We start from the raw sequence: 51053 nt of genomic DNA on the forward strand, positions 1-51053 counted from the left end.
ATGTGAATGAATGCAGTGTGAATGTGATGAATGAAGTGTGACTGTGAATGAATGAGTGTGACTGTGAATGAATGAGAGTGAAGTGAATGAATGAGTGACGTGAATGAATGAATGAGTGTGAATGTGAATGAATGAGTGTGAATGTGAATGAGTGTGAATGTGAATGAATGAGTGTGAATGTGAATGAATGAGTGTGAATGTGAATGAATGAGTGTGAATGTGAATGAATGAGTGTGAATGTGAATGAATGAGTGTGAATGTGAATGAATGAGTGTGAATGTGAATGAATGAGTGTGAATGTGATGAGTGAATAGTGATGTGAATGAATGAATGTGAAATGAATGTGAATGAATGATGTGACATGTGAATGAGTGTGAATGTGAATGAATGAGTGTGAATGGTGGCATGTGAATGAATGAGTGTGAATGTGAATGAATGAGTGTGACATGTGAACTGAATGAGTGTGCATGTGCAGAGGGTGAGCGTGAATGAAGATGATGAATGTGCCTCCATATCCATCCATCCATCTATATCCATATCCATCCATCTATATCCATATCCATCCATCTATATCCATATCCATCCATCTATATCCATATCCATCCATCTATATCCATATCCATCCATCTATATCCATATCCATCCATCTATATCCATATCCATCCATCTATATCCATATCCATCCATCTATATCCATATCCATCCATCTATATCCATATCCATCCATCTATATCCATATCCATCCATCTATATCCATCCATCTATATCCATATCCATCCATCTATATCCATATCCATCCATATCCATCCATATCCATATCCATCCATCCATCTATATCCATCCATCTATATCCATCCATCTATATCCATATCCATCCATCTATATCCATATCCATCCATCTATATCCATATCCATCCATCCATCTATATCCATATCCATCCATCCATCTATATCCATATCCATCCATCCATCTATATCCATATCCATCCATCTATATCCATATCCATCCATCCATCTATATCCATATCCATCCATCTATATCCATATCCATCCATCTATATCCATATCCATCCATCTATATCCATATCCATCCATCTATATCCATATCCATCCATCTATATCCATATCCATCCATATCCATATCCATATCCATCCATATCCATATCCATCCATCCATATCCATATCCATCCATCCATATCCATCCATCCATATCCATATCCATCCATCCATATCCATATCCATCCATCCATATCCATATCCATCCATCTATATCCATATCCATCCATCTATATCCATATCCATCCATCTATATCCATATCCATCCATCTATATCCATATCCATCCATCTATATCCATATCCATCCATCTATATCCATATCCATCCATCTATATCCATATCCATCCATCTATATCCATATCCATCCATCTATATCCATATCCATCCATCTATATCCATATCCATCCATCTATATCCATATCCATCCATCTATATCCATATCCATCCATCTATATCCATATCCATCCATCTATATCCATATCCATCCATCTATATCCATATCCATCCATCTATATCCATATCCATCCATCTATATCCATATCCATCCATCCATCTATATCCATATCCATCCATCCATCTATATCCATATCCATCCATCCATCTATATCCATATCCATCCATCCATCTATATCCATATCCATCCATCCATCTATATCCATATCCATCCATCCATCTATATCCATATCCATCCATCTATATCCATATCCATCCATCTATATCCATATCCATCCATCTATATCCATCCATCCATCTATATCCATATCCATCCATCTATATCCATCCATCTATATCCATATCCATCCATCTATATCCATATCCATCCATCCATCTATATCCATATCCATCCATCCATCTATATCCATCCATATCTATCTATATCTATATATCTATCATCTATCTATCTCTTATCTATCTACCTATCAATCAGTCTGGCCACCGGATACAGATCTTGTTCTCCTTTTCCCGCCTCCCCCAATTCCAAAATTAAACACAGACGCCATTTCGCAACACATAAAAATTACACTAATAAAAAAAAATGGATGAAACTCTGAATCAAGAAGCACAAGTAACACTCCAGCAGTAGATTTACTTCCTCCAGGACTCCATACAATGTAACACAGGACGATGGAGGAGAAACTTACCGCATAGGCGCAGCTCTTTATAATTTGGGACTTTTCTCTTAAGTTCCAAAAAACATCTTTGTGAGATGATGTTTGGAACATTTCTGAAAGACAAAAAAAAAGTTATAAAACGCGTCATTTATAAGAAAGACAACAACATGGAAGCTCTAGGAGGATCATCATGACGGCCGGCGTGACATGGGATGAAGACGGAGGCTTTTATCCTCGCCCTAACGAGTCGCCGCTGCTAACGAGGGCCCCCCAGATAAATACTGGACATCGGAATGTTAAAGGGGTCGTCCAGCTTCAGCTAATAATTGAGATTGTGTAATAAAAAGTGATACAATTTTCCAATGTACTTTCTGTATCAATTCCTTGATATGTCTTCATGTATAACTTCGGTGCATAGTTGCGTGCCCTCATCCGCGATGCCTGCGCATGCGCAGCGGCTTGGGCTTCAGAGCGCATGCGCAGACGACGGCCAGCATCGCGGACGAGGCCGCGCAGCTATGAGGAGCTGTGCGACGCTTATCTGGTAGGTGGATCAAAGAGGCTACTGAAGCCGTGCCGTGTATCCTCAACTCCGGCTACTCCACGCCCCCTGTACACGCCCCTCTTTACAAAATTTACATATTAGCGAAATAAAAGTTATCAAAATATTGTGGGGACGTGAGGATTAGCCCTTTAAAGGGCTCTCCTCACGTCCTATAGATGCACCTACCACACGATCTACCTTTATAGGGCAGCTCAGATGGTCTCTATCAGGACCCCAGGGCTGTCCCGCAGGCAGCTCTGTATCCAAAAAAATAAAAATGCTAAGCCGAAGACGGGGATGAAAAAAATTTGTTTTTTTTACCACTCTTTACTGGTATTCTACATGAAGGATGGTTTTAGGATTTACCACACCTCCCTTGATGTACAATTTTTTAAAAAAAATTTACTGCATGTTTTACACTGATGCATATCGGGGGTTAAAATGCTCATTATAACCCTAAATAAATTCTTTGTGGGGTGCCCTTTCTTGAAATGGGGTCACTTTTCGGGGGTTTCTATTGTACCCCAATACCAGTCTCCAAAAGGAAAATTTTGCTCCTTCCCTTCTCAGCCCTGCTGTGCCCCCAAGCCTGTAGACTATTGGCACATGTAAGGTATTGCCGTCCTGGGGACAACTTGCAGAAATCATTTTTGGGGTGTTAGTCCCCGGTGGCATAATTTGGGCAAAATACATCAAGCATTAAAATGGCACTTTTGATTTAAAAAAAAAAAAATGCAGTTTTTACTTTTGCACAATTTACTTTGTATTAGATTTTGGCCAGCATGTTGGGGGTTAAAATGTTCACTACAGTCCTAGGCAAATTTATTGAGGGGTGTAATTTCCAAAATGGAGACATCTTTGGGGGGGTTTTCTATGGTACTGTTACTTCAGGGGAATGTTGCGTACACTGTAGCACCACAAAAACATTTTGTAACCAATTAGGCACTAACTCTGTCCCGCACATCGCTGCGCGACCAAACAGCAGCTGACTTCCCACATGTCCAAACTGAATTGGCCACCAAAAATGTTGCATTTTTTTCAAATCTCTCAAAATGCGGAGACGTTGCTAATAAAAAAAAACTTCACATTTTTGGTGACCATCTTGGTGAAGGTCGCCGCTCCCCATGATGTCACTGGGGGGGCGCTGCGATCTTGTGCACACACATAGCGTAGCCCGGAAAAGTTTTTTTTTTTAAAGTGCTTTTATTGTTCCTATTCTCACATTTGTTAAAACACAATCCAGCAGATCTTAACCGGTTAACGACCGGGCCCTTTCCCGTTTTTTCATTTCCATTTTTCACTCCCCACCTTCAAAAATCTATAACTTTTTTATTTTTACACGTAAAAAGCTGTGTGACGGCTCGTTTTTTGCGTAACAAATTGCACTTCATAGTGATGGTATTAAATATTCCATGCCATGTACTGGGAAGCGGGAAAAAAATTCCAAATGCAGTGAAAATGGTGAAAAAACGCATTTGTGTCGTATTCTTGTGGGCTTGGATCTTACGGCTTTCACTGAGCGCAATGACGCATCTAATTTATTCTTTGGGTCAGTACGATTACAGGGATACCAAATTTGTATAGGTTTTATAATGTTTTCATACATTTACAAAAATTAAAACCTCATGAACAAAATTTTTTTTTTTTTTTTTTGCCGTCTTCTTGTGCTTATAACTTTTCCATACTTCGTTGTATGGAGTTGTGGGTGGTGCCATCTTTTGCGACTTTTGATGATGTTTTCAATCATATTATTTTTAGGACTGTATGACCTTTTGATCACTTTTTATAGAATTTTTAATTTTTTTTTAAATGGCAAAAAAGTGCCAGTTTTGACTTTGGACGCGATTTTCCATTACGGGGTTAAACGCAGTGAAAAACCGTTATTATATTTTGATAGATCGGGCATTTTCGGACGCGGCGATACCGGATGTGTTTATGATTTTTACTGTTTATTTATATCAGTTCTAGGGAAAGGGGGGTGATTTGAATTTTTAGTTTTTTATATTATAATTTTTTTTTTTTTTTTTTTAACTTTTTTTTAATTTTTATTTTTACTATTTTTCAGACTCCCTAGGGTACTTTAACCCTAGGTTGTCTGATCGATCCTACCATATACTGCCATACTACAGTATGGCAGTATATGGGGATTTTACTCCTCATACATTACAATGTGCTGATAGCACATTGTAATGAATGGGTTAACCCGAAGTAGCTTCGGGTCTTCGTGAGGCCCGATGCTGTCATGGCAACGGATCGCCGCTCCCCGTGACGTCATCAGAAAGATGGCGGCGCCCATGCGTTCTGCAAGAAAACACCCGCGATCGGTGCCAGCACCGATCGCGGGTGTTACCGGTAAGCCTTTGCTGCAATATGCAGCAAAGACTTACCGGCTATGGAGAGGGCTCGGCCCGTGAGCCCTCTCCATGCATCGGAACGCGACCGCCGTCGTGAATACACAGCGGGCGGTCGCGAACCGGTTAAAAAGGGTTTTTCCACAAACTAAAGTTAGGCCCTATCCACGGGTTAGGGCCTAACTTGCTGATCAGTGGGGGGTCTCAGTCCCGAGACACCCCCCCCACACAGATTGCGAAAACCGCTCCTCAGTCTAATGGAGCAGACGGGCGCGCATTATTTATTATTCCATACCATGGGAAGCTGGAAAAAAAAATTCACTTTTTATTTCGATGTAAAATGGTGTAAAAGTCGCGTTTCGCACATTTGGGGCGCTATTTTCCGTTATGAGGGGGGTCATCGCCGGTTATTACCGGTATTTTGATAGATGGGGGCATTTTGAGATGCGGCGATACCTAATATGTCTGTGATTTTTACTGTTTTATTACGTTTTATATTAGGTTTTATATTAGGTTTTTTACTTTTTTCATTATCATTTTTTTACAACCTTTTTTGAAACTTTCTTTTTACTATTTTTTTTTTTTATTTTTTAGACCCTGTAGGGCACATTTAACCCTAGATGGTCTGTTCGTTCCTACAATATACTGCATTACTACTGTATCGCAGTATATGGCATTTCTGCACACTATACATTACAATGAGCCACCAATCACCTTCCTCCTTTACTCATGTTCGGCCAATCACTGACCTCTCCTAAAACGCACCTTTTGTTTTAAAAATTAGAATTCAATCGCGTCATTTCCCCCAGCCAATAAGCGCGGTGCCTACTCTCCACCTGGAATATCAAAAAACACTCCCATTGGAGGGAGTTGAAGTTGCGTCATCATACACGCCTCCAAAATCGACCAATGAGAGAGCTCCCTCGATCCTTTTCCACCAATCAGCGGAACGCTGACTCCTTAGGGGCAGTACCTCTGATTGGTGGATAGAGATCAACAAGGTCAGAAGGTATGTAAATAAGGGCAGGTTTTTTGGCTAGTCAAGCCTTACAGGGGTCATCACTAGCCAACGCATTGTCAGGATTCGAACCTGTGCTCTGGCGCCTGGTTCTCTGTCTCCTTGTATGCTGAGCCACTCAGCTAGTTGAATAGTTGTCTGCTGGACTATGGTGCTGAACCTACTTGCAAAACCCGACACCTGCTTCTCCTGATTAGTACCGCCCTGAGTTTACCTTGATTGGTCTGCCTATATATATGTGCCTCTGACACTTCCTGCTTGTGTTAGTATTGTGTTCAGTTTTCTGAGTACAGCCTGTACACCCAGGAGACCTCCTTGCTGGAGATCATCTTCTAGTTCCTCGGAACATTACCTTTGCTGACTGCAAGTTATCTATACTGCACCTTCAGCTCCTGAGATATACTGGATTATTACTCTGGCCTCTGCACTCCTGCTCAAGACTGCTACTGCAGCCCCCTGTGGGCTATCTGTGTATTGCCTCCAGCCTCCTCTGCCTTACCTGACTACTGGACTCCTGCTCCCGTCCCACTAGTATTGTGACACGCATCCATGAGTTTTTAAGATCTGCTGCATTGTGGCTGAGTGGTTAGCACTTCTGCCTTGCAGCGCTGGGGTCCTGGGTTCAAATCCCACCCAGGTCAACATCTGCAAAGAGTTTGTATGTTCTCTCCGTGTTTGTGTGGGTTTCCTCAGGGTCCTCCGGTTTCCTCCAACACTCCAAAACATACTGGTAGGTTGTGTAGATTGTGAGCCCCATGGGGACAGGGACAGATTTGTCATGCTTTGTGCAGCGCTACCTAATCTGTGTGCGCTATATAAATAAAGAATTATTATTATTGTGTTTTAACAAATGTGAGAACAATAAAAGCAGTTTTTTTTTACTTTTCCGGGCTACACTATGTGTGTGCGTTACTTCCTAGATACCTGGGTGTGAATGAGGCCCTAGAGCCCCGTGCCCTGCGTTCTGCAGCCTATTCCTCCAGGAAATCTTGGTGTCCTCCAGGAAATATACAAATAACCCCAAAAAGAGCCGATGCCGATTATGTGGAGCTTCAGTCCTCTCTTATACATTTCTTCTGATTCATGACACATGCAATGATCTTTACCCGAGATGCAGAGACAGCGCCGTCCAATCAACATCTCCGAACTCCTCCAACTTATTATCATAAAACCTGTGAAGCAAACAACAGGAGAATGATGAGTTCAGAGGTCATAACCTCAGGACAACACTTGTCTCTATGCAAGATACATACAACATATCATGTCCTCACCAGAGCCAACATACCAATTAATTAATTTTATATCGAACCAATATCGAAGTGGCTTAACAGTGGGCACCTTGTAGTGATTCATCCGCTTATAAATCAGTGAGAACCTGAAAGAGAGAAACAATGATTTCATAGGAGAAAGAGTTATATCCCTGTACATAGGGGGCAGTATTATAGTAGTTATATTCCTGTACATAGGGGGCAGTATTATAGTAGTTATATTCCTGTACATAGGGGGCAGTATTATAGTAGTTATATTCCTGTACATAGGGGGCAGTATTATAGTAGTTATATTCCTGTACATAGGGGGCAGTATTATAGTAGTTATATTCCTGTACATAGGGGGCAGTATTATAGTAGTTATATTCCTGTACATAGGAGACAGTATTATAGTAGTTATATTCCTGTACATAGGGGGCAGTATTATAGTAGTTATATTCCTGTACATAGGGGGCAGTATTATAGTAGTTATATTCCTGTACATAGGAGGCAGTATTATAGTAGTTATATTCCTGTACATAGGAGACAGTATTATAGTAGTTATATTCCTGTACATAGGGGGCAGTATTATAGTAGTTATATTCCTGTACATAGGGGGCAGTATTATAGTAGTTATATTCCTGTACATAGGGGGCAGTATTATAGTAGTTATATTCCTGTACATAGGGGGCAGTATTATAGTAGTTATATTCTTGTACATAGGGGGCAGTATTATAGTAGTTATATTCTTGTACATAGGGGGCAGTATTATAGTAGTTATATTCTTGTACATAGGGGGCAGTATTATAGTAGTTGTATTCCTGTACATAGGGGGCAGTATTATAGTAGTTATATTCCTGTACATAGGGGGCAGTATTATAGTAGTTATATTCCTGTACATAGGAGACAGTATTATAGTAGTTATATTCCTGTACATAGGGGGCAGTATTATAGTAGTTATATTCCTGTACATAGGGGGCAGTATTATAGTAGTTATATTCCTGTACATAGGGGGCAGTATTATAGTAGTTATATTCCTGTACATAGGGGGCAGTATTATAGTAGTTATATTCCTGTACATAGGGGGCAGTATTATAGTAGTTATATTCCTGTACATAGGGGGCAGTATTATAGTAGTTATATTCCTGTACATAGGAGACAGTATTATAGTAGTTATATTCCTGTACATAGGGGGCAGTATTATAGTAGTTATATTCCTGTACATAGGGGGCAGTATTATAGTAGTTATATTCCTGTACATAGGAGGCAGTATTATAGTAGTTATATTCCTGTACATAGGAGACAGTATTATAGTAGTTATATTCCTGTACATAGGGGGCAGTATTATAGTAGTTATATTCCTGTACATAGGGGGCAGTATTATAGTAGTTATATTCCTGTACATAGGGGGCAGTATTATAGTAGTTATATTCCTGTACATAGGGGGCAGTATTATAGTAGTTATATTCCTGTACATAGGGGGCAGTATTATAGTAGTTATATTCCTGTACATAGGAGACAGTATTATAGTAGTTATATTCCTGTACATAGGGGGCAGTATTATAGTAGTTATATTCCTGTACATAGGGGGCAGTATTATAGTAGTTATATTCCTGTACATAGGAGGCAGTATTATAGTAGTTATATTCCTGTACATAGGAGACAGTATTATAGTAGTTATATTCCTGTACATAGGGGGCAGTATTATAGTAGTTATATTCCTGTACATAGGGGGCAGTATTATAGTAGTTATATTCCTGTACATAGGGGGCAGTATTATAGTAGTTATATTCCTGTACATAGGGGGCAGTATTATAGTAGTTATATTCTTGTACATAGGGGGCAGTATTATAGTAGTTATATTCTTGTACATAGGGGGCAGTATTATAGTAGTTATATTCTTGTACATAGGGGGCAGTATTATAGTAGTTGTATTCCTGTACATAGGGGGCAGTATTATAGTAGTTATATTCCTGTACATAGGGGGCAGTATTATAGTAGTTATATTCCTGTACATAGGAGACAGTATTATAGTAGTTATATTCCTGTACATAGGGGGCAGTATTATAGTAGTTATATTCCTGTACATAGGGGGCAGTATTATAGTAGCTATATTCTTGTACATAGGGGGCAGTATTATAGTAGTTATATCCCTGTACATAGGGGGCAGTATTATAGTAGTTATATTCTTGTACATAGGGGCAGTATTATAGTAGTTATATTCCTGTACATAGGGGCAGTATTATAGTAGTTATATTCCTGTACATAGGGGACAGTATTATAGTAGTTATATTCCTGTACATAGGGGCAGTATTATAGTAGTTATATTCCTGTACATAGGGGGCAGTATTATAGTAGTTATATTCCTGTACATAGGGGGCAGTATTATAGTAGTTATATTCTTGTACATAGGGGCAGTATTATAGTAGTTATATTCTTGTACATGGGGGACAGTATTATAGTAGTTATATTCCTGTACATAGGAGGTAGTATTATAGTAGTTATATTCCTGTACATAGGGGGCAGTGTTGTAGTAGTTATATTCCTGTACATAGGGGGCAGTATTATAGTAGTTATATTCTTGTACATAGGGGGCAGTATTATAGTAGTTATATCCCTGTACATAGGGGGCAGTATTATAGTAGTTATATTCCTGTACATAGGGGGCAGTATTATAGTAGTTATATCCCTGTACATAGGGAGCAGTATTATAGTAGTTATATTCCTGTACATAGGGGGCAGTATTATAGTAGTTATATTCCTGTACATAGGGGGCAGTATTATAGTAGTAATATCCCTGTACATAGGGGGCAGTATTATAGTAGTTATATTCCTGTACATAGGGGGCAGTATTATAGTAGTTATATTCCTGTACATAGGGGGCAGTATTATAGTAGCTATATCCCTGTACATAGGGGGCAGTATTATAGTAGTTATATCCCTGTACATAGGGGGTAGTATTATAGTAGTTATATTCTTGTACATAGGGGGCAGTATTGTAGTAGTTATAGTCCTGTATATAGGGGGCAGTATTATAGTAGTTATATTCCTGTACATAGGGGGCAGTATTATAGTAGTTATATTCCTGTACATAGGGGGCAGTATTATAGTAGTTATATTCCTGTACATAGGGGGCAGTATTATAGTAGCTATATCCCTGTACATAGGGGGCAGTATTATAGTAGTTATATCCCTGTACATAGGGGGCAGTATTATAGTAGTTATATTCCTGTACATAGGGGGCAGTATTATAGTAGTTATATTCCTGTACAAAGGGAGCAGTATTATAGTAGTTATATTCTTGTACATAGGGGGCAGTATTATAGTAGTTATATTCTTGTACATAGGGGGCAGTATTATAGTAGTTATATTCTTGTACATAGGGGGCAGTATTATAGTAGTTATATTCTTGTACATAGGGAGCAGTATTATAGTAGTTATATTCTTGTACATAGGGGGCAGTATTATAGTAGTTATATTCTTGTACATAGGGGGCAGTATTATAGTAGTTATATTCTTGTACATAGGGGGCAGTATTATAGTAGTTATAGTCTTGTACATAGGGGGCAGTATTATAGTAGTTATATTCTTGTACATAGGGGCAGTATTGTAGCAGTTATATTCCTGTACATAGGGGGCAGTATTATAGTAGCTATATTCTTGTACATAGGGGGCAGTATTATAGTAGTTATATTCTTGTACATAGGGGGCCAGTATTATAGTAGTTATATTCTTGTACATAGGGGGCAGTATTATAGTAGTTATATTCTTGTACATGGGGGGCAGTATTATAGTAGTTATATTCTTGTACATAGGGGGCAGTATTATAGTAGTTATATTCTTGTACATAGGGGGCAGTATTATAGTAGTTATATTCTTGTACATAGGGGGCGGTATTATAGTAGTTATATTCCTGTACATAGGGGGCAGTATTATAGTAGTTATATTCTTGTACATAGGGGGCAGTATTATAGTAGTTATATTCTTGTACATAGGGGGCAGTATTATAGTAGTTATATTCTTGTACATAGGGGGCGGTATTATAGTAGTTATATTCCTGTACATAGGGGGCAGTATTATAGTAGTTATATTCTTGTACATAGGGAGCAGTATTATAGTAGTTATATTCCTGTACATAGGGAGCAGTATTATAGTAGTTATATTCCTGTACATAGGGGGCAGTATTATAGTAGTTATATTCCTGTACATAGGGGGCAGTATTATAGTAGTTATATTCTTGTACATAGGGAGCAGTATTATAGTAGTTATATTCTTGTACATAGGGGGCGGTATTATAGTAGTTATATTCCTGTACATAGGGGGCAGTATTATAGTAGTTATATTCTTGTACATAGGGAGCAGTATTATAGTAGTTATATTCTTGTACATAGGGGGCGGTATTATAGTAGTTATATTCCTGTACATAGGGAGCAGTATTATAGTAGTTATATTCTTGTACATAGGGGGACAGTATTATAGTAGTTATATTCTTGTACATAGGGGGCGGTATTATAGTAGTTATATTCCTGTACATAGGGGGAGTATTATAGTAGTTATATTCCTGTACATAGGGGGCAGTATTATAGTAGTTATATTCTTGTACATAGGGGGCAGTATTATAGTAGTTATATTCTTGTACATAGGGGGCAGTATTATAGTAGTTATATTCTTGTACATAGGGGCAGTATTATAGTAGTTATGTTCCTCTACATAGGGGGCAGTATTATAGTAGTTATATTCTTGTACATAGGGGGCAGTATTATAGTAGTTATATTCTTGTACATAGGGGCAGTATTATAGTAGTTATGTTCCTCTACATAGGGGGCAGTATTATAGTAGTTATATTCTTGTACATAGGGGGCAGTATTATAGTAGTTATATCCCTGTACATAGGGGGCAGTATTATAGTAGTTATATCCCTGTACATAGGGGGCAGTATTATAGTAGTTATATTCTTGTACATAGGGGGCAGTATTATAGTAGTTATATTCTTGTACATAGGGGGACAGTATTATAGTAGTTATATTCTTGTACATAGGGGGCGGTATTATAGTAGTTATATTCCTGTACATAGGGGGAGTATTATAGTAGTTATATTCCTGTACATAGGGGGCAGTATTATAGTAGTTATATTCTTGTACATAGGGGGCAGTATTATAGTAGTTATATTCTTGTACATAGGGGGACAGTATTATAGTAGTTATATTCTAGAATTTACATTGTGTTTTGTAGAGGGACTTATATGTTTAGCCTTTCAGATTAAGAAGAGAATGCTCAGTAAAATTAACCACTTAAAGCCCATTGTAATTATACGTCATAAAGAAGATAAGGCTATAAGGAGAGGGCTCATAAGTTGTTCCACGTGCAACTTAAGACTATTTAGAAGTGGAATTAAAGCACACAGGCCCGATTCCTATCTTTTAAATGTAGGAAACCGGGTCCTGGTTCCGGATCACATGCTTGTAATTGGAGTCGCCCTTATACAGAGGATGCCTGCAGAAAACTGCAGCAGTTGGAATAAAAAGTACAGTAAAAGTTGCGCAGTCCCCAAAATGGCAGCAGTGAAAAGTCAGGTCGTCGCACAAAAAAATACACCAAAGAATGAAAACGTTATTGGCGTCAGTATAGCACAAAAAGTAGAAAAAAAAATTGTAAAATGAAAAAAAAAAATTTAAAAAAATCTATGAAAACCGATACAAATTTGCTATCGCTGTGATTGTACCAACCCGACTTAAAATTAAAACAAAAGAAGTGTTTTGTTACCATTTCAACTTGCAGTGAGTCCAGGATCTGGTGCGGACCTTGGCTTGGATGGAGACCCACGATATTCCCACGTACAGCCGCAGTTTGGGCACAGTCACCGGCTCCTCATTGTTATTCTCCTTCCGTAGAGAATCCAGAACAAATTCCTTTACGGCTGTGAGCAGGCAATTCATTTCTTCTTCGCTCCACATTCCTTTTTTCGCATCTGGACCACAGATTATAGAGAGTGAACGTAAATTCCGTGAATTTTATTTTATTTACTTATTTTTAAATCAAAACGCTCATATTCGATTCCTATAACAAAACCCATATTGTGCTGCTCCCCCTTTTCTTTCCAGGGTTATGGGACAATCCTCCACTGCAGTCAAAAGGGCAGAGACTTACCCATCTTCCTGCCAAAGCAGAGTCACTAACAAGCTGCCCACAGTTCCCATGATCCTTTGCGTTCTCTCATAAACTTATCAGCAATTCCAGAGAGATTCCTACAAGTAAAATCTGAGCTCGGCAGAACGTGCACATACACAATGCATAAAGTGACTAGCATGGCAGCTTCCATCACACGTTGGGGCATGGGATCAGTAGCGACCATCAGTGAACGGTTACACAAAATGTATAGTCTGTGCTATCAGCTTCCCTGCTGTGCAGATAGTGGTGAAGGTACTGACACGGAACATGGGGACCCCTTTATACATCACTTTTCCCTGCAGGCGACTTCTTCAGCAGCATCACATGACCTTCTTCAGCAGCATCAGCTTCTCCCCTTCAGCAATTGTAACCTCCCTACGGTCTCACAGAGATTAGCAGCACAGAATACAGAGGAGAGCAAGGACAAGGATAGTGAGTTGTCCTACATCTCAAGAGTTATTAAATTGTGAAATTTTTTTTTTTTTGCAATATACCCGGTCTGTCCTGTTGCCTCGGAGGTAAATGGGCGCAGTGATTAGCCCTGCAATGCGGCCTCCTTGCGTGTGCACGATACTGTTGAAGCCGGAGGAGGCACCTGCATTGCCTTCTGTAGGGCCAGCAGCCGCAGGGGTGCTCTGCATAGATATCCGTCCATGCAGAGTGCACGGCCCCCCGAAGCCGGTGGCAGGGGAGCTGCACGTATGGGAACTTGCCACCGGACTCACAACGAGACATCTCTACAAGGCTACTGGGGAGAGACTCAGAGAATGAATGAGGGCTTCTTCATACTCACCGGGTGCTTGCTTCAAAATGTAGCAAACACCCGTAGCTAACACCCGCGATAACCCTTTGATTGCTGCCGGTGGCACTAACGAGCCGGCGCCGCGGTGGGCATCGGATCACACAAAGATCCGAGGCTATCATGTTTTAGGCTATGAATTACAATGTGCGATTTGCACATACATGGGGGCAGATTTACTTACCCGGTCCAGTCGTGATCCAGCGGCGCGTTCTCCGACGCTGATTCGGCTTCTGCCGGGATTCACTAAGGCAGTGCGCCCGATGTCCACCAGGTGTCGCTGCTGCACTGAAGTCCGCCGGAGTTTACCTGCTTCGTTCCGCTGTATGTGAGCGATATTCTTGCGACAATTTATTTTTTAAATGCGGTTTAGTTCCAAAAAGGTTCGGTTTTCCGACGGCCGTGGACCCCGATTTTTTGTCGCGTGAAAGCCGGCGCCGATGTGCCACAATCCGATCGCGTGCGCCAAAATCCCGGGGTAATTCAGCGCAAATCGGAAAAATTCAGGAGACCTGGCGGAAAAACGTGATTCGGACCCTTAGTAAATGAGCCCCATGGTGTGCAGAAAACCCATATACAGGCAGTCCCCGGGTTACATACAAGATAGGGACTGTAGGTTTGTTCTTAAGTTGAATTTGTATGTAAGTCGAAACTGTATATTTTATCATTGTAGTTCCCGACAATTTTTTTTTTTGCCCCAGTGACAATTGGAGTTTAAAATTTTTTTGCTGTAATAGGACCAAGAATTATCAATAAAGCTTCATTGCAGACAATTTTAAGCTGATTACTGCAATCTGGGACTATTTTAAAGCATCCAGAGAGCTTCACCAGAGGTCACAGTGGGCAGAGGGGTCCGTCTGTAACTATGGGTTGTCTGTAAGTCGGGTGTCCTTAAGTAGGGGACCGCCTGTACTGTAGTATGGCAGTATATGGTAGGATCAGACAACCCAGGGTTAAAGTACCCTAGGGAGTCTGAAAAATAGTAAGTAAAAAAAAAAAAAAAAAAAAACCCCTAATAATTTAAATCACCCCTCCTTTCCCTAGAACTGATATAAATATATCAATCATAAACACATGAGGCATCGCCACGTCTGAAAATGCCCGATCGCAATATAATAAAATTTTTTCACTGCGTTTAACCCCATAATGTAAAATAGCGCCCAAAGTCGCACATGCCACTTTTTTGCCATTTTGAAAAATATTAAAAATTCTATAAAAAGTGATCAAAAGGTCGTACAATCCTAAAAATAAAAGCATCGAAAATCGTCATCAAAATTCGCCAAAAATGACACCGCCCACAGCTCCGTACACCAAAGTATGAAAAAGTTATTAGCGCAAGAAGACGGCAAAATGAAGAATTATTTTTTTTTTGTACAGGAGGTTTTAATTTTTTTAAATGTATGAAAACATTAGAAAACCTGTACAAATTCGGTATCCCTGTAATCGTACTGACCCGATGAATAATGTAGACCTGTCATTTTGGGGCGCACAGTGAAAGACGTAAAATCCAAGCCCACAAGAGAACGTCGCAAATGCGTTTTTTCATCATTTTCGCGGCATTCAGATTTTTTTCCCCAATTCCCAGTATAGGGCATAGAATATTAAATACTGTCACTATGAAGTGCAATTTGTTACGCAAAAAACAAGCCCTCACACAGCTCTGTACACAGAATAATAAAAAAGTTATAGATTTTTGAAGGTGGGGAGTGAAAAATAAAGACGCAAAAACGAAAAAGGGCCCGGTCCTTAAGGGGTTAAAGAATCTTCTACATTTCACTGGATTCACATGGAAATTTACCCTGGATCTGCTTCCCCTGCAGGCGTACAGCCTGCCAGCCCCCCTGTAGTTGTACAGCCTGCCAGCCCCCCTGTAGTTGTACAGCCTGCCAGCCCCCCTGTAGTTGTACAGCCTGCCAGCCCCCCTGTAGTTGTACAGCCTGCCAGCCCCCCTGTAGTTGTACAGCCTGCCAGCCCCCCTGTAGTTGTACAGCCTGCCAGCCCCCCTGTAGTTGTACAGCCTGCCAGCCCCCCTGTAGTTGTACAGCCTGCCAGCCCCCCTGTAGTTGTACAGCCTGCCAGCCCCCCTGTAGTTGTACAGCCTGCCAGCCCCCCTGTAGTTGTACAGCCTGCCAGCCCCCCTGTAGTTATACAGCCTGCCAGCCCCCCTGTAGTTATACAGCCTGCCAGCCCCCCTGTAGTTATACAGCCTGCCAGCCCCCCTGTAGTTATACAGCCTGCCAGCCCCCCTGTAGTTATACAGCCTGCCAGCCCCCCTGTAGTTATACAGCCTGCCAGCCCCCCTGTAGTTATACAGCCTGCCAGCCCCCCTGTAGTTATACAGCCTGCCAGCCCCCCCTGTAGTTATACAGCCTGCCAGCCCCCCTGTAGTTATACAGCCTGCCAGCCCCCCTGTAGTTATACAGCCTGCCAGCCCCCCTGCAGTTATACAGCCTGCCAGCCCCCCTGCAGTTATACAGCCTGCCAGCCCCCCTGTAGTTATACAGCCTGCCAGCCCCCCTGTAGTTATACAGCCTGCCAGCCCCCCCTGTAGTTATACAGCCTGCCAGCCCCCCTGCAGTTATACAGCCTGCCAGCCCCCCTGTAGTTATACAGCCTGCCAGCCCCCCTGCAGTTATACAGCCTGCCAGCCCCCCTGCAGTGTACAGCCTGCCAGCCCCCCTGTAGTTATACAACCTGCCAGCCCCCCTGTAGTGTACAGCCTGCCAGCCCCCCCCCCTGTAGTTATACAGCCTGCCAGCCCCCCTGTAGTTATACAGCCTGCCAGCCCCCCTGTAGTTATACAGCCTGCCAGCCCCCCTGTAGTTATACAGCCTGCCAGCCCCCCTGTAGTTATACAGCCTGCCAGCCCCCCTGTAGTTATACAGCCTGCCAGCCCCCCTGCAGTTATACAGCCTGCCAGCCCCCCTGTAGTTATACAGCCTGCCAGCCCCCCTGTAGTTATACAGCCTGCCAGCCCCCCTGTAGTTATACAGCCTGCCAGCCCCCCTGCAGTTATACAGCCTGCCAGCCCCCCTGCAGTTATACAGCCTGCCAGCCCCCCCTGTAGTTATACAGCCTGCCAGCCCCCCCTGTAGTTATACAGCCTGCCAGCCCCCCTGTAGTTATACAGCCTGCCAGCCCCCATGTAGTTATACAGCCTGCCAGCCCCCCTGTAGTTATACAGCCTGCCAGCCCCCATGTAGTTATACAGCCTGCCAGCCCCCATGTAGTTATACAGCCTGCCAGCCCCCCTGTAGTTATACAGCCTGCCAGCCCCCCTGTAGTTATACAGCCTGCCAGCCCCCCTGCAGTTATACAGCCTGCCAGCCCCCCTGTAGTTATACAGCCTGCCAGCCCCCCTGTAGTTATACAGCCTGCCAGCCCCCCCTGTAGTGTACAGCCTGCCAGCCCCCCCCTGTAGTTATACAGCCTGCCAGCCCCCCTGTAGTTATACAGCCTGCCAGCCCCCCCCTGTAGTTATACAGCCTGCCAGCCCCCCTGTAGTTATACAGCCTGCCAGCCCCCCTGTAGTTATACAGCCTGCCAGCCCCCCTGCAGTTATACAGCCTGCCAGCCCCCCTGTAGTTATACAGCCTGCCAGCCCCCCTGTAGTTATACAGCCTGCCAGCCCCCCCTGTAGTTATACAGCCTGCCAGCCCCCCTGTAGTTATACAGCCTGCCAGCCCCCCTGTAGTGTACCATCATCCGCCTCACCTTCTAGCATCTGGGACATCTTCAACTGGCAGGAGAATAAGGAGCGGTCCAATGCCAGGCCAATTTCTTTCCAGCTGTACTTATACAGCTTACAGTACTCAATCAGTTTCTCCTCTTCTTTCTTTGAGAATCTGGAAAAGCAGACACAAGGATATCATGACTGAGCTTAAAGGGGTTGTCCAGGAATAATAACAGATGGTCCATGCACATGCTCGCTATTTACCCCTGGTCAACGTATTCCATGAGCAGCAGTCACCAGACACCGAAAAATGAATCTCACCGATTACCACAGGATAGCAGCCAATACTGCGCACAGACCTCCCAGAGGTAATCCCAGACACTCCCATTATAAAGAGGAGGAACGTCATGAATGGTTACCGGAAAACCAGGACTTACCGTCCTCGCCTTCCAACACCGCAGTACAACCTCGCTCCACGATACAAAACCTCATAGACAGGGCGATATATACCTGCAGCTTAAAACAACCCAAAACAGATGAAATAGGATTATTACTTATATTCCTGTACATAGGGGGCAGTATTATAGTAGTTATATTCTTGTACATAGGGGGCAGTATTATAGTAGTTATATTCTTGTACATAGGGGGCAGTATTATAGTAGTTATATACTTGTACATAGGGGGTAGTATTATAGTAGTTATATTCCTGTACATAGGGGGCAGTATTATAGTAGTTATATTCCTGTACATAGGAGGCCAGTATTATAGTAGTTATATTCTTGTACATAGGGGGCAGTATTATAGTAGTTATATTCTTGTACATAGGGGGCAGTATTATAGTAGTTATATTCCTGTACATAGGGGGCAGTATTATAGTAGTTATATTCCTGTACATAGGGGGCAGTATTATAGTAGTTATATTCCTGTACATAGGGAGCAGTATTATAGTAGTTATATTCCTGTACATAGGGGGCAGTATTATAGTAGTTATATCCCTGTACATGGGGCAGTATTATAGTAGTTATATTCCTGTACATAGGGGCAGTATTATAGTAGTTATATTCTTGTACATAGGGGGCAGTATTATAGTAGTTATATTCTTGTACATAGGGGGCAGTATTATAGTAGTTATATTCCTGTACATAGGGGGCAGTATTATAGTAGTTATATTCCTGTACATAGGGAGCAGTATTAAAGTAGTTATATTCCTGTACATAGGGGGCAGTATTATAGTAGTTATATTCTTGTACATAGAGGGCAGTATTATACCGTAGTAGTTATATTCTTGTACATAGGGGGCAGTATTATAGTAGTTATATTCCTCTACATAGGGGGCAGTATTATAGTAGTTATATTCCTGTACATAGGGGGCAGTATTATAGTAGTTATATTCTTGTACATAGGGGGCAGTATTATAGTAGTTATATTCTTGTACATAGGGGGCAGTATTATAGTAGTTATATTCTTGTACATAGGGGACAGTATTATAGTAGTTATATTCCTGTACATAGGAGGCAGTATTATAGTAGTTATATACCAGTACATAGGGGGCAGTATTATAGTAGTAATATTCCTGTACATAGGGGGCAGTATTGTAGTAGTTATATTCTTGTACATAGGGGGCAGTATTATAGTAGTTATATTCCTGTACATAGGGAGCAGTATTATAGTAGTTATATTCCTGTACATAGGGGACAGTATTATAGTAGTTATATTCCTGTACATAGGGGGCAGTATTGTAGTAGTAATATTCCTGTACATAGGGGGCAGTATTGTAGTAGTTATATTCTTTATATGGGTGGTTAGGTGGTTGATAAAATGTAAGAATAAACTTACAAATAGCAGTAAATGGATTTTTTTCACTTACCAAGAGTTTGAAGAAATTTGTATGCAGTTTTCAGTTGCATGATTGTTTTCTTCTTTTCTGGATACTTGTGAGGGTTAAAAATCATATCTGGCGAATCTATTCCGACAAGTTTCATAAATTTCGCTAAATTGCTTTTTATCTGTTCGTCTTCTGCCGAGGTAAATTTGCTTCGTCTGTACATAATTCCTGCAAAGTGCACAAGGCGTCTTTTACACGTTTGTATCAGGTGATTATTTTCATTGATTATCCGATCCCCACACTTACTAAAGTAAGCAGCTCCTAGTGCTTGAACAAACCCCGCAGTGTTAGAGTGATGGCGTTACTGGAAACCTCCGGTAACGCTGTCAAACAGTGTGGCGGGGTACAATGTAATTATATGGGATACAATGTAATATTCATGAGGGGGCAGGGTTGGGGCACTGGGCTAGGGGCGGTGACTGCCGCCTGACGCACAGCAGTCACTGCCGGCCTATGGAGAGAGTGGGGCGGTCCGGGGAAGAGGCAGCGCATCGGACCGCCCCCTCATGAATACATCGGACAGCTTTGCGAGCGGTCCGATGATTATATTGTACCCCGCCGCAATGTTTGATAACGTTACCAGAGGTTTCCAGTAACACCATCACTATAACACTGCGGCGTTCGTTCAAGTACCGAAATTTTGGGTGACAGGTCCTCTTTAAAGCTGGTTTTACATCTTTCCTCCACTCCCAGGAGGGTAAAAGTGCTTTTATTAAAGGGGACTTCCCTGTGTGTGCATAACTGTAGAAACTGTAACAAACCCTCAGCTAATCTAGGGTTTCACATCACAGAAGCCAGTAGAGAAGTGTGAGGTCAGAAAGGGTTAAAGGGGGGTGTGCTGTGGATAGATTATTACACTATGACCGCTGCAGTTGGACCTCACTGTACACCTCTCATTAGTCGGCTTATACTTTGCAGGAGAATGGGGTCCCCTTTTATTAGGTCCCGCCTCTGTCCCACCTAGTCGGGCACTTTACAAGCTTTTTTTGTGCAAATAAAGACTGAATCCCACCTACCTAGTTTTTTGGCCACTCTGACTCTCTCCACTTCCTTAGTCTGTATTAAGGTCACTAGGGTCTTATCAGACGCTTTGGGAAAATATTCCTTAAGCAACTCAAAGTCTTGTCTGCTTATGTAAGAAATACGATACATTTTAAGATGACGGAGCTCTGCTATTCGCCTGTGGAATCACAAGTGAAGGAGAAATGTTACTTGTACGGGCCGTTGCTGTGAGCCTCCGCCGTGCTTTACACTGCAGAGTATTAGCTCTGGCAGGGTCTTCTACAATCACTTACTTCATGTGCTCCTCGTACTGAAGAGTCTCCCCTCCGCCCTGTGTAGCTGGATTCTGGTCAGAGTTCGGAGGTCGGCTGCTTGAGGTTGGCTCGGTGGTCTCCGAAAGACTTTCATAGTTTACAAGTCCCGCACTAGAGCACTGCTGCGTGTGGCGGTCATCTGTTCCATCTTCATCATTGGTAAGTTCACCTACACTGATGGTCCCCCCTCCCATGTTTGCCTCCATTGTGATGTGTTCAGATTCCTGCTGAGGGTCATCCTTCCTTTTTCTTTTCTTCTGTTTTTCTGTTTGTTCCACACCTCCTTCCACCCGCTCTGGATTCAAAGAACCATCAGGACATCTCCATTGTGACATACGTTCCTGATCAACAACTTCTTCCTGGAGATCTCCACCACCTTTCCTTTTCTTATGTTGGATCTCAGGAATCAATTGTTCCGTCACTATATCGTCTTCAGCTTGGTCTATGTTCACGCCATCTTCCTGGAGCTCTGCGTCATCCTTCCGCTTTTTCTTTTTTTTCTTCTTATGTTGGATCTCAGGAATCAATTGTTCCGTCACTAGATGGTTTTCAGCTTGGTCTATGTTCACACCATCTTCCTGGAGCTCTGCGTCATCCTTCCGCTTTTTCTTCTTATGTTGGATCTCAGGAATCAATTGTTCCGTCACTATATCGTCTTCAGCTTGGTCTATGTTCACACCATCTTCCTGGAGCTCTGCGTCATCCTTCCGCTTTTTCTTTTTTTTCTTCTTATGTTGGATCTCAGGAATCAATTGTTCCGTCACTAGATGGTTTTCAGCTTGGTCTATGTTCACACCATCTTCCTGGAGCTCTGCGTCATCCTTCCGCTTTTTCTTCTTATGTTGGATCTCAGGAATCAATTGTTCCGGCACTAGATGGTCTTCAGCTTGGTCTATGTTCACACCATCTTCCTGGAGCTCTGCGTCATCCTTCCGCTTTTTCTTTTTTTTATTCTTATGATGGATCTCAGGAATCAATTGTTCCGTCACTACATGGTCTTCAGCTTGGTCTATATTCACACCATCTTCCTGGAGCTCTGCGTCATCCTTCCGCTTTTTCTTTTTTTTATTCTTATGATGGATCTCAGGAATCAATTGTTCCGTCACTACATGGTCTTCAGCTTGGTCTATATTCACACCATCTTCCTGGAGCTCTGCGTCATCCTTCCGCTTTTTCTTTTTTTTCTTCTTATGTTGGATCTCAGGAATCAATTGTTCCGTCACTATATCGTCTTCAGCTTGGTCTATATTCACACCATCTTCCTGGAGCTCTGCGTCATCCTTCCGCTTTTTCTTTTTTTTCTTCTTATGATGGATCTCAGGAATCAATTGTTCCGTCACTAGATGGTCTTCAGCTTGGTCTATGTTCACACCATCTTCCTGGAGCTCTGCGTCATCCTTCCGCTTTTTCTTTTTTTTCTTATGTTGGATCTCAGGAATCGATTGTTCGGTCACTAGATGGTCTTCAGCTTGGTCTATGTTCACACCATCTTCCTGGAGCTCTGCGTCATCCTTCCGCTTTTTCTTTTTTTTATTCTTATGATGGATCTCAGGAATCAATTGTTCCGTCACTATATCGTCTTCAGCTTGGTCTATGTTCACACCATCTTCCTGGAGCTCTGCGTCATCCTTCCGCTTTTTCTTTTTCTTCTTATGATGGATCTCAGGAATCAATTGTTCCGTCACTAGATGGTTTTCAGCTTGGTCTATGTTCACACCATCTTCCTGGAGCTCTGCGTCATCCTTCCGCTTTTTCTTTTTTTTCTTCTTATGTTGGATCTCAGGAATCAATTGTTCCGTCACTATATCGTCTTCAGCTTGGTCTATATTCACACCATCTTCCTGGAGCTCTGCGTCATCCTTCCGCTTTTTCTTTTTCTTCTTATGTTGGATCTCAGGAATCAATTGTTCCGTCACTATATCGTCTTCAGCTTGGTCTATATTCACACCATCTTCCTGGAGCTCTGCGTCATCCTTCCGCTTCTTTTTCTTCTTATGTTGGATCTCAGGAATCAATTGTTCCGTCACTACATGGTCTTCAGCTTGGTCTATATTCACACCATCTTCCTGGAGCTCTGCGTCATCCTTCCGCTTTTTCTTTTTTTTATTCTTATGATGGATCTCAGGAATCAATTGTTCCGTCACTACATGGTCTTCAGCTTGGTCTATATTCACACCATCTTCCTGGAGCTCTGCGTCATCCTTCCGCTTTTTCTTTTTTTTATTCTTATGATGGATCTCAGGAATCAATTGTTCCGTCACTACATGGTCTTCAGCTTGGTCTATATTCACACCATCTTCCTGGAGCTCTGCGTCATCCTTCCGCTTTTTCTTTTTTTTCTTCTTATGTTGGATCTCAGGAATCAATTGTTCCGTCACTATATCGTCTTCAGCTTGGTCTATATTCACACCATCTTCCTGGAGCTCTGCGTCATCCTTCCGCTTTTTCTTTTTTTTCTTCTTATGTTGGATCTCAGGAATCAATTGTTCCGTCACTAGATGGTTTTCAGCTTGGTCTATGTTCACACCATCTTCCTGGAGCTCTGCGTCATCCTTCCGCTTTTTCTTTTTTTTATTCTTATGATGGATCTCAGGAATCAATTGTTCCGTCACTACATGGTCTTCAGCTTGGTCTATATTCACACCATCTTCCTGGAGCTCTGCGTCATCCTTCCGCTTTTTCTTTTTTTTCTTCTTATGATGGATCTCAGGAATCAATTGTTCCGTCACTAGATGGTCTTCAGCTTGGTCTATATTCACACCATCTTCCTGGAGCTCTGCGTCATCCTTCCGCTTTTTCTTTTTTTTCTTCTTATGTTGGATCTCAGGAATCAATTGTTCCGTCACTAGATGGTTTTCAGCTTGGTCTATGTTCACACCATCTTCCTGGAGCTCTGCGTCATCCTTCCGCTTTTTCTTTTTTTTATTCTTATGATGGATCTCAGGAATCAATTGTTCCGTCACTACATGGTCTTCAGCTTGGTCTATATTCACACCATCTTCCTGGAGCTCTGCGTCATCCTTCCGCTTTTTCTTTTTTTTCTTCTTATGATGGATCTCAGGAATCAATTGTTCCGTCACTAGATGGTCTTCAGCTTGGTCTATGTTCACACCATCTTCCTGGAGCTCTGCGTCATCCTTCCGCTTTTTCTTTTTTTTCTTATGTTGGATCTCAGGAATCGATTGTTCGGTCACTAGATGGTCTTCAGCTTGGTCTATGTTCACACCATCTTCCTGGAGCTCTGCGTCATCCTTCCGCTTTTTCTTTTTTTTCTTCTTATGATGGATCTCAGGAATCAATTGTTCCGTCACTATATCGTCTTCAGCTTGGTCTATGTTCACACCATCTTCCTGGAGCTCTGCGTCATCCTTCCGCTTTTTCTTTTTCTTCTTATGATGGATCTCAGGAATCAATTGTTCCGTCACTAGATGGTTTTCAGCTTGGTCTATGTTCACACCATCTTCCTGGAGCTCTGCGTCATCCTTCCGCTTTTTCTTTTTTTTCTTCTTATGTTGGATCTCAGGAATCAATTGTTCCGTCACTATATCGTCTTCAGCTTGGTCTATATTCACACCATCTTCCTGGAGCTCTGCGTCATCCTTCCGCTTTTTCTTTTTCTTCTTATGTTGGATCTCAGGAATCAATTGTTCCGTCACTATATCGTCTTCAGCTTGGTCTATATTCACACCATCTTCCTGGAGCTCTGCGTCATCCTTCCGCTTCTTTTTCTTCTTATGTTGGATCTCAGGAATCAATTGTTCCGTCACTAGATGGTCTTCAGCTTGGTCTATGTTCACACCATCTTCCTGGAGCTCTGCGTCATCCTTCCGCTTTTTCTTTTTCTTCTTATGTTGGATCTCAGGAATCAATTGTTCCGTCACTATATCGTCTTCAGCTTGGTCTATATTCACACCATCTTCCTGGAGCTCTGCGTCATCCTTCCGCTTCTTTTTCTTCTTATGTTGGATCTCAGGAATCAATTGTTCCGTCACTAGATGGTCTTCAGCTTGGTCTATGTTCACACCATCTTCCTGGAGCTCTGCGTCATCCTTCCGCTTTTTCTTCTTATGTTGGATCTCAGGAATCAATTGTTCCGGCACTAGATGGTTTTCAGCTTGGTCTATATTCACACCATCTTCCTGGAGCTCTGCATCATCCTTCCGGTTTTTCTTTTTTTTCTTCTTATGTTGGATCTCAGGAATCAATTGTTCCGTCACTATATCGTCTTCAGCTTGGTCTATGTTCACACCATCTTCCTGGAGCTCTGCGTCATCCTTCCGCTTTTTCTTTTTTTTCTTCTTATGTTGGATCTCAGGAATCAATTGTTCCGTCACTATATCGTCTTCAGCTTGGTCTATGTTCACACCATCTTCCTGGAGCTCTGCGTCATCCTTCCGCTTTTTCTTCTTATGTTGGATCTCAGGAATCAATTGTTCCGGCACTAGATGGTTTTCAGCTTGGTCTATATTAACACCATCTTCCTGGAGCTCTGCATCATCCTTCCGGTTTTTCTTTTTTTTCTTCTTATGTTGGATCTCAGGAATCAATTGTTCCGTCACTATATCGTCTTCAGCTTGGTCTATGTTCACACCATCTTCCTGGAGCTCTGCGTCATCCTTCCGCTTTTTCTTTTTTTTCTTCTTATGTTGGATCTCAGGAATCAATTGTTCCGTCACTATATCGTCTTCAGCTTGGTCTATGTTCACACCATCTTCCTGGAGCTCTGCGTCATCCTTCCGCTTTTTCTTTTTTTTCTTCTTATGTTGGATCTCAGGAATCAATTGTTCCGGCACTAGATGGTTTTCAGCTTGGTCTATATTCACACCATCTTCCTGGAGCTCTGCATCATCCTTCCGGTTTTTCTTTTTCTTCTTATGATGGATCTCAGGAATCAATTGTTCCGTCACTAGATGGTCTTCAGCTTGGTCTATATTCACACCATCTTCCTGGAGCTCTGCGTCATCCTTCCGCTTTTTCTTTTGTTTGTTTTTGAGAACCAATTGTTCCTTCACTGAATTATCGGGAAAAACTACACTTCCCGCCTCTTGTTCTGTGTTCCCCGCAGCATCCTCATTCTTTCTTTTGGTAGCAATTACTTCTGTAACACAAGTCTGCTCAGCACTTTCATCTTCACCATCTTTCCGCCTTTTCTTCATCTTGCTTGTATATTGGGCATGGGAAGACGACGATACCTCTACTAAAGCATCTTCCCTGAATGCTTTCCTATGTTTTTTCTTTGACCTAAGTTCACTATTCAGCGTTTCTTCAGTGAAACCATCATGTCTTTGGAGTCTGGCCTCGGATTTCTGAGATCTCATGATTTGAAGGCCAGTAGCTGAGGTCTCATCCACTGTGCAGTCATCACCCTGCAGGTAAGGTTTATCCTTTCTTTTCTTCTTTTTGTGGCTTTCATACTCTTGTTCTAGAGTCTCAGTATTTTCCATCTTATCCTCATAAAAACCTCCACCGCCCTGATGCAGAACCTTCACTGATTCGTCCTCCATTACTCGCTCCTTACAATCTTTCTTTGTTTTCTTTTTTTTCTTTTTAAACCTTCCTTCTACATGATTACAGTCGATATGTGGAGCTTCCTTAGTAAAATCCTCATCACTGATTAGTCTGTTAAAATCTTTAGCTTTATGAGATTTTTTAGATTTTTCTTTATGTCTCGGGTGAAGGACAACCGAGGAGGAAGCATCAGCAGTGATCTCATTAGCCTCCTCACTACATTCTTCCTTTTTCTTCCTTCTCTTTTTTGTGAAGGTTTCTCCATTTTCTTGGTCCTCCTGTCGTTCAATACAAGCATCTGCTAGAAAAAAAAAAGAGTGAATAATCAATCTTGTGCAATGCTGTAGTGTACTTTACTGATACACTAGGGCAGGGGTCGGGAACCTATGGCTCGCGAGCCAGATGTGGCTCTTTTAGAGGCCGCATCTGGCTCGCAGACAGGGTGAGCGATTCGGACGCCCACCATGTAATTCCATCGCACCTGTCTCTTTAAGACAGGCGCGATAGACATGCAGAGCGACGCAGCCCCTGCGTCGCTCCGTACTTTGCAGGACACAGGCGGCCGATGACGTCACGGCGCCTGTGTCTCTGCGCGGAGGTGCGGGAAGTCGGAACCGCGGGAAGACGGAGCTGTCACTAGAAGCGGTGAAGAAGCGGTGTGGAAGCAGAACTGCATGTAAGTATAAGTTTTATTATGTTTTTTTTGGCAATTTCTGTATGGTATTTTTTTGGCATTTATTGGGAATGAGTGGCCTATGGGATCGGGATACTTACTGGGGGATGTGCATACTCACTGTACTGGGGGATGTGCATACTCACTGTACTGGGGGATGTGCATACTCACTGTACTGGGGGATGTGCATACTCACTGTACTGGGGGATGTGCATACTCACTATACTGGGGGATGTGCATACTCACTATACTGGGGGATGTGCATACTCACTATACTGGGGGATGTGCATACTCACTATACTGGGGGATGTGCATACTCACTATACTGGGGGATGTGCATACTCACTATACTGGGGGATGTGCATACTCACTATACTGGGGGATGTGCATACTCACTATACTGGGGGATGTGCATACTCACTATACTGGGGGATGTGCATACTCACTATACTGGGGGATGTGCATACTCACTATACTGGGGGATGTGCATACTCACTATACTGGGGGATGTGCATACTCACTATACTGGGGGATGTGCATACTCACTATACTGGGGGATGTGCATACTCACTATACTGGGGGATGTGCATACTCACTATACTGGGGGATGTGCATACTCACTATACTGGGGGATGTGCATACTCACTATACTGGGGGATGTGCATACTCACTATACTGGGGGATGTGCATACTCACTATACTGGGGGATGTGCATACTCACTATACTGGGGGATGTGCATACTCACTATACTGGGGGATGTGCATACTCACTATACTGGGGGATGTGCATACTCACTATACTGGGGGATGTGCATACTCACTATACTGGGGGATGTGCATACTCACTATACTGGGGGATGTGCATACTCACTATACTGGGGGATGTGCATACTCACTATACTGGGGGATGTGCATACTCACTATACTGGGGGATGTGCATACTCACTATACTGGGGGATGTGCATACTCACTATACTGGGGGATGTGCATACTCACTATACTGGGGGATGTGCATACTCACTATACTGGGGGATGTGCATACTCACTATACTGGGGGATGTGCATACTCACTATACTGGGGGATGTGCATACTCACTATACTGGGGGATGTGCATACTCACTATACTGGGGGATGTGCATACTCACTATACTGGGGGATGTGCATACTCACTATACTGGGGGATGTGCATACTCACTATACTGGGGGATGTGCATACTCACTATACTGGGGGATGTGCATACTCACTATACTGGGGGATGTGCATACTCACTATACTGGGGGATGTGCATACTCACTATACTGGGGGATGTGCATACTCACTATACTGGGGGATGTGCATACTCACTATACTGGGGGATGTGCATACTCACTATACTGGGGGATGTGCATACTCACTATACTGGGGGATGTGCATACTCACTATACTGGGGGATGTGCATACTCACTATACTGGGGGATGTGCATACTCACTATACTGGGGGATGTGCATACTCACTATACTGGGGGATGTGCATACTCACTATACTGGGGGATGTGCATACTCACTATACTGGGGGATGTGCATACTCACTATACTGGGGGATGTGCATACTCACTATACTGGGGGATGTGCATACTCACTATACTGGGGGATGTGCATACTCACTATACTGGGGGATGTGCATACTCACTATACTGGGGGATGTGCATACTCACTATACTGGGGGATGTGCATACTCACTATACTGGGGGATGTGCATACTCACTATACTGGGGGATGTGCATACTCACTATACTGGGGGATGTGCATACTCACTATACTGGGGGATGTGCATACTCACTATACTGGGGGATGTGCATACTCACTATACTGGGGGATGTGCATACTCACTATACTGGGGGATGTGCATACTCACTATACTGGGGGATGTGCATACTCACTATACTGGGGGATGTGCATACTCACTATACTGGGGGATGTGCATACTCACTATACTGGGGGATGTGCATACTCACTATACTGGGGGATGTGCATACTCACTATACTGGGGGATGTGCATACTCACTATACTGGGGGATGTGCATACTCACTATACTGGGGGATGTGCATACTCACTATACTGGGGGATGTGCATACTCACTATACTGGGGGATGTGCATACTCACTATACTGGGGGATGTGCATACTCACTATACTGGGGGATGTGCATACTCACTATACTGGGGGATGTGCATACTCACTATACTGGGGGATGTGCATACTCACTATACTGGGGGATGTGCATACTCACTATACTGGGGGATGTGCATACTCACTATACTGGGGGATGTGCATACTCACTATACTGGGGGATGTGCATACTCACTATACTGGGGGATGTGCATACTCACTATACTGGGGGATGTGCATACTCACTATACTGGGGGATGTGCATACTCACTATACTGGGGGATGTGCATACTCACTATACTGGGGGATGTGCATACTCACTATACTGGGGGATGTGCATACTCACTATACTGGGGGATGTGCATACTCACTATACTGGGGGATGTGCATACTCACTATACTGGGGGATGTGCATACTCACTATACTGGGGGATGTGCATACTCACTATACTGGGGGATGTGCATACTCACTATACTGGGGGATGTGCATACTCACTATACTGGGGGATGTGCATACTCACTATACTGGGGGATGTGCATACTCACTATACTGGGGGATGTGCATACTCACTATACTGGGGGATGTGCATACTCACTATACTGGGGGATGTGCATACTCACTATACTGGGGGATGTGCATACTCACTATACTGGGGGATGTGCATACTCACTATACTGGGGGATGTGCATACTCACTATACTGGGGGATGTGCATACTCACTATACTGGGGGATGTGCATACTCACTATACTGGGGGATGTGCATACTCACTATACTGGGGGATGTGCATACTCACTATACTGGGGGATGTGCATACTCACTATACTGGGGGATGTGCATACTCACTATACTGGGGGATGTGCATACTCACTATACTGGGGGATGTGCATACTCACTATACTGGGGGATGTGCATACTCACTATACTGGGGGATGTGCATACTCACTATACTGGGGGATGTGCATACTCACTATACTGGGGGATGTGCATACTCACTATACTGGGGGATGTGCATACTCACTATACTGGGGGATGTGCATACTCACTATACTGGGGGATGTGCATACTCACTATACTGGGGGATGTGCATACTCACTATACTGGGGGATGTGCATACTCACTATACTGGGGGATGTGCATACTCACTATACTGGGGGATGTGCATACTCACTATACTGGGGGATGTGCATACTCACTATACTGGGGGATGTGCATACTCACTATACTGGGGGATGTGCATACTCACTATACTGGGGGATGTGCATACTCACTATACTGGGGGATGTGCATACTCACTATACTGGGGGATGTGCATACTCACTATACTGGGGGATGTGCATACTCACTATACTGGGGGATGTGCATACTCACTATACTGGGGGATGTGCATACTCACTATACTGGGGGATGTGCATACTCACTATACTGGGGGATGTGCATACTCACTATACTGGGGGATGTGCATACTCACTATACTGGGGGATGTGCATACTCACTATACTGGGGGATGTGCATACTCACTATACTGGGGGATGTGCATACTCACTATACTGGGGGATGTGCATACTCACTATACTGGGGGATGTGCATACTCACTATACTGGGGGATGTGCATACTCACTATACTGGGGGATGTGCATACTCACTATACTGGGGGATGTGCATACTCACTATACTGGGGGATGTGCATACTCACTATACTGGGGGATGTGCATACTCACTATACTGGGGGATGTGCATACTCACTATACTGGGGGATGTGCATACTCACTATACTGGGGGATGTGCATACTCACTATACTGGGGGATGTGCATACTCACTATACTGGGGGATGTGCATACTCACTATACTGGGGGATGTGCATACTCACTATACTGGGGGATGTGCATACTCACTATACTGGGGGATGTGCATACTCACTATACTGGGGGATGTGCATACTCACTATACTGGGGGATGTGCATACTCACTATACTGGGGGATGTGCATACTCACTATACTGGGGGATGTGCATACTCACTATACTGGGGGATGTGCATACTCACTATACTGGGGGATGTGCATACTCACTATACTGGGGGATGTGCATACTCACTATACTGGGGGATGTGCATACTCACTATACTGGGGGATGTGCATACTCACTATACTGGGGGATGTGCATACTCACTATACTGGGGGATGTGCATACTCACTATACTGGGGGATGTGCATACTCACTATACTGGGGGATGTGCATACTCACTATACTGGGGGATGTGCATACTCACTATACTGGGGGATGTGCATACTCACTATACTGGGGGATGTGCATACTCACTATACTGGGGGATGTGCATACTCACTATACTGGGGGATGTGCATACTCACTATACTGGGGGATGTGCATACTCACTATACTGGGGGATGTGCATACTCACTATACTGGGGGATGTGCATACTCACTATACTGGGGGATGTGCATACTCACTATACTGGGGGATGTGCATACTCACTATACTGGGGGATGTGCATACTCACTATACTGGGGGATGTGCATACTCACTATACTGGGGGATGTGCATACTCACTATACTGGGGGATGTGCATACTCACTATACTGGGGGATGTGCATACTCACTATACTGGGGGATGTGCATACTCACTATACTGGGGGATGTGCATACTCACTATACTGGGGGATGTGCATACTCACTATACTGGGGGATGTGCATACTCACTATACTGGGGGATGTGCATACTCACTATACTGGGGGATGTGCATACTCACTATACTGGGGGATGTGCATACTCACTATACTGGGGGATGTGCATACTCACTATACTGGGGGATGTGCATACTCACTATACTGGGGGATGTGCATACTCACTATACTGGGGGATGTGCATACTCACTATACTGGGGGATGTGCATACTCACTATACTGGGGGATGTGCATACTCACTATACTGGGGGATGTGCATACTCACTATACTGGGGGATGTGCATACTCACTATACTGGGGGATGTGCATACTCACTATACTGGGGGATGTGCATACTCACTATACTGGGGGATGTGCATACTCACTATACTGGGGGATGTGCATACTCACTATACTGGGGGATGTGCATACTCACTATACTGGGGGATGTGCATACTCACTATACTGGGGGATGTGCATACTCACTATACTGGGGGATGTGCATACTCACTATACTGGGGGATGTGCATACTCACTATACTGGGGGATGTGCATACTCACTATACTGGGGGATGTGCATACTCACTATACTGGGGGATGTGCATACTCACTATACTGGGGGATGTGCATACTCACTATACTGGGGGATGTGCATACTCACTATACTGGGGGATGTGCATACTCACTATACTGGGGGATGTGCATACTCACTATACTGGGGGATGTGCATACTCACTATACTGGGGGATGTGCATACTCACTATACTGGGGGATGTGCATACTCACTATACTGGGGGATGTGCATACTCACTATACTGGGGGATGTGCATACTCACTATACTGGGGGATGTGCATACTCACTATACTGGGGGATCTGCATACTTACTAAATTAACTGTGATGGGGCCTCTGAATATAATAAAACTGGGGTGGGGGAATTTATATATGGGGCAAAATTTATCAAGCAGGCCTGCTCTTTTTTGTCAGCATCTTTTTGTCAATAGGAGCTCAGTGGGAGGCGAAATTACCCAATGTGGATTTCACCTGGACTGAAATTGGGCACTATACACAGCCCTTGTTTATTGCGGCCAGCACTGAGAATGAAGTGCAATTTTTTTCCTCTTCCTGTCACAGTGAGGCTCATTTACTAAGGGTCGGGTTGTTCAACTTTTTCAGGGATTACACGGTTGCACAGATAATTAAGAAGCTCCAGTGTCTCTTCTTCGCTCAGAGATTTTTTTGTTTCCAGGAAAGACCGGAAGCTGTGAAGCTATCAGCGCCATATTGGGGAAGGACACCAAGTTAAGAAGAAGCCACCTCCAAATTTAAGACTCCTCCCAAGGATAAAATTTGAGGTAAGAAAATAAGCACAAAGGGGTTTTATTAGATAAAATTATGATGTTCTGGATGTAATAGGTACGTGTTGCTTGTGATTATTGGACGTAATAGGTATGGGAATGGGGACACCACCTATAGTCACTGGATGGGGAACCTACTGGGTGTACTGGGTAGCTATACAGCTGACATCATATCCACCCAGTGGGCCATGCTGGGGTGTAGAGAGTGACCCTAACAGCTGAACACAGCCAGTGCCAACACCAGACAAACTCGAGCCTAAAAGAACTCAGCTCTTCTAGAGGTCTACTAAAGCTCTGTGGCACAAGGACCCAAAGAAACATGGAGCCGGCCCTCCTTACAAAGAAATCCACAGATCTAAATCTAAGAAGTAATGACTCCATGCCTTCTATTCACTCCCACAGTACCTCCCTTTATTGAAGAAGATGGCTAAAAGAAAAAAGGATGAGGAGTATCGTACTTTTCAGCAGGAATGGACAGAGGAATTTGCCTTTGTGGAGAGAGCAGGTTCACCTGTCTGTCTAATATGCAATGATAAAATTGCATCAATGAAACGTTCAAATATCAAGCGGCACTTCGATACACGCCATGCTTCATTTGCATCAAAATATCCTGCAGGAGACAGCAGGAAAAAAGCCTGCCAAGAGCTACTGTGCAAAGTGCTGGCTAGTCAGCAGCAACTTCGTGTTTGGACCCAACAAGGAGACTGGAATTCGGCTAGCTTTGCTGGTACTTTAGCGATTGTCAGAAATGGAAAGCCATTCACAGATGGGGAGTATGCCAAAAAGTTCATGCTTGATGTTGCCAATGAACTTTTTGACGATTTTTCTGATAAAAGCAAGATAATCAATAGGATAAAAGACATGCCTCTGTCAGCAAGAACCGTTCATGATCGTGCCATCATGATGGCAAATCAGATTGAGGCATCACAAGTGAAGGACATAAATGCAGCTCCATTTTTTTCCCTTGCTTTGGACGAGTCAACTGACGTGAGCCACATATCTCAGTTCAGTGTAATTGCAAGGTATGCTGTCGGTGACACACTGCATGAGGAAAGTCTTGCCGTTTTGCCTCTGAAGGGGACAACCAGAGGGGATGATTTGTTCAAGTCTTTCACTGAGTTTGCTAAAGAAAAAAATCTACCGATGGATAAACTTGTTTCAGTGTGTACCGACGGTGCTCCATGTATGGTGGGAAAAAACAAAGGATTTGTAGCCCTTCTTCGTGAACATGAAAAGAGACCCATCCTAAGTTTTCACTGCATCCTACATCAGGAGGCGCTTTGTGCTCAAATGTTTGGCGAGCAGCTTGGTGAAGTGATGTCACTTGTCATACAGGTAGTCAACTTTATTGTTGCCCGGGCTTTAAATGATCGTCAGTTTAAAGCACTGCTGGATGAGGTTGGGAATAATTATGGTGGTCTGCTTCTGCACAGCAATGTGCGTTGGTTGTCAAGAGGGAAGGTGCTCAGTCGTTTTGCGGCTTGTCTGAGTGAAATACGGACTTTTCTTGAAATGAAAAATGTTGAGCATCCTGAGTTATCCAACACCGAATGGCTCCTGAAGTTCTATTATCTTGTGGACATGACTGAACATCTGAACCAGCTCAATGTGAAAATGCAAGGTGTTGGAAATACAATTTTATCACTTCAACAAGCTGTGTTTGCATTTGAAAATAAGCTAGAACTGTTCATCACGGACATTAAAACGGGTCGTTTATTGCACTTTGAAAAACTGGGAGAGTTTAAGGATGCATGCACAGCAAATGACCCTGCTCAACATCTGGATATTCAGCAGCTAACAGGCTTCACATCTCATCTTCTGCAGACATTCAAAGCACGCTTTGGAGAATTTCGGGAGCACACTCGTCTTTTTAAGTTCATCACCCATCCACACGAGTGTGCACTGGACAGCACTGACCTGAGTTACATCCCCGGTGTCTCTGTCAGAGATTTTGAACTACAAGTTGCTGACCTGAAGGCCTCAGACATGTGGGTGAATAAGTTTCTTTCACTTAATGAAGATTTGGAAAAACTCACACGACAGCAAGCAGAGTTGGCGAGCAAACACAAGTGGAGAGAAATGAAACAACTTCAACATGCAGACCAGCTGATTGTCAAAACTTGGAACGCGCTTCCTGTCACATACCACACACTGCAGCGTGTGGGTATTGCTGTACTGACAATGTTTGGCTCTACTTATGCTTGTGAGCAGTCTTTCTCACATCTAAAGCACATTAAGACTAACATACGGTCACGTTTAACGGATGGAAGTCTCAATGCCTGCATGAAGCTTAACCTCACCACGTATCAACCAGACTACAAAGCCATCAGCAAGTCCATGCAGCACCAGAAGTCACATTAAAAGTAGAAAGTTTGTTATTGTTGGTTAACAACAGCATTAAACATTATTATTTTATAAAAAAAAAGAATTTGCACTTCATGTAAAACTATTTAATAAAGTTAAATTGTTTGTTACCCTGGGTGTACCGGCTGGTTTGTACCATAGTAAGAAGTTGTGCTTTAGCACCCACTTTTTTTGTTCACTTTATTTAAGACCAACACTTTTAAAGGGCCACTGACAGAAAAATTGCTCCAGCAGTCACTTAGTACAGTAAGGAGTATTCCTCCCTCCTGTACAAAGCCACAACTTGTCCGAAACAATGGTAATTCTCTGTAAAATAAAAAATAGATAACTTACATTGGAGCTTGCTAGCAGGACATCTCCTTCAGCACTCTGGCCTCTTCCTTCTTCTGCGCAGGCCTGAAAGCTGCATCTCTCATCGTCAGGTGGGAAGAAGCCAGATCCAGGCAGCACATTAAAAAGAAACCAGGGTCCTGGACAAGATGCCCTGCATCACAAGCTCAAATGTAAAATATAATTTTTTTTTATTTTTTACAGGGAATTAGAATTGTTTCTGTCCAGTGGTGGCTTAGTACAGCAGGGGGGGATAATCCCTGCTGTACTAATGACTGCTGGAGCGATTGTTCTGTCAGTGTCCCTTTAAACATATTGTACGGCTCTCGCGGAATTATGTTTTAAAATATGTGGCGCTTATGGCTCTCTCAGCCAAAAAGGTTCCTGACCCCTGCACTAGGGTTTTAGCAAGCTGAGTGATCATTGGGATACACTGGATGTCATCCAACCTTCCTAGAATCTGGTTAAGTTTGACAAAGGTGAAGGCATCCACATGCAAAGCTTAGGCAGTGCCTATAGATGTGTCCAAACTACCTGTATTTCTTCTTTTCAGGTCATAGTCTTCCTCCTGCTCTTCACCGTCCTGCTTACGCTTCCTCCTCTTCACCATCTCTTCCGTGTCGCTGCTGCCCATGTACATAACATGGAGGTCGGTCATTTCTCTCTTCCTCTTTACCTGATGCTTGGTAATATCCTGGCTCTGAGCACTGGGCGGTTCATGACTGGACCCCTGGAGAGGTTTGGAGGGCCCACCAGTCTCTTTCTGATTTTTCCGCTTACTGGACATAGAGCGTTTATCTGAAGAAAAAAAGAAAACCAAAAAAAACAGTGTAGCACATCTATAATACTGGGAACAAAGACCCCAAATTACCTTCTGTTCAGTTGGTCATTTCTTTTATGCTTACTCTGGAGGGATTTTCCCACTAAACAAGTTGCTGACTGTTGGGAGTCTCCGTTATCATAAGAACAGCGGGGAAAAAGGGGGGGGGGGGGAGGACCCCCGTCGGACCCCTAGTCCTTTCGAGATGAGTAGAGCAGGTGGGTGCTGCTCCACTCATCTCAGGGAGCGATGGGGTACATTGGACCCCAATGAAGGATTATTGTCCATGTGCATCTAGTGCAGTGAAGTCTTAGGGGTTTTCTTAGAATCTGGAACATACGTAGGGGAGTACCGATTGTTTAGGGGCCCGTGTGTAAGATGTAAGCCACTGCTGCAACTGAGGGAGGTCTCTACTGAGAGGAGTCAGTGGTATCGCAGCTGTAGCTAAGCTGCAATATCTTACACTACCCATGGTGAGGAGAGGAGATGATTTTTGGAATAAAGCGGCCATGTTTTCAACCTATGGACAGCCCCTTTAATTCTGCATCCCTGGGACTTTGGATGGTTGCACAGGAGATAGGGCCGGTAGTGCAGGGCAGATCTCTAGTATCTATAGTAAAAGCTCCACATTCCTATGTAGACCACTCTCTCATATACTGTCACCAGATAAGGGAAGGCTCCGGACCTGGGGGGGCGTCTGTGACCTGCAGAGGTCAGCGGCCATTCATAGGGGGAACCCAAAGGGGGCGCACAGTCAGGTCTGTGGGTGGGGGGGGACTAGTAATGGGGGGGAAGTCGGTGGCCGTCAGGCTCTGGGGCCCCGCTACGTCACAGCCGGTCCAGACCAAAACAAAAACCTGGATGCATTATCATGGCGCTCCCTCACCCTCTGATCTCCCACAATACGTTTTGAATCCGTTTTTGGCGCCCCGTCACACGTCGCAGCCACTTACCATCTCCTTCCTGTAAGCCGGAAACACGTGCTTACGGCGGAAGTGACGTCATGCGAAGGGTTTTACGCGTCGTTCCCACGGAGATTGCACAACACTTTTTTTTTTTTTTTAATGAATGAACTTTATTGAGAATATACACGTTATCAAACTCCAGTTATTAAAGATGATTCCGTGTTATTCGCGTCGTGTGAATGGGGTGTGATGGACGCTGCCGCAGCACGGGACGTTTCCGGAACACTCCGGCGGGGCTCTACACACGCGGGAGCTGAGGAGATGAATGTAACTACATGACAGCTGAGCGCGGCTTCCTGTTAGCGTCTGGTTGTTATAGCTACGGAACGAACCATCTTTGAAAGCAGGGGGAGGATTCTCTTAATTCGCCTGTGTAGAGATTGAAATACCCAGATGTCGGCGGGTAAATCTTTACTGTGTCTGTAAAATGAAGCTGGAGCTGGACTGAGTGGGAGGAGGTGATACAGGTTGTTTTTCTTATCATCCCCCCCCCGGAAGTAATGGTCTGTCCCGGGGTGCTGAGGAGAGGAGCAGCCGGGGCCGCACAGCTCGGAGGATGGAGCCGCAGAGGAGAGGAGCGCGGAGAGAGGCCGAGCACCGCAACCCGCTGCTGCAGAAGGTGAGCGAGGCCCCCGACACACGTACAGCCGCATATTACACGTGTGTGACACCGGGGACGCATGTACAGCTGCATATTACACGTGTGTGACACCGGGGACGCATGTACAGCCGCACATTACACGTGTGTGACACCGGGGACGCATGTACAGCCGCACATTACACGTGTGTGACACCGGGGACGCATGTACAGCCGCACATTACACGTGTGTGACACCGGGGACCCATGTACAGCCGCACATTACACGTGTGTGACACCGGGGACCCATGTACAGCCGCACATTACACGTGTGTGACACCGGGGACCCATGTACAGCCGCACATTACACGTGTGTGACACCGGGGACCCATGTACAGCCGCACATTACACGTGTGTGACACCGGGGACCCATGTACAGCCGCACATTACACGTGTGTGACACCGGGGACCCATGTACAGCCGCACATTACACGTGTGTGACACCGGGGACGCACGTACAGCCGCACATTACACGTGTGTGACACCGGGGACGCACGTACAGCCGCACATTACACGTGTGTGACACCGGGGACGCACGTACAGCCGCACATTACACGTGTGTGACACCGGGGACGCACGTACAGCCGCACATTACACGTGTGTGACACCGGGGACGCACGTACAGCCGCACATTACACGTGTGTGACACCGGGGACGCATGTACAGCCGCACATTACACGTGTGTGACACCGGGGACGCCGCCAGTGGTCAGGGGTCAGCATGGGTGCTCTGACCCCTCTGTGATTACACCCCCCCCCCCCCCATACACAGCGAGCTGCCATGTCCTGTGTGTCCTGACACCTTTCTATCATAGCCAGCAGTGGTCAGGGATCAGCATGGGTGCTCTGACCCCTCTGTGACTACACCTCCCCATACACAGCGAGCTGCCATGTCCTGTGTGTCCTGACACCTTTCTATCATAGCCAGCAGTGGTCAGGGGTCAGCATGGGTGCTCTGACCCCTCTGTGACTACACCTCCCCATACACAGCGAGCTGCCATGTCCTGTGTGTCCTGACACCTTTCTATCATAGCCAGCAGTGGTCAGGGGTCAGCATGGGTGCTCTGACCCCTCTGTGACTACACCCCCCATACACAGCGAGCTGCCATGTCCTGTGTGTCCTGACACCTTTCTATCATAGCCAGCAGTGGTCAGGGGTCAGCATGGGCGCTCTGACCCCTGTGTGACTACACCCCCATACACAGCGAGCTGCCATGTCCTGTATGTCCTGACACCTTTCTATCATAGCCAGCAGTGGTCAGGGGTCAGCATGGGCGCTCTGACCCCTCTGTGACTACACCCCCCATACACAGCGAGCTGCCATGTCCTGTGTCCTGACACCTTTCTATCATAGCCAGCAGTGGTCAGGGGTCAGCATGGGTGCTCTGACCCCTCTGTGACTACACCCCCCATACACAGCGAGCTGCCATGTCCTGTGCCCTGACACCTTTCTATCATAGCCAGCAGTGGTCAGGGGTAAGCATGGGCGCTCTGACCCCTCTGTGACTACACCCCCCATACACAGTGAGCTGCCATGTCCTGGGTCCTGACACCTTTCTATCATAGCCAGCAGTGGTCAGGGGTCAGCATGGGTGCTCTGACCTCTCTGTGACTACACACCCCATACACAGCGAGCTGCCGTGTCCTGACACCTTTCTATCATAGCCAGCAGTGGTCAGGGGTCAGCATGGGCGCTCTGACCTCTCTGTGACTACACCCCCCATACACAGCGAGCTGCCATGTCCTGTGTGTCCTGACACCTTTGTATCATAGCCAGCAGTGGTCAGGGGTAAGCATGGGCGCTCTGACCCCTCTGTGACTACACCCCCCATACACAGCGAGCTGCCATGTCCTGGGTCCTGACACCTTTCTATCATAGCCAGCAGTGGTCAGGGGTCAGCATGGGTGCTCTGACCCCTCTGTGACTACACCCCTCATACACAGTGAGCTGCCATGTCCTGTGTGTCCTGACACCTTTCTATCATAGCCAGCAGTGGTCAGGGGTCAGCATGGGCGCTCTGACCCCTCTGTGACTACACCCCCCATACACAGTGAGCTGCCATGTCCTGTGTATCCTGACACCTTTCTATCATAGCCAGCAGTGGTCAGGGGTCAGCATGGGTGCTCTGACCCCTCTGTGACTACACCCCCCATACACAGCGAGCTGCCATGTCCTGTGTGTTCTGACACCTTTCTATTATAGCCAGCAGTGGTCAGGGGTCAGCATGGGCGCTCTGACCCCTCTGTGACTACACCCCCCATACACAGGGAGCTGCCATGTCCTGTGTGTCCTGACACCTTTCTATCATAGCCAGCAGTGGTCAGGGGTCAGCATGGGTGCTCTGACCTCTCTGTGACTACACCCCCCATACACAGTGAGCTGCCATGTCCTGTGTGTCCTGACACCTTTCTATCATAGCCAGCAGTGGTCAGGGGTCAGCATGGGTGCTCTTACCCCTCTGTGACTACACCCCCCATACACAGTGAGCTGCCATGTCCTGGGTCCTGACACCTTTCTATCATAGCCAGCAGTGGTCAGGGGTCAGCATGGGTGCTCTGACCTCTCTGTGACTACACCCCCCATACACAGCGAGCTGCCATGTCCTGTGTATCCTGACACCTTTCTATCATAGCCAGCAGTGGTCAGGGGTCAGCATGGGTGCTCTGACCCCTCTGTGACTACACCCCCCATACACAGCGAGCTGCCATGTCCTGTGTCCTGACACCTTTCTATCATAGCCAGCAGTGGTCAGGGGTCAGCATGGGCGCTCTGACCCCTCTGTGACTACACCCCCCATACACAGCGAGCTGCCATGTCCTGTGTCCTGACACCTTTCTATCATAGCCAGCAGTGGTCAGGGGTCAGCTTGGGTGCTCTGACCCCTCTGTGACTCTGCGTCCCTGTATGACATGAGATGTATTATACTCCAGTGTTGACAAGCATTGCTCTGCATCAGGGCCGGCTCCAGGTTTCAGTGGGCCCCTGGGCGACAGTGCCTCAATGGGCCCCTTAGCAGTGAACTCATGTGGTGGCATTAAAAACGCAAAACCTTAAGATACGAATATTAATATACACCCCCCAGTCAGGCACCATTAATTAATATGCACCCCTTCCCAGCCAGAATACAGTAATAAATATACCCACCAGGCTCCAATATTCACCCCCCCCCAGGCTCCATTATTAATATACACCCCCCCCCCCAGGCTCCATTAATTAATATACACCCCCCCCGGCTCCATTCATTTATATAAGCCCCCACCACCACCACCCAGGCTCCATTCATTTATATACACCCCCCCCCCAAGCTCCATTCATCTACATACACCCCCCCCAGACTCCATTCATTTACATACAACCCCCCCCCTGACTCCATTCATTTACATACAACCCCCCCCCCCCCCGGCTCCATTCATTTACATACAACCCCCCACCCCCACCCCGGCTCCATTCATTTATATACACCCCCCCCCCCACCAGGCTCCATTCATTTATATACCTCCCCCCACGCACACACACACCACCCTCCATTAACTAATATACCCCCCAGACAGGCTCCATGAATTAATAAAAAACACATTATTAGTGACCAGCTAAAAATAATAAACGCTAACTTACCTGAAGCGTTGCACACTTCTTCTACATCTTCCGAGTGACAGCAGTGTCTGTCGTGCAGCAGCAGGGACGCTGGCGGCGTGACGTCATCACGCCGGCAGCGTCCTGCACAGTATTAGACGCTCCGCAGCAGAAATACATCGGCAGCGCCGATGCACTTATATTGTGTGAGGGTCCACTTGCGGTGCCGCCCCTTGTCAGCCGCGCCGGCACTGTGAGTACGGCGCTTATCTCAATTACATCGGCGAAGTATGCCGATGTAATTGAGCTTACTTATGTTGCAAGTTTGTGCCGTGGGCCCCTCTGGGACCTCTGGGGCCCCGGCACTTGCCCGGGTAAGCCGGGTGCTGGCGCCGGCCATGCTGGGACTATATACTGGGGCTATATCCTGGGGGATGGACTGGCCATAGACTGGGGCTATATACTGGAGGTATGGGCTGGCCATATACTGGGGCTATATACTGAGGGCATGGGCTGGCCATATACTGGGGCTATATACTGAGGGCATGGGCTGGCCATATACTGGGGCTATATACTGGGGGCATCGGCTGGCCATATACTGAGGCTATATACTGGAGGTATGGGCTGGCCCTATACTGGGGCTATATACTGGGGGCATGGGCTGGCCATATACTGGGGGCTATATACGAGAGGCATGGGCTGGCCATATACTGGGGCTATATACTGGGGGCATGGGCTGGCCATATACTGGGGCTATATCCTGGGGGCATGGGCTGGCCATATACTGGGACTATATACTGGGGGCATGGGCTGGCCATATACTGGGACTATATACTGGGGGCATGGGCTGGCCATATACTGGGGCTATATACTGGGGGCATCGGCTGGCCATATACTGAGGCTATATACTGGAGGTATGGGCTGGCCCTATACTGGGGCTATATACTGGGGGCATGGGCTGGCCATATACTGGGGGCTATATACGAGAGGCATGGGCTGGCCATATACTGGGGCTATATACTGGGGGCATGGGCTGGCCATATACTGGGGCTATATGCTGGGGGCATGGGCTGGCCATATACTGGGACTATATACTGGGGGCATGGGCTGGCCATATACTGGGACTATATACTGGGGGCATGGGCTGGCCATATACTGGGGCTATATACTGGGGGCATGGGCTGGCCATATACAGGGACTATATACTGGGGGCATGGACTGGCCATATACTGGGGCTATATACTGGGGGCATGGACTGGCCATATACTGGGACCATATACTGGGGGCATGGACTGGCCATATACTGGGACTATATACTGGGGGCATGGGCTGGCCATATACTGGGCCTATATACTGGGGGCATGGACTGGCCATATACTGGGACTATATACTGGAGGTATGGGCTGGCCATATACTGGGACTATAAACTGGGGCTATATCCTGGGGGATGGACTGGCCATAGACTGGGGCTATATACTGGAGGTATGGGCTGGCCATATACTGGGGCTATATACTGAGGGCATGGGCTGGCCATATACTGGGGCTATATACTGGGGGCATCGGCTGGCCATATACTGAGGCTATATACTGGAGGTATGGGCTGGCCCTATACTGGGGCTATATACTGGGGGCATGGGCTGGCCATGTACTGGGGGCTACATACGAGGGGCATGGGCTGGCCATATACTGGGGGCTATATACTGAAGGCATGGGCTGGCCATATACTGGGGCTATATACTGAAGGTATGTGCTGGCCATATACTGGGGCTATATACTGGGGGCATGGGCTGGCCATATACTGGGGGCTATATATACGAGGGGCATGGGCTGTCCATATACTGGGGGCTATATACTGGAGGCATGGGCTGGCCATATACTGGGGCTATATACTTGGGGCAGGGGCTGGCCATATACTGGGACTATATACTGGGGGCATGGGCTGGCCATATACTGGGGCTATATCCTGGGCGATGGACTGGCCATATACTGGGACTATATCCTGGGGGATGGACTGGCCATATACTGGGGGCTATATACTGGGGGATGGACTGGCCATATACTGGGGCTATATACTAGGGGCATGGGCTGGCCATATACTGGGGGATGGACTGGCCATAGACTGGGGCTATATACTGGAGGTATGGGCTGGCCATATACTGGGGGCTATATACTGGGGCTATATACTGGAGGTATGGGCTGGCCATATACTGGGACTATATACTGGGGGCATGGGCTGGCCATATACTGGGGGTATATACTGGGGGCATGGGCTGGCCATATACAGGGACTATATACTGGGGGCATGGACTGGCCATATACTGGGGCTATATACTGGGGGCATGGACTGGCCATATACTGGGACCATATACTGGGGGCATGGACTGGCCATATACTGGGACTATATACTGGGGCTTTATACTGGGGGCATGGGCTGGCCATATACTGGGCCTATATACTGGGGGCATGGACTGGCCATATACTGGGACTATATACTGGAGGTATGGGCTGGCCATATACTGGGACTATATACTGGGGCTATATCCTGGGGGATGGACTGGCCATAGACTGGGGCTATATACTGGAGGTATGGGCTGGCCATATACTGGGGCTATATACTGAGGGCATGGGCTGGCCATATACTGGGGCTATATACTGGGGGCATCGGCTGGCCATATACTGAGGCTATATACTGGAGGTATGGGCTGGCCCTATACTGGGGCTATATACTGGGGGCATGGGCTGGCCATATACTGGGGGCTATATACGAGAGGCATGGGCTGGCCATATACTGGGGCTATATACTGGGGGCATGGGCTGGCCATATACTGGGGCTATATCCTGGGGGCATGGGCTGGCCATATACTGGGACTATATACTGGGGGCATGGGCTGGCCATATACTGGGACTATATACTGGGGGCATGGGCTGGCCATATACTGGGGCTATATACTGGGGGCATGGGCTGTCCATATACTGGGCCTATATACGAGGGTCATGGGCTGGCCATATACTGGGGCTATATCCTGGGGGCATGGGCTGGCCATATACTGGAGCTATATACTTGGGGCATGGGCTGGCCATATACTGGGACTATATACTGGGGGCATGGGCTGGCCATATACTGGGGCTATATCCTGGGGGCATGGGCTGGCCATATACTGGGGCTATATACTGGGGGCATGGGCTGGCCATATATTGGGACTATATACTGGGGGCATGGGCTGGCCATATACTGGGGCTATATACTGGGGGCATAAGCTGGCCATATACTGGGGCAATATACTGGGGGCATGGGCTGGCCATATACTGGGGCTATATACTTGGGGCATGGGCTGGCCATATACTGGGACTATATACTGGGGGCATGGGCTGGCCATATACTGGGGCTATATCCTGGGGGCATGGAATGGCCATATACTGGAGCTATATACTTGGGGCATGGGCTGGCCATATACTGGGACTATATACTGGGGGCATGGGCTGGCCATATGCTGGGGCTATATACTGGGGGCATGGGCTGGCCATATACTGGGACTATATACTGGGGGCATGGGCTGGCCATATACTGGGGCTATATCCTGGGGGCATGGGCTGGCCATATACTGGGACTATATACTGGGGGACTTGGGCTGGCCATATACTGGGGCTATATCCTGGGGGCATGGGCTGGCCATATACTGGAGCTATATACTTGGGGCATGGGCTGGCCATATACTGGGACTATATACTGGGGGCATGGGCTGGCCATATACTGGGGCTATATCCTGGGGGCATGGGCTGGCCATATACTGGGGCTATATACTGGGGGCATGGGCTGGCCATATACTGGGACTATATACTGGGGGCATGGGCTGGCCATATACTGGGGCTATATACTGGGGGCATGGGCTGGCCATATACTGGGGCTATATACTGGGGGCATGGGCTGGCCATATACTGGGGCTATATACTTGGGGCAGGGGCTGGCCATATACTGGAACTATATACTGGGGGCATGGGCTGGCCATATACTGGGGCTATATCCTGGGCGATGGACTGGCCATATACTGGGACTATATCCTGGGGGATGGACTGGCCATATACTGGGGGCTATATACTGGGGGATGGACTGGCCATATACTGGGGCTATATACTAGGGGCATGGGCTGGCCATATACTGGGGGATGGACTGGCCATAGACTGGGGCTATATACTGGAGGTATGGGCTGGCCATATACTGGGGGCTATATACTGGGGACTATATACGAGGGGCATGGGCTGTCCATATACTGGGGCTATATACTGGGGGCATGGGCTGGCCATATACTGGGGCTATATACTGGAGGTATGGGCTGGCCATATACTGGGACTATATACTGGGGGCATGGGCTGGCCATATACTGGGGCTATATCCTGGGGGCATGGGCTGGCCATATACTGGGACTATATACTGGGGGCATGGGCTGGCCATATACTGGGGCTATATCCTGGGGGCATGGGCTGGCCATATACTGGAGCTATATACTGGAGGTATGGGCTGGCCATATACTGGGACTATATACTGGGGGCATGGGCTGGCCATATACTGGGGCTATATCCTGGGGGCATGGGCTGGCCATATACTGGGACTATATACTGGGGGCATGGGCTGGCCATATACTGGGGCTATATCCTGGGGGCATGGGCTGGCCATATACTGGAGCTATATACTTGGGGCATGGGCTGGCCATATACTGGGACTATATACTGGGGGCATGGGCTGGCCATATACTGGGGCTATATCCTGGGGGCATGGGCTGGCCATATACTGGGGCTATATACTGGGGGCATGGGCTGGCCATATACTGGGACTATATACTGGGGGCATGGGCTGGCCATATACTGGGGCTATATACTGGGGGCATGGGCTGGCCATATACTGGGGCTATATACTGGGGGCATGGGCTGGCCATATACTGGGGCTATATACTTGGGGCAGGGGCTGGCCATATACTGGGACTATATACTTGGGGCATGGGCTGGCCATATACTGGGGCTATATCCTGGGCGATGGACTGGCCATATACTGGGACTATATCCTGGGGGATGGACTGGCCATATACTGGGGGCTATATACTGGGGGATGGACTGGCCATATACTGGGGCTATATACTAGGGGCATGGGCTGGCCATATACTGGGGGATGGTCTGGCCATAGACTGGGGCTATATACTGGAGGTATGGGCTGGCCATATACTGGGGGCTATATACTGGGACTATATACTGGGGGCATGGGCTGGCCATATACTGGGGGCTATATACTGGGACTATATACTGGGGGCATGGGCTGGCCATATACTGGGACTATATACTGGGGGCATGGGCTGGCCATATACTGGGACAATATACTGGAGGCATGGAATGGCCATATACTGGGACTATATACTGGGGGCATGGACTGGCCATATACTGGGGCTATATACTGAGGGCATGGGCTGGCCATATACTGGGACTATATACTGAGGGCATGGGCTGGCCATATACTGGGACTATATACTGGGGGCATGGGCTGGCCATATACTGGGACTATATACTGGAGGCATGGAATGGCCATATACTGGGACTATATACTGGGGGCATGGGCTGGCCATATACTGGGGCTATATACTGGGGGCATGGGCTGGCCATATACTGGGACTATATACTGGGGGCATGGGCTGGCCATATACTGGGACTATATACTGGGGGCATGGGCTGGCCATATACTGGGACTATATACTGGAGGCATGGACTGGCCATATACTGGGACTATATACTTGGGGAATGGGTTGGCCATATACTGGGGCTATATACTAGGGGCATGGGCTGGCCATATACTGGGACTATATACTGTGGGTATGGGCTGGCCATATACTGGGACTATATACTGGGGGCATGGGCTGGCCATACACTGGGACTATATACTGGAGGCATGGACTGGCCATATACTGGGACTATATACTGGGGGCATGGACTGGCCATATACTAGGACTATATACTGGGGCTATATACTGGGGGCATGGGCTGGCCATATACTGGGGCTATATACTTGGGGCATGGGCTGGCCATATACTGGGACTATATACTAGGGGCATGGGCTGGCCATATACTGGGACTATATACTGGGGACATGGACTGGCCATATACTGGGGCTATATACTGGGGGCATGGGCTGGCCATATACTGGGGGCATGGGCTGGCCATATACTGGGGCTATATCCTGGGGGATGGACTGGCCATATACTGGGGCTATATCCTGGGGGATGGACTGGCCATATACTGGGGGCTATATACTGGGGGATGGACTGGCCATATACTGGGACTATATACTTGGGGCATGGGTTGGCCATTTACTGGGGCTATATACTAGGGGCATGGGCTGGCCATATACTGGGACTATATACTGTGGGTATGGGCTGGCCATATACTGGGACTATATACTGGGGGCATGGGCTGGCCATACACTGGGACTATATACTGGAGGCATGGACTGGCCATATACTGGGACTATATACTGGGGGCATGGACTGGCCATATACTAGGACTATATACTGGGGCTATATACTGGGGGCATGGGCTGGCCATATACTGGGGCTATATACTTGGGGCATGGGCTGGCCATATACTGGGACTATATACTGGGGGCATGGGCTGGCCATATACTGGGACTATATACTGGGGGCATGGACTGGCCATATACTGGGGCTATATACTGGGGGCATGGGCTGGCCATATACTGGGGGCATGGGCTGGCCATATACTGGGGCTATATCCTGGGGGATGGACTGGCCATATACTGGGGCTATATCCTGGGGGATGGACTGGCCATATACTGGGGGCTATATACTGGGGGATGGACTGGCCATATACTGGGGCTATATACTAGGGGCATGGGCTGGCCATATACTGGGGGATGGACTGGCCATAGACTGGGGCTATACACTGGAGGTATGGGCTGGCCATATACTGGGGGCTATATACGAGGGGCATGGGCTGTCCATATACTGGGGCTATATACTGGGGGCATGGGCTGTCCATATACTGGGGCTATATACTGGGGGCATGGGCTGGCCATATACTGGGGCTATATACTGGGGGCATGGGCTGGCCATATACTGGGGGCTATATACTGGAGGCATGGGCTGGCCATATGCTGGGGGCTTTATACGAGGGGCATGGGCTGGCCATATACTGGGGGCTATATACGAGGGACATGGGCTGGACATATACTGGGGGCTATATACTGGGGGAATGGACTGGCCATATACTGGGGGCATGGGCGGGCCATATACCGGGGGCATGGGCTGGCTATATACTGGGGGCAGGGGCTGGCCATATACTGGGGCTATATACTGGGGGCATGGGCTGGCCATATACTGGGGGCTATATACGAGGGGCATGGGCTGTCCATATACTGGGGCTATATATTGGGGACATGGGCTGGCCATATACTGGGGCTATATACGAGGGGCATGGGCTGTCCATATAATGGGGCTATATTCTGGAGTACATGGGCTGGCCATATACTGGGGCTATATACTGGGGGCATAAGCTGGCCATATACTGGGGCTATATACTGGAGATATGGGCTGGCCATATACTGGGGCTATATACTGGGGGCATGGGGTGGCCATATACTGGGACTATATAGTGGGGGCATGGACTGGCCATATACTGGGACTATATACTGGAGGCATGGACTGGCCATATACTGGGACTATATACTGGGGGCATGGACTGGCCATATTCTGGGACTATATACTGGGGCTATATACTGGGGGCATGGGCTGGCCATATACTGGGACTATATACTGGGGGAATGGACTGGCCATATACTGGGACTATATACTGGGGGAATGGACTGGCCATATACTGGGACTATATACTGGGGGCATGGGCTGGCCATATACTGGGGCTATATACTGGGGGCATGGGCTGGCCATATACTGGGACTATATACTGGGGGCATGGGCTGGCCATATACTGGGACTATATACTGGGGGCATGGGCTGGCCATATACTGGGACTATATACTGGGGGCATGGGCTGGCCATATACTGGGGCTATATACTGGGGGCATGGACTGGCCATATACTGGGACTATATACTGGAGGTATGGGCTGCCCATATACTGGGGCTATATACTGGGGGCATGGACTGGCCATATACTGGGGGCTATATACGAGGGGCATGGGCTGGCCATATACTGGGGGCTATATACTGGAGGCATGGGCTGGCCATATACTGGGGGCTATATACGAGGGGCATGGACTGGCCATATACTGGGGCTATATCCTGGGGGATGGACTGGCCATAGACTGGGGCTATATACTGGAGGCATGGGCTGGCCATATACTGGGGGCTATATACGAGGGGCATGGGCTGGCCATATACTGGGGGCTATATACTGGGGGAATGGACTGGCTATATACTGGGGGCATGGGCTGGCCATATACTGGGACTATATACTGGGGGCATGGGCTGGCCATATACTGGGACTATATACTGGGGGCATGGGCTGGCCATATACTGGGGTTATATCCTGGGGGATGGACTGGCCATATACTGGGGGCTATATACTGGGGGATGGACTGGCCATATACTGGGGCTATATACTAGGGGCATGGGCTGGCCATATACTGGGGGATGGACTGGCCATAGACTGGGGCTATATACTGGAGGTACGGGCTGGCCATATACTGGGGGCTATATACTGGGACTATATACTGGGGGCATGGGCTGGCCATATACTGGGACTATATACTGGGGGCATGGGCTGGCCATATACTGGGACTATATACTGGAGGCATGGAATGGCCATAT

General features: G+C 46.3%; 1 protein-coding gene across 7 annotated transcripts; it reads right to left on the reverse strand.

The window, feature by feature from the left end:
- Positions 1-514: 514 nt before the first annotated feature.
- Positions 515-38322, reverse strand: LOC140111705 (uncharacterized). Of its 7 annotated transcripts, none has more exons than XM_072132409.1 (11): positions 38012-38322; positions 36773-37036; positions 21151-26980; positions 20872-21035; positions 19838-20023; positions 18408-18486; positions 18012-18142; positions 13094-13298; positions 7369-7458; positions 7190-7255; positions 515-2283 (listed from the first exon to the last, which is right to left on the reverse strand). In XM_072132409.1, the coding sequence occupies exons 2-11, from the start codon at positions 37023-37025 to the stop codon at positions 2145-2147; spliced, it is 7143 nt and encodes a 2380-aa protein (XP_071988510.1). In that variant the 5' UTR covers positions 37026-37036; positions 38012-38322; the 3' UTR covers positions 515-2144. The 7 variants fall into 7 exon arrangements, 6 of the variants coding, with proteins under 6 accessions (XP_071988510.1, XP_071988511.1, XP_071988509.1 ...); XM_072132410.1 differs by having other exon boundaries at positions 37945-38018; XM_072132408.1 differs by lacking the exon at positions 38012-38322 and adding an exon at positions 37916-37939 and having other exon boundaries at positions 21151-26977.
- Between the last annotated feature and the right edge of the window lie 12731 nt (positions 38323-51053).

Source organism: Engystomops pustulosus, unplaced genomic scaffold (assembly GCF_040894005.1).
Source record: "Engystomops pustulosus unplaced genomic scaffold, aEngPut4.maternal MAT_SCAFFOLD_553, whole genome shotgun sequence".
Classification (NCBI taxonomy): Eukaryota; Metazoa; Chordata; class Amphibia; order Anura; family Leptodactylidae; genus Engystomops; species Engystomops pustulosus.

Coding starts and splice junctions, on each gene's coding strand:
- LOC140111705 (XM_072132407.1), bottom strand. Junction 7,459..13,093: donor ACTCACTGCAAGTTGAAATG/GTAACAAAACAC, acceptor TCTCTCTTTCAG/GTTCTCACTGATTTATAAGC. Junction 7,256..7,368: donor GATATAAAATTAATTAATTG/GTATGTTGGCTC, acceptor TTTGCTTCACAG/GTTTTATGATAATAAGTTGG.